Consider the following 63550-nt stretch of genomic DNA (forward strand, 5'->3'; position numbering starts at 1 on the left):
TATAACTATATTAAAAAATAATAAACATTTTCAAATATTTATTTCTCATTTTACAGAATATTTCCACTGGAGTGAGTGGTAAAAGATGGCACAAGCAAAGAATATAATCGAAAAACAGCTGTGAATGTGAGCTGTGAGCTGTGAATATATGCAGAATTTTAATGATCATTCTTTAAGAATACTTGTTAAACTTAAAACATACCTGATTTATATTTGAAATAAATAATATTTCAATATTTGAATTTTATAGTAATGTCATGTCACACCGCAGGACATATTTTGCCTGGAGCTGTTAGAAAAGCTTAATAAATTACATAATGAGAAAAAAATCTGCTAACCTCTAACAGTTTTAAAAACAACAGTATTTGAACTTTCCAAATTCATACAATTCTCAAGCAATTTAGAACTTTGTTTTAAAAAATGCTGTTTCAACCTTATTTGTCATCTGCCCACATATGAAATAAACAGTGCTTTTTAGGTAGGTTTAATAGTTTTCATGGACAGAAATAAAGTAATCAAATGTAAAATAGCACTGCATATTCTTCACTGTATAAATTATATACATATTATTCCTTCTTTATTGTAACAGACTTTATTGTGATTAATCTTCTAATTTGTTTTTGCATACATTTTTAATATTTTTTGTAAGTTTAAATATGTATGAGATCTCATTTATTAAGGCGGGACTCTTATTTTGACGCGTGTTCTAGTCCTGGGTCTGAGGAGAGCACGCAGTTCTTCAGAGATATTTCGCAGATTTAAAGTTTTTCAGTTTATTAAGCATTCCCCAAAAAGGTATAAGATCTGTATGTATTTGTTAACTGTTAGTTGTAATAAGTGTTTTGAGTAATTCGCTGTATGTTGATGATAATGCAATGGAGAGAGAGAGAGTTTAATACGCACTTCTTGTGCTCTGTAATGTTTAGCTTTTGTGGTCATTTTATTGGAGTGAAAACGGACGCAATAAACTTTATAAAACATCAGTAAAGGTTTGGTCACCATTCTGAAGAGGTCCTACACTTATGAAAGTTACAGAAGTTATTTAGTCAAGAATAGTGTGTGATCTTTTGTTATTTGATTAACTTTAAAGCACAGACAGCAGCACTAGAATTACACAACAGTCAATATAAAGCTCAGTGCCTTCACGCAGTTAATTAATAAACCATCGGTTTGTTATATTGGCCTTTTTCCTGCTCCAGCCGATATGCTGATGGTTGTAAATTGAGCAAAAATCGGCAGATAAATATCGGTGGCCGATATATCGGTGCATCCCTATTATCTTCCCTTTCCTGCAAATGCTTAAACAGTTATTACTAGGGGTGGTGGGTGAGAGTTGGTCAGGACAGTTTTAAGCAACAGTGTTGAATGTTTAGTTCACCCAAAAATGAAAATTTTGTCATTTACTCACAGTCATGTTGTTCCAAACCCTAGTGCCACGTTAAGCCTTCGCGGGGCCCTGGGCTAACGAACGGAAAGCATTCATTTCAGATGCGATATGTCCAAAGTAGTGGTGGGCCGTTATCGGCGTTAACGTGCTGCGTTAATGTGAGACTCTTATTGGGTGATAAAAAAATATCGCCGTTAATCTATTCTCAAAGTTGGGTTGGGAGCTGGGTCTATACTACGCAAGCTATGATGACTTTCTCCTATATTTTTTATCGCGGATGTATACCTAGCCGAACTGACCCTTCGCAAAGACCCGCCCCCCCTTACTGTTGCTTTGTCCGACAAGCCGTGGTGCTGTCACGCCACACACAGTGATTAATGCATCACGGAGCAAAGAGGACACTGACAACACGTCGACAGACAAGACAGAGCAGGTTACTTATGATATTTAACAAAGTCCCAGCTTTAAAACGTCTCGGGTTATGTCTGTAACCCTGGTTCCCTGAATAAGGGAACGAGACGCTGCGTAGTCGCTTTGGGAACGCCTCTGCGTGATTACGTCTTGAAGCACTCGTGAAATCAAACCAATAGTGTAGCGGGACGTCAGAGCGGGTGACGTCACGGACCAGGAAACTATAAAGCACCCCTGAGAACAAAGAACGCCAGCTTCTGATATGGATGAAGCAGACGCTCACAGGCGTGCAGGGAGTATGGCTAAGCTACGCAGTGTCTCGTTCCCTTATTCAGGGAACCAGGGTTACAGACATAACCCGAGACGTTCCCTTTCATGGGAACATCGACGCTGCGTAGTCGCTTTGGGAACGCTATTCCAACTAGGCCATAAGACCAAATGCCTGTAGTGTTTTTATTTCAGGACGACAGGACTGAGGACCCTGGAGTGGAGCCCACATCAAGGTTATAAAACCTAACAAAAGTAAGCTGAGAAGACCACCCAGCAGCATCACATATGTCTTGGAGGGGAACCCCCGACATCAAAGCCTTTGAGGCAGCCATGCCCCTGGTAGAATGCGCCCGGACAGCTAAAGGAGGGGGCTGTCCGGCCGATTTGTAAGCAAGAGAGATGGCCTCGACCACCCACTTACTCATTCTCTGCTTAGACGCAGGACTTCCCTTATTAGGAGAACCGTAACACACAAACAGTTGTTCAGTCTTTCGCCACAGGGCAGCTCTGTGGACATACGCGTCTAAAGCCCTCAACGGGCAGAGCAGATTCAGTTTCTCCTGATCTGGATTTGTAAAAGGTGGAGGACAGAAGGCCAGCAGCACAATAGGCCCTGGTACATTAGTAGGGACCTTAGGAACATATCCAGGTCTAGGATGTAGAAAGGCTTTGACCATACCAGGTGCAAAGTCTAAACATGAAGGAGCAACCGATAGTGCTTGTAAGTCCCCGATTCTTTTGAGGGATGTTATGGCCAGAAGAAATAAGGTTTTGAGAGTAAGGATCTTCTCAGATGCTTCCTCTAGAGGTTCAAAGGGAGCCGCAGCTAACCCTTCCAACACAATGGCTAAGTCCCAGGAAGGCATTTTTGTGCGTACAACAGGCCTCAGCCTCTGAGTGCCACGGAGAAAACGTACAACTAAAGGGTTTCTACCAACAGAAAGACCTTCTATTTTTTGCGTGATAAGCGGAAATAGCGGCAATATAAACCTTCAATGTAGAAGGAGTTAAACCCTCCGAGAACTTCTCTTGGAGAAATTGCAGTACTTGACTGATAGAAGAGTGGACCGGATCCACCTGAGAGTGGCTACACCAAGTAGCAAACAATTTCCACTTATACGCGTACAGTTTTCTCGTGGTTGGAGCTCTGGAGTGGAGAATGGTCTCTACAACCTCAGTTGAGAGACCAGATTCTACGAGCTCTGCCCCCTCAGGGGCCAGGCCCACAGTTTCCATATTTCTGGGTGCGGGTGAACTATTGCGCCGCCCAACTGAGACAAGAGGTCTTGTCTGACAGGAATCTCCATGGGGGAGTCTTCTAAGAGGGATACTAGATCCGTGAACCATACTCGGGCCGGCCAGAACGGGGCTACCAATATTAGACGGACCCCGTCCCGGCGAACCCTCTCCAGAACTCCGGGGAGCAGAGCGATCGGGGGATATGCATACAGACGCAGCCTCGGCCACGTCTGTACCATAGCATCCAACCCCAGAGGGGCTGGATGGGTCAGAGAAAACCACAACGGGCAATGAGACGTCTCTTTCGAGGCAAATAGGTCGACTTGTGCACGACCGAACTTTTTCCAAATCAGTTCCACCACTTCGGGGTGGAGCCTCCATTCCCCGGGCCTCGGCCCCTGCCTCGACAGGATGTCTGCTCCCACATTTTGACGTCCCGGGATATAAGCTGCTCTCAGCGAGAGAAGCTTGCCCTGGGACCACAGGAGGATCTGATGAGCTAACTTGCACAATTGGCGAGACCTCAGACCCCCCTGATGGTTGAAATAAGAGACCACCGACATGTTGTCTGACTGAACTAACACGTGATGGCCCCTCAGGTCTGGGAGGAAGTATTTGAGTGCTCGAAATACCGCCATCATCTCCAGCTGATTTATATGCCGAGATCGATGATGGTCCTCCCAAAGACCCTGAGCTGAGCGACCACTCATGATCGCTCCCCACCCTGTGAGAGAAGCATCCGTCGTTAGCATTTTGCGACGACAAGGAGCTCCTAGCACAAGACCTTGGGATAGAAACCAGGGCTTCTTCCACACCGCCAGAGCACGAAGGCATCGCCGCGTGACCTTGATTGTGCGAAAAGGGTTTCCCCTCGGAGAAAACCCCTGGTTCTGAGCCACCACTGTAGGGGTCTCATGTGCAGCAGGCCAAAAGGTATCACGGTGGACGCCGCTGCCATCAGACCCAACATTCTCTGAATTTTCTTCACAGTGAGTGACTGGCCTAATTTCACCCCTTTCACGGTTGAGAGAATGGAATTCACCCGAGCAGGGGACAAATGTGCCTGCATCGAAGTGGAATCCCAAACTACCCCTAGGTAATTGGTAGTCTGAGCCAGTAAAAGCACACTTTTCTTGGCATTGAGTCTCAACCCTAACTTCTTCATGTGGGACAGAACTACATCTCGATGTTGAACTGCCTGTTGCTCTGATTGAGCTAGAATCAACCAATCGTCGATATAATTCAGCACGCAGATGCCCTGGAGTCTCAGAGGAGCCAGCGCTGCATCCACGCACTTCGTGAAGGTGCGGGGTGAAAGGGATAGGCCAAACGGAAGAACCTTGTATTGGTAAGCTTCGCCCCCGAAAGCAAACCTGAGGAACTTCCAATGTGAAGGATGGATTGATACATGGAAGTACGCGTCTTTCAGATCTATTGTCACAAACCAGTCCTCGGACCTGATCTGTGTAGTGATCTGTTTGAGTGTTAGCATCTTGAACTTGAGCCTTTGCACTGAACGATTTAACATGCGTAAATCTAGAATAGGACGCAACCCTCCATCCTTCTTCGGAACTATGAAGTATCGGCTGTAAACCCTGACTGTATGCTGGCGGGAGGAACCCTCTCTATAGCCCACTTTTGCAAAAGTGTCATCACTTCTTGTTCCATAACCAGAGACTGCTGGGGGTCCACTACTGTAGCGAGGACCCCGTTGAACTGGGGCGGGCGAAACCCGAATTGTATTTTGTACCCCCTTTCTATCATTTGCAGCACCCATTGAGAAATATTGGGAAGACTTTTCCATTCTTCTAAATATTCTACTAAGGGGACCAGTCTCTCGAGACTGGTCTCTGGTATTTTTTGAGCACTTGGCTCGACGCCCTGAAGCGGCGCGCCGGCAGGGAACAGTCGAATCAGGTGCTGGCCGACCCTCCTCAGAGGATCGGAGGGGGCTGCCGTGCCCCGAGACACACGAGGTGGCTGGGTTGACAGAACGGCCCCTGAGGGCACCGAAGATGGGTCAACTTTATGGATTTTAATTTTTCTGGACCCACTCCGGTGGGGGCTGCCCTCGGAAGTCCTGGACCCCATGTGTCAGGACTTTTTCGCAGCCTTCCTGGCAATAATAACAGCCCGCAGATCTGTTTTACCCCGGGAAGGCTTCACTTGTGCTGTCTTACCCGGTCCCCAAGATCTTTTCGGGGGAGCACGGGTGGCAACACTTTGTTTTTGCTGCGCTCTATGCGCAGATGAGGAGCTCAGCAGCCTCAGCAGAGCGGCGAGGGAAGAACTTCTGCAAGGCTGCAGACTGACGTTTTGCCTCCTGGAACCTCTCGACGACCGATGTTACGGAGTCGCCGAAGAGGCCCTGAACAGACACTGGTGCATCAAGAAGGACTGCCTTATCGCGTTCTTTGATATCTGACAAGTTCAGCCATAAATGCCTCTCCGTGGCCACCAGGGCTGCCATAGACCGGCCGATTGCTTTTGCCGTCTCCTTGGTGTCCCGGAGAGCTAAGTCAGTCGCCTTTCTCAATTCTTGAATGCATTCAAAAGACGCCTCGCCACTCTGATCTATTTCCCCCAGCAGGTCAGCTTGGTATGCCTGGAGGATCGACATAGTATGGAGGCATGAAGCCGCCTGACCCGCTGAGGTGTAAGCCCTGCCCACCAACGCTGATGTTGTACGCAGGGGTCTGGTGGGCAAAGTCGGGGATTTTAATGACGATGCTGACTCAGGCGAGAGATAGCTCGCGAGTGTCTCTTCGACCTGAGGCATCGCCGTATAACCGTATTCTTTCCCTCCCATGATGTTACTATACAGAGATGTCGTTGGGTTATGAACACGGAAATGCGCCGGACTCTGCCACGATCTCGACACCTCGGTGTGGAGATCCGGAAAGAACGGCAATCCCCGGGGCTGAGGTTGTGCTCGGGCAGGGAGAAAGCGCTCATCTAGTTTGCTTTTAACTCGCGCTTCAGGTCTTTCTTCTGGCCATTCAATGTTTAATTTAGCCACTGCCCGAGTCAGCACCTCAAAAAGCTCCTCATATGCTGGAGATGCGGGTGGCGGAGCCTCATCTACAGCGCCGGCGCACGCTATATCCATCTCCTCGGAGACAGATAAGCGAAGCTCCGGTGCCTCCACTCTGGGGGAAGAAACCGCTACGCGTGCTTCCGCGGCCAGAGAAGAGGCAGCAGACCTGGCAGGTGAGGGTCGAGATAGGGCAGAACCCGTCTCTAACCCCTCCACCAGATCCATTTGTGAACCCCAGGAACGAAGTCTACGCTATGCCTCGGCAGCAGCGGGACCCGTGCCCTGGGGAACACTCGCCGCGGCGTCCTCCTTTTTATCAAAGAACGCGCAGCGTGATCGGAGTACACGGAGCTTTAACTTCTCACAATGCACACAGACAGCTCCCTCGAGAGCTGCCTGTGCATGCTCCACTCCCATACAAGCAACGCACATATCGTGTGTATCCCCGCCCGTGATGAAACGAGGGCAGGGAGGAGCACATCTAGTGAACTGTTGCTTGTCTTTTTCCGCCATAATCGTGTCTTTGCAATATATATGTATGGAACTAATATATATGCTTGGTGACTAAAATACTCTTGTCCTCGGACGAAGAGATATTTTGTTTGCTGTGAATAATGACAGACAACACCAAATAAGACACACAATACACAGAGCGCTTGCTGAAGACACAGAAGCTGGCGTTCTTTGTTCTCAGGGGTGCTTTATAGTTTCCTGGTCCGTGACGTCACCCGCTCTGACATCCCGCTACACTATTGGTTTGATTTCACGAGTGCTTCAAGACGTAATCACGCAGAGGCGTTCCCAAAGCGACTACGCAGCGTCGATGTTCCCATGAAAGGGAACTGTGTAGTTTTTTAAGAAATTCAAACAATAAAACCTGTTTTCTTTAATGTGTCGTGACCGTGGTCGTGACAGATTGCTGTAATGCCTCAGCTCAAGAGGCTCGTAAACCGATCATCTCTTACTACGAGTCCATTTATAGCATCAAATAAACATGAATGAACATGAGAATCAATGTTGTTTCAAACGCGGAAAGATGTCAATATACAAAATATAATATACAAAAGTTTAACTCCACCGAGGTTAATCTTCTAACTCCTATCTGCTTTTTCGGACAAAATGGCGGATTACTTTTAGTCTTTGCTGCGTCCCAATTCGCCTACTTATACTACGCCCTAAAAGTATGTACTCTTTTTGTGAACAAAAAGTACTTACTTTTGAGTGTGTAGCAAGAGAGTAGACAAGCTTTGGGACATACTATCACGTCATACAATTGCGTCTTTGCTCTCTGCCGCATCCAGTCACCGTAAACTGCCCTGTCAATCATCTTACATCCTCCACATTTCATTTAGCTAATTTCCTACCGTATCAGAGAGAAATGCAGCACGTTGATCTGCAGTCGCGAGTCTTTCATGTGGAGAACTCTCCTCATATTAATGCATAATGATGCATTTAAAAGTTAATGGCCAATCAGATCTTTATAAAAGTCCACATTGGTATTTGCAGATGAAAAATAACACATATAACATTAAATAAATATTTTCTATCAGTTTGAACTGATTATTAGTCACTCAAACCTCTCAGCGTCGATAGCGCATATTCGCCATGTTTTGTAGTTTTTAACACTTTTTACTCGTGTTTGTAGTTCTGAACTGAATCCTCGTACAACGCGCAATGGGTTGTGGGCAATATTAGCCTTTATAGTGTGCACGGATCCACACTTCGAAAATCTACCGGAAATAGTAGACCATCTGGGGACTTTTGGCATACTCTTATCAACATACTATGCTTTGGGACATACTTATTTTAATCTCACATACTATTTAGGATGGATAGTATGGACATTGGGACGCAGGGACAATTTGGGTATCTCACATATTCTGAATGTCTTCGGCAGAATTCAAATGAGCCATTTTAATCTAGATTAATCTAGATTAATTCCAAAATTAATCTAGATTAATCTAGATTAAAAAAAATTAATCTATGCCCACCACTAGTCCAAAGATTATTCTAGTTGATTTATTATTCTGTCACAGACTTTTTTAATGCACGTTTTATTCCTAATAAATTTACTATTGGTTTCTTCTCTAAATATGTTTCCATCACGTTTTATGTGCATTTTATTTCGTTGAATAAAAAGTATCCACCGCAACGAGTGTACAAGTTACATTTATTCACGTCTTGTGCAGTATCTTAAAATGTGCAGACGTAGCCATTTTTTTCAGAAAGCCAATATGACTCATTTAAAATTCTGTACTACTTACATTACTGCATGCATAAGTTTCAGAAACCCACTTTAAAAATGACGGTCAAATGCAATAGATCATCGTTAAGACATGGTAATGGACCCTTTCTTTGTCCATTTATTCAGCTTCGTAATGATTTTAGTAGTAACATTTAACATAGATAGGCTTTAGCAAGTTATTGACAACATTATTTCTATTATACTTCATTTTTATGAACATATGCACACGGCTTCTTTCTCACGCACAGACGCACGTGCGAGCCTTTAAAAGTATTTGGCTGCGGAAAGATGCGTTCAGCGTTTGCACTGCTCACTATCTAGTGAACTTTTGTTTTCAAGCACTCAATTCACTTTCGCATGGACTGTTGTACAGTACACACATGGTCCTTGCCATCACAAAAATTGGGCTGCACACGGACAGGGAGTGCGGACGTCCGCGAACCCTCCTGATGACAAAAATTACGCGATGCGAACGCCCGAAGTATACCTTGTTGTTAAGCCCGTAATAGCAGGCCACCAATCCACCCAGGCCCATAAGCACGTGCATACCCAGACGCTATGCCACTGTGTATCCGCTGCTCCTGTGACTCTTGTTTCAGGTGTGACAACAATGCGTTTTTAAAATGCAAAAGAGGATTGTCTCGGGGGCCCCCAGGGTTCGGGGCCCTGGGCTGCAGCCCATGTTGCCCATTAGGATAACACGGCCCTGTCAAACTCAACCCATAAGACTTTCGTTCATCTTTACATATTTGAAAATATTTTTAATGAAATCTAAGCAATTGCAATTGCAATTGCCTTTCAAAACACCCAAGGTCACCTTACAGGTAATAACAACATACATTATATATCACAACATTAAATAATGCGGGTTCTCTGGCGTTATTATAATGAAAAATGTTGAGAGCGCATTATCATAACACAAGCACATCAAATGCGCGAGCAGGAATCTCTCAGCTCACAGGCACATGCTCTCGCTCAGATATTACATGTGCTCAAACTGTGAATCTAGAATTGTCTTCTCTCCAGGATTTAATGTTGCCAGAAGTGGAACATTATTTGGGCATATGCCAAGTTTGCCAACAAATGTAAATCCATATTTACATTGCAAAATCACATCTACTGTCCTGCAACAGATCAATAGTCAGGTGGTCACTCTAGGCCACACCCAACATGAAGATGTGATGCTGAAGCAGAATGAATCTCTCACTAACTTTGGTTTTACGTTTTTAACTTTAACATGCTTTTTATTTAGAGTTTTCTTCAACCTTTTAGGCTTTTGCATTTAGACTGATGTATTTTTACTGTATGCAAGTTCTGAATATACAGACATCCAATACTATATAATATTCAATATAATACTGTACTTACAGTAGCCTACATACAATATACTATATATTCACCTTACTTATTTGTAATTTTATAATTTTAATATTACGTTTTTTGTAATTGCAAAATTAGTTTACTGTGTTACAATATACTTTTCTTCTGTAACTACATGCTCTTGATGCTGTTTTCCATTTTCAGAGATTGTATATTATTGGGAGATAACAGGGTCTGCATCTCTTACCATTGGAGAAAGCAGCTAACGGCCCTCTTCGGTCATTTTTGACTGAAAAATTTTATATTTTGAAATGTTAAAAATCATAGCTTCATCAGAATGAGATGACACTTGATGACTTTTGTCGCATTAGCAATATGAACACACACACACACACACAAAAAATGAATAAAGGACATGATTCGGACATATTAAAGGGTCAAAAAAAAATAGTCACACTTATCTTCTTTTCGGTCAAAAATGACATGCTCCGCGCTGCATCCGCGATTAAAACCAGTGCCGGCCCTAGCCTCTTTGGCGCCCTAGGCAAGATTTTTTTTGGTGCCCCCTTATATTGCGATTTATCCAAAGGGGCGAATCTAGAAAAATATTTATAGGGTGGCAAAGGGGTGGCATGAGGTCTATGAGGGGTGGCAACACCAAAGCAAGTACCCATGCTTAGTTTTTGGAGATTTATAGCCTTACATACACAATTGTGTTCACAAACATTGCATTACCAGAAAGTATCTATATACTGTTTAAAATTACTAAATAACAAAATTTCAATATCCATCATGGCACCAAGTAAATACACTATATGAAAAACTTCTAAATGAGTCTGAGCTTGTATCACTAAAGGAGATGAGCAGTTTTATTAATATTACACAGGCTACTTCAATGGTATAAATCACATTTTAGTGCAAGTTAAAGAGCAACAAAACTATTTTTGAGTTTCTGTTATTAACAGAGGTGGGAATGTCTGTGTGCGTTCGCCCAGAACACCCTATCAACCACATGCTCTAGCAACACATCAGCAACTGCATAGCAAGAGCCTAGCAACCACCCAGAATCCCCTAGGAACCACCTAGCAACACTTTAGCAATCACCCAGAACATCTATATTCTGGCCTAACTGAACAAAGTTTTTACATTTTTTAAACAAGACTTTAAATTGGCTTTATGACAAGCCAACATAAATTTGTCCTTCAAACTTTTCAGTCTCTATTGTTTTTCTTGATTGCTAATGCACAATTCATGAAACAATTCAACATTTTCTCACAACTAAACACAATATCAAAACTATACACCAACTTGCACAAACCTCAAATGTCCAGGTCAAAATAAAATGTTCTAGTCAAAAACTTATTCTTGTCTGACAAAATCAAACTTTGGCATCAGATGACACACAAAACATAACAAATACACAGACTACTGCACTGCCCAGTGAACACTAGTGAGATCATATAACACTGTAACAAAAATACCTCTTTTTCATTTTACTATTTTAAATTGATCTTGCAGTAGATGAAAAGCATGAGAAAAATAAGTATGAACTTGGTATGCACCACAATACAGTATACTGTCAATTGCAGTAAAAGTAAATTCAGCATCCTCTTTGGCTAAATTTCATTACAGTATATACAGTACTATAGCAGTGTATTGGTCTTCTGACACAAGACTATTTCCCTAGGCAGTCATTTCTCAGAGCTGCAAAAAAATACAGTAGGCCTATACATATAACAAATGGCTACAAAGAAAGTTGACAATCACAACATTGAGGGTGTACAACGTAAAATTTCCCTCATCTAAAGTAGCCTACTGGTACTGTGTAAGTTTAAAACCCCTGTAAATTATTCATTCAGCTCTCTCTTTGTTTTGATAACTGAATGAATGGTTTGGGAAACAGGGCCAACTGAATCACTTATCATGTGTTATCAATCAAGAAAAACTAAAATACGTTTAGATTCTTACCCCAACTCTGCTATTAGTTTCTGTGATCGGGATCTCTGTATTGATTTCATGTTATTGGTTCGTCGGATGGCAAAAATACCTTTATCCATGATGAAAGTGGAGCGGGCGGTCGCTGAATCAGCTCGCCAAAAAATCTCAGACATATTCGGATGAGATTACATTTCTCATGACTTCTGTGTTAGCCGGGAAGCAGTAATTTTCCGATTCACGTACAAATATGGGAAAAAATCGTTAGTGAACTTGGCTGCGCTGTGTTTTTGACTCATAAAGAACCGGTTCATATGTTAACCCTCAGGGGTCTGAGGATTTTTGGGACCCTGGAGAAGTTTTGACATGCCCTGACATTTGTGCTTTTTTCAGTTGTTCATAAACATATTAATGGAAAAACTGTCATTACACTGTATTCAGCACAAACTAGGCTACAATAATATGTGAGGAACATGTATGTACATGTTTGTGTTTTTGAAGGAATAACGTTTATGCGTGGTTATTGAAAAAACAAAAAACTTAAGTCACTGAAATAAAGCCAAAATATATATATTAAATCTTTGTTCACAAGACTTCTGGGTATTTGAGGTTGTAGACTAGAGTTTTTGCTTCAAAATGAAGTAAAAATTATGCTGCCTGCTTGTTCATATAAAACAATAGAGAGATTAAAATTTTCTAAAACATATTTGGTCAAGAAACACAGTATGCGTGGAGGCGTGAATCCTCACGTATAATGGGTGATTCTCACCTGAGAAGACAAAAGAATCACATAATAATGACCTGAAATGACTTGCATATTAATGAGGCCTTTCAGTCAGGTAGGCTGTGAAAAAACCCTCTGTGATCATGATTCAAATCTCATCATGGTGTAAATCAAACATACAGAAAAAACAGCAATACTGTGAAATATTATTACAATTTAAAATAATGGTATTCTATTATATTCTTTAAAATATAATGTATTTCTGTGATGCAAAGTGTCTGAACAATTATGTTACCTCTATGGCATTTCATATAGGCTTTTAGCTTAAAAGCATGCACATTTGGAGAAATATTGATGGATTCTCATGTTTATGTCAATTTTCTATACAGAGGAGTAATATTTATTCAATATTTATTGTTATCACTATGAACGCTGGATACTGTGTTTACAATTCATACTTGCAGCCGGAGGGCGCTCTGTGCACTTTTAGTCCACAAATGCCAATGCTAAAGAAGAATAGGCAATCCAGGAAATAACTGAACTAACAGAGGCCAGAGATCGCTAACTATGGCTATTCAAAACACTTTTCAAGACAATAAATACACGATTGAGACGATGAATGCATGTATTGACTCAGAATTTGCGTCTGAATAGCGCTCCCTCCATGGGCGTGGCCGCATTAGCGGATAATGAGCTGAATCACGGATTTCTGACATGGCTCTATTTTCATACAGATTACATAAACACAGAATGATTGTTTTCGATTTGACTTACACGATTTAAAACCTGACATTTCAACGTTTTTTTAGACATAAGTCTAATTTTTTTGTGATTAGTATTCACTAAGTTACAGTTCATTTTCTGAGAACTATCAGATTGGACTTCCTTCAGAGGGAGACGAGAGATCATGCATCATGTTAGTTTTCTTTATTTTACAAAAAGCACAACATTTTGTTTTTACTCTGAGTGTGCACAAATAAAAGAAGATATTCCACAGATTAAAATGGTGTATAACTCTTAATTGTATGTGCAACATTGACGGAGTATTTTGAGTCACTTTCACACAGGTAAGAAAAAAAAAATGCGGTGGTATCGCCGGCGATACCCTCAGACCTCAGAGTGTTAATGAAGCACACTGAGCGTGTTGCGTGCAACCATCATGCAAACAGGCAAGAGTGGAAAATGATAAGCAAAAAATATTTTCATGTCATTTTGTATATCATCTGAGCTTAAGTAAAACATATCCAAAAGAATTTTTGAAATATTTGATATATTTGGGATTTTATGAGTTGTGACTCCCAGGTCACGTTGCCTGATTAGGGTATAAAAAAGGACCAAGTCATTAATCTGTTAACTGTTACTGGCCTACTTGCCACTGCATGCTTAAAACAATTATATCCTATATTTTACCTGATGTAATGTTGACAAATTATATATCATTCAAAAGCTTCAGACAAGATTCAAGATTCAGCCTGTGAAAACCATTTTGAAATCGGACCTTGCTTTACCATAAAAATGGTACTTTAATTTCTTTTAGCAAGCTCCTCACCTAGTGGGTGGTGTCAGGTTTTGTATTACACAATTTATTTGAACTACTTTATAAAAAAAACTTTTCTAATCTTGACAAAACACATATCATCGGAAAGTTCTGAGTCTCACGGTCCCATCTGCCAACTGTTTTTTGATATTGAGACTGAAATGTATAAATTTGATACAGGAGAATGCATAAAAAAACACCCAGTGTCTATTTTTGGTACAACGCCTAAAAATCTCATGGGAAGTTACATTTTGTGATATCAAATTAAAATTTAGAACACAAATTGGTTAGACATATGACTTTGATTTGATAGTAATTTTAGAGTAAAAATTATTTTGTAAAATATATATTTTATATAAAATATTTAGAGTACAATTGATTTACAGTAAATGTAATCATTTTTTGAAGTTACTTTTTCTTTTTTTTAAAAAAACAAGACCAAACTTATGTCTATATTCCAAAACATTCTTAAATTACAACCATTTAAATTTATTGTAATGTTACGTATATTCTCAAAAAGGGGAGCAACAGTTTTTTTAATATGGTTTCTTTTTTTATTTGCAGCAAAAAATTGATGTAATTATGACTAATTTTCCATGACTGTTACAAGAAACAATAAATGTCAATTTTTCTTGCCTTTTTAACAAAGCATGAGCAGTTCTTAGTCAAACATTGTCACTAACGTTTTCCAATGGTACAAAAAAACAGATATTCTCAGAAATAAACACAAACAAATATTAAAAAAATTGTTTTGAATAAAAAAAAAAAAATCAGTAAACGGTTACTGAATGTCATCTGCCATTCTGATATTGCTGGTCTTTGGATTCATTTGGTGAGAGTATTATCCTCTTTTTCTTTGACGGCCTTCCATTTTATTTCTCATGGAAGTTTTGAAAACAATTCCCTGAGTTTTTTCCTGTGACAATGCACAGACGAACTCCACATTTCTGGCATGCAATGGTTGACTTTCCATTTGAGCATAACTTGCATCTGCCCCTATCAGAGAACACCGGGAAGTGGTCTACTTTGTCGTACCGGATGTCATCCACAGGTCTTGGTGTTACTGGCCGCTGGATGTATTTGGTGGGAACATCATCCTCTCTTGGCTTTGAGGGCCTTGCCTTCTTTTTTCCAGCATGAATGAGTCCATCTGCAACTTCCAGCCTGAATGTCTTCAGCTTCTTGTGCTTTACCTCACCCAGACTCTTTGCATCTCTGCGATAAAGAAGCCATGCATTGTTTAAGGCTATATCAGCCATCTGCCAAAACAAACTCATGTACCACCGATGGGATTTTGCAGGTGTACGGTACAAGGCCACCATCATGTCAGCCAGGTCTACTCCTCCCATGTGGACATTGTATTGTGTGACAATGTTTGGACACGTGACCCCAACTTGTTTCTTCTGTTCTTTAGAGAACCGCCTCACTTCTTTCACTGGACTCACAGCTGCACAAGAGCTGGCTAGTGTGACCGCTTTGTTGTCAAACCATTTTACAATTGCCACTCTTACCTCATTATCCACTCTGTAATCAAAGCTGCCTCTTCCTTGTCTCTTGAGTTTGTGGTCATCTTCCAGGTGGCATCCCTTCAGCCTGTTCTTACGAATGGTGCCCAAACTGCACAGGCCAAGTGACTCATTTAGGTGCACAATAAGGTAGTGTGGTAAAAAAATTGTCAAAGTAGACAACACACTCCATTGGGTTGTTGATGGTCTTGCAGAGTTCAACAACAACACTAGCTCCAAGTCCAAGCTCTTTGGCAGGTCCTTGTTCAGCGCCAAATGAGCTTTTACCAGTGTATACCAGGAAATCATAGACCATGCCAGAAACACCTGCACGTACAAATATCTTGAACCCCCAATGATGAGGTTTGCTAGGCAGATACTGCCGCAGAGAACCAGCCTTGATGCCCTTGTAAGGCACCATCATTTCATCAATTGAGAACTGATTCTCACTTTCAATTTTCAGAATTTTTTTTCTCATATGTTCTAGGACTGGTCTGACTTTGAAAAGCCGATCCTGATCTGGGTCTGACATGGCATTGTCCTGAAAATGTATCATTCTAGAGAGACATTGGAACCTCTTTACGGACATCACATTGGCAATTTTTTGGTAACGTGTATCCTCAGACCAGTAATCATCCACTGATGGCATCTTCACAATACCCATGATGAGTTTCATTCCAATAAATGACCTCACTTCATCTGGATTGGTGTTAATGCTAGTTCCACGTAACTGGCAAGAGTACAGATTAGTTTGCTCAGCAATAAGTTGGAAAAGCTCTTCGTCAAAAAACCTTGTGAAGTAGCTGCAAGGAGATAAAAGCTGATCAGGCATTCTGAATGTATTTTCATTGGCTGCTGACTGGTGCTCAAACCTTTTCTTCCTCCAGCTGCAAAAAAGAAATAAACAAATCTTTTAGATAATTCACTAACAATTTGATAAATTAATCAAAAATGTATTTATTTTGTATACTGCCTCAATGTCCCCTCAAATATGAACTATATTTGTTTCACACAGAGGCCTCTCGCCTGCTATAATTCAGCAAAACGCATTCCTGACATGAGTGAAAGAAGTACCTAAAGTTCTTGGTTCTTTTACATTGCTGAGCTGTCACATCTTCAACCTCCTCAGCAGAACTCTCACTCTCATTCTCTGTGTCTAACTCTCCTTGCAGGTTGACAAAAACTTCATCATCTTTAACACGTCTCAGAATCTGAAGAGTTTTCTGGTATCTGCTCTATAACTTGCATCCTCTTTTCTCTACTCTCATTCCTTCTACCATAAAATGAGCTAGGTGTGAAGCCCTGAAAGACAATATCCAGTTAAAAATACTAGGATATAGTCACCTAGACATACTAATCTCAGTTTAACCTGTAACTTTTATAATTTGTAAAAAAAAAAAAAAATTACCTCAGAATACAAAGATATTTAAAATTAGGGTTAATCCCTTTTTTATACCCTAAACAGGCAACGTGACTCAGGAGTCACATACATTTCAAAACGTGCTAAATATCAACATAAACAACATATGACTACATTTTTTTCTTCAGCACCCTAAGACAATGTTCAGAATTAATGTTAGCAGTAATATAATTTTTTTTCCAACAGAAAAGTAAGTTTAATATATAATTACTTACCTCAAAATCTGAATGTTCTCCACCACTGGCAGCCATGTTGGATTTAGATCAGGCTGACTAATAGATCACTGAAAACTTGAAGCAAATCATGTGACCAGCATACTTGAGACAGACCAGGCATTGATAAATGATAAAAGGATTTAATAAAAAATTGTTCTTATGCCCCAAAAAAGACAATAAAAACTATGTGACTCATGGGTCACGTTGCCTGATTTAGGGTTAAAGACGTGTTTTCTTTCCATTACTTTGCGTTACGCAATTTTTTTAGGTCATCATATTGAAGCGCCGCTCCTGAAAAGCAGTATTTGAAACACTGCTAACATATTTTATTCTGTGATAATTTTGGCCACCCCGGTAGATCCGCCCCTGTCCACGCATCCGGCCTCTTTGGCGCCCCCCTAGCGAGATTGCGCCCTTAGCATTTGCCTATACTGACTATATAACGGGCCGGCTCTGATTAAAACCTTACCTCCGCGGCAGGTCCGCAAATTGATACAACCCAGCATCCGGGCGCCACAGTAAATTCTATTGTCAATCAGCAGATCCTGAGCAGACCCATGTCGGATCTGCGGACGCGCACGTGCCTTTACTGATCCTCTGGGCGAATGTGACAGTGAAGCCTTGTTTACACTGCACGTGTCTGCGGCAAGTTACGGCTCCGGCAAGGTTTTGTTCCATCCTCTACGCGGTGTCAACTCACACCAGAAGCGAAGCGGCTGGATTCGCGAGACCACGAGATTTGCCTGTCTGACATTTTTTTCCTTGATTTTGTTTTTTTGTGTTTTTAATGGCTAAATGGTTATATTTTGTCCGGATTAATTGTGTTTATTGCTACTCCATACTTTATTTTGCTTAAAAGTCCAGTTATGAACAACAAGAACAAAGAAATTTCAAGTTTTTCAACTTCGAATCTCTTGTCGTCAATTTCTGGCCTCCTAGAAAGCATGCACACTGAGGCATAGTTTCCTTTGCTGTTGCTCTTGTGATAAACCTGTGAATACTAAAGAAGAACATGGGGTCTGTGTGAACTGATTATTTTGTAGAAATCAAGAATAAAACAATTGCGTGAGTGTGAGGGAATTAAAATACTGTAAATTGGTAAGGAAGTCAGAGTTGTCTTAATATATTTAAGGGTTTATTATTTTTTTAAATAAATAATTATGAGAAGTGCCCTTTTTTCCACTTGACACCCTGTCCCCCAAAATGTCTGTGGACGTCCCTGGGTAAAACTGAGCCAAAACTTAAATAAGAGGTTGAAATCAGATCAGACCCAGATTTATAAAGCTGTTATAAAACACACCTGTTCATTTTTGTTATTTTTTTATTGAATTTTGATGTTATGTGTAACAAAATGCCCTCATCTGTGTTCAGGTTTGACTGTAGTCAAATTTATGTAAAACCGACACTTCAAATCAACATTTCAAAAAAAAAAAAAAAAAATCTAAACCTTGACAAAAAGTAGTCTTTGGGAATGTCTAAGTATAAATCCAAATCTAAAACTTAATAAAAATAAGTGTTTGTGTCCAAAAACCATTAGAGAATTAATAAGCCACTTTAAATAGAGCTCTATAGGAATCTAGTGGTTACAACATGGCATTGCATAATTTTTTCTTTTTTTACTCTCACCAAATGGCACTAATCTACCTTAAAAAAAAAAAAAAAAAAAAAAAAAAAAGGATTTTAAATGCCTTGTCTCTATTTTAACATGGAATACTGCTTTAATTGAAAAATAATTAACAAATATATTAGGGAAAAAAAAACTGCTTTATTTCCAATGGGGAAAAATAGCTAATAAAATAATCAGTTCACACAGACCCCATGTTCTTCTTTAGTATTCACAGGTTTATCACAAGAGCAACAGCAAAGGAAACTATGCCTCAGTGTGCATGCTTTCTAGGAGGCCAGAAATTGACGACAAGAGATTCGAAGTTGAAAAACTTGAAATTTCTTTGTTCTTGTTGTTCATAACTGGACTTTTAAGCAAAATAAAGTATGGAGTAGCAATAAACACAATTAAAATAAATATAAAAATAGCTAATAAAAATTGTATAAATATTGCATAGTATCATAAAATACCCTCAAAAGTTTATATAATAATCAAAAAATGTTATTGAACAAAAATATATTACATTGGTTTTCCTGAAAAAAAAAAAGTTACTTTTCAAGGTTTCGTCACTTTTGACCGTAAAGAAGGCAAGTGTGACTTCTAAACGAAGGTTAGGCACCTCTCAGCCCATCAGGTAATGGCAGTGACATCAGTCACAACATTTCCTAGCCTGCCTTCTCTTAAAAAATACATTTTATCAAGCTAAAATCTACATATAGTTTCCAACAAGAGTATTGTTTAGTGTAAAACATGCTGAAGATTAGCAAACAGGCTGTCGATTAATTAAACGATTAGCTATTTCCCCACAAAAGCTGTTTAATCAGATTGTCTCAGGCGGAGCATTAGCATTAGCTGTTATGCTTTTTTGGCTAAAGGTTGCAGGCTTGCCTTCCAGTGGCTTTGGTAGTGTCTAATGATCTGTAGTGTTTATATATTGCCTAATGTGTGTACGATCTGAAAGCTTTGTTTGATTTTGACAACAGGTGAAATGGTTTTGAAGCAATTGTTTGATTTTGCCATAAGAGTCAGAGGTTTTGTGAAATTAGTTGGAAGATTTGGATTTGTTTTTAATGTTTTGAGAAAATAAGTGATGGTTTCAAGAAATGTGTTTTAGCAACTTTGAAATCTGCTATTTCTCAATATTTTAGTGATCTGCTAATTAAAAATGCTTATCAATTGTGTCAGTATTTGTTTTGTAAGGAAGCACTTAGCTCAATTAATTATAAAAAAGGGGTAATTAAGTTACAGGGAATAAGAATTGAATAAACTGTAAATGATTCAGAATTAATATTTAACACTTCATCAATTATTCATCCAGCAATTCTGGATAAAATATTATCCTGTGGCCAACAGTAAGAATATTTTATTATGGTTATTATAAGCATGGTAGCCAAATCTTTTAAGTTTAAGGCAGTAATTTGAAACACAGCACAATAAACTTGTATACGTTAACATCAAACAAGGCTTTATTGACTATTTCTAATGATTACAAGAAACTAAGGCTGAACACACACACATAAATACACACGCACACACACATTCGCGGAGTTGATATGAGTTATGAAGAAAGTCCTAACTTCAGTACTAACTAAAATCGCAACCTCAGAAAAATCACAAAGGCAGAGCTTTGGCTTGATTCTTTCTGTTTAAAGGACTTTCACCAGTTTCCAGCAAGAGAGAGAGAAGTTTTGCTTGTTCCTGCGTTCACTCTGACAGCTGAGGTAATCAGGTTGTTCCGTGACTCATGTGCAGCGGAATCCCGGCTTGGATTGGCTGTCTTTGAGGTGACGTCTCTCTCTGGGAAGCTCTTCGTTGGGTTGCGTGGAAGCTTTGAAGGAAGTTGCCGGCTGGTGAAACGCGCTGTCCTGAGAGTCTGGCTTAAGCGACTCTCTTCTTTGGAGACTTTGATCACGAAGTTCAACGGAGTGTTTCAGAGTTCTGGATGTGACGGCTGTTGGGTGGAAAATCAGCAGCGACCGTTGGAAAAGCAGCTGCGGCTCTTAGATGTAAAATTCAGCCATGGTAAAAGTATCAGCTCGGGCCATCTAGCTGTTTGGACAGCATAGTTTTAAAGGAGAAAGTTAGCTCCATCCTCCGATGTGATTCTCCAATGAGACGTTGCTACGGAGCTTAGACACGCCCTGTCTATTGTCCATTGATTGCATCATGTGATGGTACATAATCCTGTTTTATTAGTAACTTTATAAAGTTTCCTAATATCTCCCTGATACCGAATTTCAATGTTTCATGCACTGAACATTATAGAGCATAATAAATCCTATAATTTGAACTCAAATATGACACACTTCTTACACACATTACTAACCTACCCTAATAAAACAATGATTACAATAATGCATTTTAAGAAAACCCACATATAGAATAGACATGTTAAGCCGAGTTCAGACTGCACGATTTTAACCCCGATTTTGGCTCGCTGACAGGTTTTGAGAAATCGCAGACAAATGCCCGAAATCACAGGCAAATCGGTGCTCGTTCACGCGAGTGACAATCACGCAGTGTGAATGAGCAAAGACGCGATCTGAGAGAATCGTCAACGAGTCGCCGACGCCCGTGAGATATTTGCCATGCTAAATATCTGAACCTGTCAGTGATTCAAAATCCTGCTGTGTGAAAAGTGTTCTGACTGAAAACTACATCGGCGATGACCGACAGCCAATGAGAGAGCAAGATACAGAGCTCGGGAGTACGGGGAGGAGTTATAGACCACAATATCAGCAAGCATGGCTTCATACACAAACATCTGCTTGACAGCAACAGCAGCACATTGAAAAGTTATGTATTTACCTCCAACTCTCGTTGCAGAACACACAATCCACAGTCTCACCAACTATTTCCTCCTCCATATTCTTCTTTTCTTTTTCTTGTTTTCGCTGCAAATCAGCGCACAGGCAATTTGTATTGCAAGCTTCTTGCGCACTACCGTTTTTAATAATAATAATAATAACTCCAGTCTTGCACGTGTGATATCGCGTTGTTTCCTTGTCACATCTTGCGTGTGTTTGGTTGTGAAACGTAGTTTGCTTGCCAGACAGAGTTGTCAGCGATTCTTCCTATTGTAAAGTCATGCAGTGTGAAACCTTCTTAATTTCTGATGAGCTGAGAAGTACTCAAGACACGTCATAACTCCTGTTAATGCTGGGGGTCTTGGGGTCAGGAAATGGATCTTTGGTCAAATGAAGCTTTGTCATGTTCCTTGTTGATAAAGTCATTTGTTAAGTTCTGTCGAACAATGCCCTACAGTTTTATATATTTTTTTCAATAATTTTGATCTGCTGTTGTTGCAGAAGAAGAGGTTTATACTATATTTAAAAATTGTAACATTCGGTCTTCATTTCTGTCATGCTGTGTTTAAGCATTTGTAAATAAGATCAGAAAGATCCATGATTTTGGTATGGGGTAAACTTGTATGAAGAGAAAATTTAAACCTTTTAGAAATGTGTTAATTGACTGCATTTTGTGTGAAAACGACATGAATTGTGTTAATGGTAAGGTCACAACAGACGGATGTTCTGCTAAATGTGTTTAGAGTTTTGAAAATGTGATACAGATTGGACAAATGTATGTTAGAAATTGAAAAAAAAAACTGTAAACACAAACTCTCACAGTCAGGACTTTGATACATGAAGAACATGAATTCATCCTTAAAGGTGCTACAGAGGATGTTTTGTTATATACATTTTTGCAATATTACTTGAAACTGTCTTTACTAATTGATAAAAGACTATTTATTAGGTGCACTGAATGGAATAATATTAATATACATCATCTGTGCACGAGGTATGGTCTTAAAAACATCAGCCAATCGATCATCGCATAAACGATTTGCCCTCTGGCTTGTCAATCACTGCCATGACGTTCCTTGTGAGAGACGTGCACGGCTGCATGCTCCAGTAACTTTCCACACTCCACAGGCGCCGCATGCAATGTTTTTGTCAGAAGACAGGAGTAACAACTGCAGATTACCTGCGGTGAGTCCGACATAATGAATCCACTAACACGACACAGCGAATGCCGGTGGTAAACAAACACTCATGTTCCAATACTCGTGCATAAGTGTTGGGAGGCGTTCCCTCGAAATGAGCTGTGAAGGAGGGGGGTTGTTCTTACGCATGCGCTCATTTCAAAAACTCACTAACAGTCTTTGGTTTCTCAGTCGATGAAAAATCCTCTGTAGCACCTTTAATGACCATCACATCCATCTTTTTTCTGTGATCATCTTTCCATATTATTTAATGTGATAATTTGTGAACATAATTTGTTGCATCGGTTTTTATATTAGCTTTCCCTCTCACTCAAGCACACACAGAGACACGCGCACACACACGCACACACACACACACACACGCACAGACAAAAACACACACAGACGCGCAGATATACACAGACACACATAGTAAAACTCAAATCAAAAATGGGGATTTGTGCTTTTGTTTTTTTATGTTTCTTTTTAATGATGTCTCTGTTGATCTGATCTGAGAGAGTGAAGAGTGTGCCATTGTTCTCTACAGGTTGAGTGATTGTGGTGTCACAGATGAAGGTTGTGCTGCTCTGGCTTCAGCTCTGAGATCAAACCCCTCACACCTGAGAAAACTGGATCTGTCTGAGAATAATCTAGGAGACTCAGGAGTGAAAATGTTTTCTGCTGTACTGGAGAATCCTCACTGTAAACTGGAGGATCTGAGGTAAGATCATACGTGACTCTCACATGAAACTGTCACTGTAATTTTTGCAATTTCAATAATTCATAAAGTAACATTTAATGGAATAAAGGAATCAAACTATTATTACATTCATTACAACAAAAAAATGTGAGTCAACATGATTACCATTCATTTATTTAATATCATCTCTGTTTAAATAAAGGGTAAGAAATAATATAGTTCTGTGTTCATGTGTTCTCTCTTGAGTTGAGGTGATTGAGTGATTGATCTGTAAATGACTAAACACATCAGCTGCTTCTCAGTAAGATGAAATGATCAACATTTAACACCCTTTACTTTAAACACAAACTCTCACAGTCAGGACTTTGATACCTGAAGATCAAGAGGTTTTGTTTTTGGTTTCTTTTTACAGTTTTTGCCAATTGCTTAAACACTTTTTGCAAAACTTCGGCTCATTGTGTCAAAACTTTACACACAAGCACACAAGACACAACACTAGGAAATAAACCATTCACATCTATGTAGAAATGAAACTCTGCTATCAAAACCTAACAATCCTTTGTCAAAATGTCACTCTGATGACAAAATGATACACACTTGCATCATATGAATTCTTTTTTTTTTCAACAAACGTTTTCACAACAACCATAAATGAAAGTACTGAAAGGTTACAAATGACATCAACTCAATACTGCACATCACAGTACTATTACTTTACAGTGAAGTACAGTAAATTCAGTAATGCAAAAATAATAATAAAAAAAAAAAGTGACGGGGAAAATAACGCCTTGTGTGCCGAATCCATCCATGGATTGACGTTACCTCAATGTCTCCGCATACCTCTTCCATTGCCTGTAGAAGAGGAATGCGGGCATGTGGTTGGCAGTCATATACGCGCCATCTCCAAGCTGAAAAAAATTCTTCGATAGGGTTTAGAAATGACAAGTAAGGGGGCAAGTATACAACTTCAAATTGATCATGATTGAATTGAACAGGCATTGCCGATCACCCGCAGAAGGTCTCCTACTCATTCTGTAAAAAAAATGCAACCACAAATTGATATTGGTTCGATTCTTTTTTACAGTACTGTATACTGTACACCAGGGGTACTCAAGTTCAGAGGCCAAGAGGGCTGCATTTTAACCAAATGAAACGCGAAGGGCCACAAATTATAACTTGGATCGTAAGACTTTTATTTAGGCCTACTTAAGACAATATTTGTAGTTTTACTGTTATTTTACTAAAATTGCAGTTTATTATCTAGCTAAGTCTTAATAGTATGGTGTCCTTTTTAAAGTGTCACTTAACATGATAAATGGCATTTAAAAAAATTATTAATAGCTTGTCTTGCTGTATTCTTAATGTACAAATGCATAAAGAAAAACAAGAACTGATGAAAAGAAATCCTTATTCATTTGAAATGTCTGCATTCTTTTCACAAGAAATTTAAGGTCTGGCTGTTGTTCACTGGCTGATAAGAGTTTGTCCGTAAGACAAAAACATTGCATTTTTTTATAGTCTTTTTATACTCCATTGCACCTTTTTAACACTTTTTATAGCACCTATTTATACTCAGAGAATAAACGTTTTATTATTTGTATTATTATTACCTTTTAATTTGGTAAGAATCCAAAAATCTTTTTTTTTTTTTTTTTTTTTTTTAATGTTCAATCACAATCTCATGAATTATCTAACTATAACCAATGTTGTAAACATGATAAATAAGATATTCTCCGTGAGCTCAATGATATGATGACAGGTCTGTAATGGGAGCGCTGCTTGCTTTCTGTTTATAACACATTGCCATTAAGAATAAAAGGTTTGTTTTTCATGATGCTCGGCAACTTACACACTGCAAGTTTCACTGAGTTTCGCTCAAATAGTTACAATAAAATGTATTTGTACTTGTTTAAAATTAGAGTTGCTGGTATCTTTTAATCCCCTCAAACGAGCGCTCTTCAACACGGTCGGCTGTTGTGTTTTTTGTTACTCTTGTTCTGTCTTCTCCGTTTGTTTTCAGACTGAAACAACAGCCCGTTTCAGTGCTGACACCTTGTGGACAAACTAAATTAGTGCAAAAACTATGTGCCTTCAGTTTATGTTGTTCTTTGCGGTTAGAAAATCTGTGCTGCGTGCGTACACTATACGCGTTCACTGCTGATGATTACAGCGTCATGCGCACTGTACGCCTACCCTAGTGTACGTGTAAAAAAACGAAGTAATATTCACGCTAATTTTGGACGCAAATTATAATAAAAATACATTTATATGTAGCATGATGCGGGCCACAAATTTAATGCTGACGGGCCGGATGCGGCCCGCGGGCCGCCTGTTGAGTACCCCTGCTGTACACAGTACTGTACTGTATGTTCCACAAAACTACCATTTTTTTGTTACAAAAGGAGCACTAGACAACTTGCAATACAGTACATGTGATACAGTAATGTGATACGGTACAGTACTGTAAATACTGTAGATACAGTCTGGAGTGGAGAGTTGAAGACATACCTGTTTTCCAGTCTGAATGTCCTTATGATGGATGCAACTGTGAACTGGCTTAGATGTGGGTGGACTCTCTGTCCAGCTTCCTTCATTGTCAGGCCATAATTTATCACATGATCCACTAACGTTGCTCTAACATCATCTGAAATATTGTTCCGTGCATAGCCTCTTCGACCATGTCCTACTCCTCTCTCTCTTTGTCTTCCTCTTCCTCTGCCTCTACCTCTTGCTCTCCCTGCTTCCATGCTTGCAAAGTTCTCAAAATGGCTCAACTGAGGCTTATTTGTGGTTGGCTGATTGGTGATCAGTTTTGTAAGTAAGTGTTTTTTAGGTGTGTGTCTAAGTGTTTTCAATCACCCAATGTGTTTTGTATTTTGAATAGATGTGTTTTCCCAATGATGCCCATGAGATTTAATTTATGAATGAAGTGTCTTATGTATGAAATAGTGTGTAGTGTGCAGGAGCAAGTGTGTTGTAGAATTGCAACTGAAGTGCAAAGCAGCGCTTTTGTTTAAGGTATGGTTACACTGTGTTTAAGATATAGTAACAAAAGCTTCAAGTTTTGTTACTTTGGTCTAAGCATGCGTCTATAGTGTTCAAGCAATAGGCAAAAACTGTAATAACTAAGTCTCTGTTGATCTGATTTGAGAGAATGAAGAGTGTGTCATTGTTCTCTACAGGTTGAGTGATTGTGGTGTAACAGATGAAGGTTGTGCTGCTCTGGCTTTAGCTCTGAGATCAAACCCCTCACACCTGAGACAACTGGATATGTCTGGGAATAAACTAGGAGACTCAGGAGTGAAGTTGTTTTCTGCTGTACTGGAGAATCCTCACTGTAAACTGGAGACACTGTGGTAAAATGATCTCTACCATAAAGACTCGAAGTGAATAAGGATTAATATGTAGATAGTGCAAAAAAAATATCCTTTGGTGTAAACCCCATCTGGCGGTTCAGTGACAGATTCCTGTTTGAACCGTCAGATCCTGCCAGCAGTAGAAGGAAGGAGTGAGGAGTCTACCTGAAAAAAAGAAAATTTAGATCTAAATATATTATTATCCTGCAAAAGAAAGTAAAACTAACAGTTAAATAAACCAAACAAACTACAAACCAGACAACAGACACAGGTTACAGTGTAGAGGGTTTTTTAAATCACAAATCTTTGGTGTAATTCAACTTATCTTGTAATGCTTGTGCAAATAGATCAACCTTCATTATTTTAAATATTATGGTAAATATTTAAATATTATCACCAATACCAGTATATTGTGACACACCTAATTAACACGATAATGATATTTCATTTTTAAATAAATCGTTTAAATCGTAAATCGTCAATTTAATCGAAACACTGATTAAAGTCAATTAGTAAACTAAAACATAATAATTCCCAGAAATACCAAGAAATAAATCACTGCAATATGAAGGAAAAACAATTATTAATAAAACAAGATTGACATTGAATTGTTACGGTATGCTGGTGTAGAGATGAGGCAGATACGGATTTCCACAAATAATGACAATTATTATTATTGGTAAACAGAGCCAAACATACACGTAGTATAACATTAAGACGGACAAGGAGTGAAGGGAGTGAGTGCAATATAAAGGGAGTGCTAACAATAGAGTCCAGGTGCAGGTGATCCGTGATGATGGGGAGATGGCGAGGGAAGTGAGTGCAGGTGTGGAGAACAGGAGGATCATGGGATTAGGAGTCCAGGGGAACAAGGGATCTGTAACAGTACCTCCCCCTCCCGGTAGGCGCGTCCTCGCGCCGTAGATGTAACAACCGGGAGGGGGGTGGGCGCCCTGGAGACCTTAAGCCGGAGCAGGGGGAAGAGCAGACTGGAGTGGAGGTCTCCAGGGCGGGCTCAAAAGCCATGGCGGGTCAGGGGCCGAAGGCAGCCATGGAGGGTCAGGGGCCGAAGGCAGCCATGGCGGGTCAGGGGCCGAAGCCTTCGAGCCATTGAGCCCAGGCGTCGCTGAAGGACTGGCGGGTGATGGCGGAACTGTAGGCTCCGCCGACCGAAGCGCAGCCGGGGCTCCAGAAGGCCGTAGTGGAAGCAGTAAGACAGCCAACAAAACGAACACCGGGGGGAGTGAGGAGGCCAACTGAAACCGAGGGACGGAGTGACGGAGCGGAGACGGGGGAGTGCAGTCCAGAGGGGAGGGCAGGCTGACGAGGGACCAAGGTGTGAGCGGAGGCAGGATGGAGACTGGTGAGACTGGAGGACTGATGGGCAACGGTGGAGGAGAGGGAGGTTGGAGCCAGGGTGAAGGTAATCGACCAGAGGGCCGAGGCGGAGATCTGGGTGAGGAGGCTTGAGGCGGAGGTGCAGTGCAGACACATATAGGAGGAGGCAGGAGAGGGAGGCAGGGAGGGAAAGCAGTCTTTGGGCTGGAGAGTTCAATAACAAAGTTCATTATAGAAGCGGGCTCGGCGGCGGCGGCGGCTGGAGCGGCTGGCTCGGCGGCGGCGGCCGGAGCTGAGGGCTCGGCGGCGGCTGGAGCTGAGGGCTCGGCGAAGGAGCGTGGGGATTCAGGCTCGGCGGCGGAGCGTGGGGATTCAGGCTCGGCGGCGGAGACTGGCGCTGCTTGCTCGGCGGCGGAGACTGGCGCTGCTTGCTCGGCACCGGAGACTGGAGAAACTCGCTCGGCGGGGACTGGAGAACTTGGCTCGGCGGAGACTGGAGAACTTGGCTCGGTGGAGACTGGAGAACTTGGCTCGGCGGAGACTGGAGAACTTGGCTCGGCGGAGACTGGAGAACTTGGCTCGGCGGAGACTGGAGAACTTGGCTCGGCGGAGACTGGAGAACTTGGCTCGGACCAGAAGTCTATGAGCCAAGCAGCATCATCTGGCGGCTCGCACAGGGATGGAGCTGCAGGCTCGGAGAGGGCTAGAGCGGGCTCTGGGGTTGATTCTCTGGCTGGAGAGGGCTCCATGGAGACTGGAGCGGCTTGCTTCCTCCTCCTCCGCTTGCGGGACCCAGTGGAGGAGTGTGGGTCCAGCATTGAACAGGCAGGAAGTTCGCTGGAGGGGTATGCGGAGGAAGACGGAGGTTGACTGACTGGCCCGGTCAACCATGTTTCTGGATGGACCAGAGACAAACACCTATCCTGAACCCAATCCACATAGAATTTGGAGTCATTTAACCATAAAATGGAATTGATAGTTTCGCTTAAGGAGAAACGATAATCGGGTTCATCAAAACGGATGGTGTCATCATCTAGTCCATCCAGAAACAAGGAGATCAAACATGCTTCAGGCCAGTCAGACAAAAACACGAGCTCAACGAACTCCTCCACATACCTCTCCAGCGAACGACCCACCTGTAGGAGCCCGATGAGGCGATCGCCGGCTGTCAGAAGAGTGAGAGGTGTTGGAGGAGCAGGAGCCAGGGAGCTGGGGAAAGTCTCCATCTTTCTGTGGAAATCCAGTCGGTTTAAGGTCCGTCTTTCTGTTACGGTATGCTGGTGTAGAGATGAGGCAGATACGGATTTCCACAAATAATGACAATACTTTAATGAACACGGGTAAACAGAGCCAAACATACACGTAGTATAACATTAAGACGGACAAGGAGTGAAGGGAGTGAGTGCAATATAAAGGGAGTGCTAACAATAGAGTCCAGGTGCTGGTGATCCGTGATGATGGGGAGATGGCGAGGGAAGTGAGTGCAGGTGTGGAGAACAGGAGGATCATGGGATTAGGAGTCCAGGGGAACAAGGGATCTGTAACATGAATAAACTCTCAACAAAATAACATGAGCACCTCAGAATCCTGGTGAAACACACAATCAGTGCTGATGTGCAGATACCAGTGTCATCATGTGATGTGTGAATATAATCACAGAGAAAGAGTCGATTATTAGCAGAGGTGGGAGCAAGTCACACATGTTCAAGTCATAAGTGAGTCCTACATCAAGTCTCAAACAAATCTCAAGTCGCAGTGAACACAAACCAGGTCAAGTAGAGTTTATATTGACCTTGAACTTATTTATTTTTTCTTCAGAAATTAACTTTCATAATTATACATTTACCATAATATTAATAATAATAATAATAATATTATTTATTATAGTACTCATTCATAATTATTAAAATTTTTAATAATTATTATTATTATAAAAATTATACAAAAAATAGCATCGACGTGTGATGCATTAATTATATTGGTTTATTAGTAAATAGCATCATGTTTAACTTTGCTTATATATATTTTATGGAATATCACCTACAGGGAAGTGACAGAAATTAACTTTACATTAGGAGCCAATATTTGACCTCTTAATGTTACGATTGGTTCCCCTGCACCAGATCTCTCGGGCCACCAGAGGGAGCCCTCACCGGAGTACTAGTTTCATTCGGACTACATTTCCCATACACCCACATACCTGGGACTGATCACGCTTACACCTGCCGCCAATCTCCTCATTACCACACACTGTTTAACACGCATTCACACGCAGTTCATTACGAAGTTTTGATCAGCCACGGTTATCATTTCTGTGCGTTTATTTCTGATTGTCTGCCTGTTACCGATTTGATTGTTATTCTGGACTGTGATTCTTGCTGCCTGCCTTTTGATCTGCCTGTTACCATTTATCCCTGTCTGCTGCCTGTCTTGAACCTCTGCCTGTTTCTGATTACCCTGTCTGCCGCCTTCCACGACCCTCTGCCTGTATTCTGGTTTGTGATTCTTGTGTTGCCCTGTTTGCTTAATAAACTGCAAATGGATCACCACCCGTCTGAGTTGTTACAGAAGACTTCGCCACTAAGCGATCCAGCAGCAATTGTTCAGCTCTCTACGGAGTTATCGGCTCAGGCCAGCCAGCTAACAGTACATCAGCACCAGCTCACGCGTTTGACAATGCTGACGGAGGATCTGGTGCGTTCTCTGCAAGGCCTCAATCTCCAGTCAGCCACGCCGGCACCCGCCGCGCTACCACTTACCAGCCAACCTCCTGACCAATCTACCAACACTGTAAGTCCCCGACTGGCTTTCCTTGAAAAATCTAACAAGTGCAAAGGATTCTTACTGCAGTGCTCACTATTTGTCAATCAATAAGCAGCACTTTACACTACAGATAACAGATTGCGTTTGTTTGCGCCCTGTTGACTGGTAAAGCGCTGGAATGGATTACAGCTGTTTGGCGATCTGATGGTTCAAGCTTTCACTCATTTGAACACTTCATGCAACGCTTCAGACAAGTATTTGAGCGTTCCAGTACTGGCCGAAGTGCAGGTGAACAATTACTCGCTTTTGTCTCAGGACACTTACTAACTTTCCGCACTCTCGCAGCACAAACTGATTGGGTCGAGGATATGCTCAAACTCCTTTACCACCGTGGGCTTAACCCCGCACTGCAAACTGCAATAGCTGGCCGTGACGAGGGTCGCTCCTTGAACGAATTCATGGATTTAACCATAGAGATTGACAACCTCATGCGATCATGCCGTCCTGCAAGAGTTCCAATCCCTACAATCACTTCATCCAGGGGAAAACCCGAACCCATGCAGCTGGGCTTCACTCACCTGACTCCTGCTGAACGAGAACGTCAAGCCCAGAACCATCTGTGCATGTACTGTGGTCACTCCGGCCACTACAAGTCTTCCTGCCCAATGAGACCCGCAGCAAGCAGCACTAAAGCGGTGAGTGAGCCGATTCAAACCATACAGTGTGTTAAAGTTCCAGTTAAAATAATCAGTGGCGGTAAGAAGATTATGGTGGATGGATTATTAGATTCGGGAGCCACAGGCAACTTCATATCCAGGGAATTTGCAGACAAACACAACCTTGCTCTAACACCCTGTACTTCTCGCTTGGCAGTGGAGGCGCTAGATGGTTGGCCGATTGGAGAGGGTTGCATCACACACACCACCTACAAATGCAAACCGGGTTACTACATCAAGAAACTCTGCAGTTCTATGTCAGCAGTTCACCTGTTCATCCCCTCATTCTGGGACTGCCCTGGTTACGCCGTCATGATCCCAGCATCTCCTGGAGAAGTGGAGAGATAATTCGGTGGAGTACATCATGTCAACAGAATTGCATTCAGCCCAAGTCTTTCATTCCTGTGCGAGCCGTTTGTCACCACACCCAGACCCGAGGTACCAGGACTTCCTGAGGAGTATGCCGATCTCTATGAAGACTTCAGCAAAGCCAAAGCATCACAATTACACAATTACACAACGACATCACTGTAAAATTCAGATATCCTCTTGTCCCAGCAGCCCTGGAACAGTTACACCAAGCCAAGTACTTCACTAAACTAGATCTGCGCTCAGCTTACAATCTGATTCGTATCAGAGAGGGGGACGAGTGGAAGACAGCTTTCTCTACATCATCTGGACACTACGAATACTCCATTATGCCGTTCGGGCTGACCAATAGTCACTCTGTCTTCCAATCTATGATCAATGATGTGTTTCGCGACATGCTGGATAAGTGGCTGATGGTCTATATTGATGATATCCTGGTGTATTCAAACTCCATGGAGGAACATGTCCAGCTTGTTAGAGCAGTCCTACGTCGCCTCATTCAGCACCAGTTATACGCCAAGGCAGAGAAATGTGAGTTCCACCAGACCAAGACTTCGTTCCTGGGGTATGTCATCAGTCAGGAGGGAATGGCGATGGACGATCAGAAGGTCAGAGCGGTACTGAACTGGCCAAAGCCACAAACACTCAAAGAACTACAACGCTTCCTGGGTTTTGCAAACTTTTATCGACGTTTCATCAGGAACTTCAGTCTCGTAGCTGCACCCCTGACTTCTATGACTCGTCGGACCTCCTCCTCACTCTCATGGACTCCCGAAGCTTCCCAAGCATTTCAGGAGCTCAAACACCGCTTCACAACAGCGCCCATACTACATCACCCAGATCCCAGTAAAACATGCATCGTCGAAGTGGACGCCTCCAGCACAGGTATTGGGGCAGTGTTATCACAGAGACACAAACCAGCTAACAAGATGTATCCCTGTGCTTACTTTTCAAGAAAACTATTAGCTGCTTAATGTAAGGCCGCCATGGAGGAGTGGCAACACTGGATCGAGGAGTCACAACTTCCATTTGTTCTCACCGACCATAAGAACCTTGAGTACCTGAAGTCAGCCAAGCATCTGAATCCCCGTCAGGCCAGGTGGGCCCTCTTCTTCACATGATTCCACTTCTCCGTCACATACCGTCCCAGTTCCAAGAATACTAAGGCAGACGCCTTATCCAGAATACACGAAGGCAAAGCGTCAGTCCAGAACCCCGAAACCATCATTCCCACCAGTTTCCTGGTAGCTCTGGTCCAATGGGACATCTCCACTGAAATCAACTTAAACACTCAAACTCCACCACCACCCGAATGTCCACTAGAACTCACTTATGTCCCTGATCAACACAGAGAGAAACTATTACACCACGTTCACGACAGTCCTACCTCAGGTCATCCAGGCATCACCGCCACACTGCAACTACTCAAAAATAAGTACTGGTGGCCGTCCATATCCGAAGACACTGCGCACTTTGTAACTCACCGCATCACCTGCAACACCACTAAATCCTCACACCAGCCACCAGACGGACTACTTCAGCCACTACCCATTCCTCACCGACCCTGGTCACATATAGCCATAGACTTTGTCACAGATCTCCCTAACTCACAAGGCAACACCACCATTCTGACTGTAGTGGATCGTTTCTCAAAGTCCTGCAGATTAATTCCTTTAACCAAGCTACCCACTGCGATGGAGACCGCTGAGACCCTATGCTACTACGTGTTCCGGTTTTATGGTTTGCCAGAAGACATAGTGTCCGACAGAGGCCCACAATTCACCTCCAGAGTCTGGTCAGCTTTCTTCCGTTTGCTCAACGTCAATGTCAGTCTCACATCTGGCTATCACCCACAGGTCAAACTGAGAGGTTAAACCAAGAACTCACTCACTTCCTCCGTACATATTGTCACAACCATCAAACCGACTGGAGTCGGTATCTCATTTGGGCAGAGTACGCTCAGAATTCCCTCCAAAAGCCAGCCACAGGACTCACACCAATGTGATCAAATGTGTTCTCGGCTTCCAACCTCCGCTATTTCCTTGGTCAGGAGAACCTTCTGAACTGCCGGCTGTCAACGAATGGCTACGCCAAAGTGAGGAAACCTGGAATTGAGCTCACATCCACCTGCAATGGGCCATGCGCCGCCAGGAGGTTCAAGCCAATCGTCACCATCGCCCAGCGCCTGAGTACACCCCGGTCAGTGGGTCTGGCTATCCACCTGGGATCTTCGCCTCCAGCAATTGTGCAAGAAGCACAGTCCTAGGTATGTGGGTCCATTCAAAATTGTTAGACAAATTACTCCAGTTTCATTCCGTTTACAACTTCCTGATAATTATCGTATTTCTCCTACCTTTCATGTTTCTTTGCTGAAACCCGCTGACAGTCCAGGAGAGGGTCAAGGGACCACCACGGCCGAGGACCAGAGACCTCCACCACTGCTGATTGACGACGAGGTGGTATACCAGGTCCGGGACCTGCTCGATTCACGACGCCGTAAAGGGGTGTTGCAATAACTGGTCAACTGGGAGGGTCACGGGCCGGAGGAACGGTCCTGGGTCAATGCCAAGGACATTCTCGACCCTTCACTCACTGACGAGTTCCACAGGACGCATCCGGAGAAACTGGCCCCCAGACCCAGAGGTAGACCCTGACGTCGTTCAACCCCTCATGTCAAGAGTCGCTCGCAGAGTGGAGGCTCTGTTACAATTGGATCCCCTGCACCAGATCTCTCGGGCCGCCAGAGGGAGCCCTCAACGGAGTACTAGTTTCATTCGGACTACATTTCCCATACATTCACATACCTGGGACTGATCACGCTTACACCTGCCGCCAGTCTCCTCATTACCACACACTATTTAACACGCATTCACACGCAGTTCATTGCGAAGTCTTGATCAGCCACGGTTATCATTTCTGAGCGTTTATTTCTGATTGATTGCCTGTTACCGATTGGATTGTTATTCTGGACTGTGATTCTTGCTGCCTGCCTTTTGATCTGCCTGTTACCGTTTATCCCTGTCTGCCGCCTGCCGCGACCCTCTGCCTGTATTCTGGTTTATGATTCCTGTATTGCCCTGTTTGCTGAATAAACTGCAAATGGATCACCACCCGTCTGAGTCGTTACACTTAAATTGATTTTCAGGGACATTTTCTAACCATTTTCAAACCAAAAGGGAATTTTTAACCATGTTAATGTATATGTAATCTTAGAGGTGAATGCATTTACACTGCAATTACAACAGCATTAAAAATGTTGAGATTATTTATTTAACTCCCTGAGGTCTGAAAACGCGCCAGCACATTTTGCAGGTTTTTTTTCACATTGCAGCAAAACAGACTTAAAATACTCCGTCATTTCTTGTCATAGAGACATAAGTAATATATCAATTGAAACTATAGAATATCTTCTTTTATTTGTGTACACTCAGAGTAAAAACACAATGTTGTGCTTTTTGTAAAATAAAGAAAACTAACATGATGCGTGATCTCTCCTCTCCCTCTGAACGAAGTCCAATCTGATAGTTCTCAGAAAATGAACTGTAACTTATGAATACTAATGACAAAAAAAATTACACTTACGTCTAAAGAAATGTTGAAATGTCAGGTTTTAAATCGTGCAAGTCAAATCGAAAACAAACATTCTGTGTTTATGTAATCTGTATGAAAAGAGAGCCATGTCAGAAGTCTGTGATTCAGCTCATTACCCGCTAATGCGGCCACGCCCACGGAGCCAGCGCTATTCAGACGCAAATTCAGAGGCAATACATGCATTCATCGTCTCAATCGTGTATTTATTGTCTTGAAAAGTGTTTATTTGGATGTTAAAGCAATGGTTATCGATCTCTAGAAGACATTAGTTCCTAGTTCCTTTTCTTCTTTATATTATGAATTTGTGGACTAAAGGTGTAAAGAGTTTATGATGAGCTGAGACATTATTACAGATGTTTTTTTTCACAGCCTACCTGACTGAAAGGCCTCATTAATATGCAAGTCATTTCAGATCATTACTATGTGATTCCTTTGTCTTCTCAGGTGTAAATGGCCCATTATTCATGCAGATTCACGCCCCCATGCATACTGTGTTTCTTGACAAAAAGTGTCTTACAAAAACTAAATCAATATATTGTTTTATATGAAGGAGTAGGCAGCATAATTTTTACATAATTCTGAAGCAAAAACTCTAGTCTACAACCTCCAATACCCAAAAGTCTTGTGAACATAGATTTAATATACTTTTTTGGCCTTATTTCAGTGACTTAAATTTTTGTTTTTTCAATAACCATGCATAAACATTATTCCTTCAAAAACACAAACATGTACATACATGTTCCTCACATATTATTGTAGCCTAGTTTGTGCTGAATACAGTGTAATGACACTTTTGTCATTTATATGTTTATGAACAACTGAAAAAAGCACAAATGTCAGGGCATGTCAAAACTTCTCCAAGCCCCAAATCAGCCTCAGACTCCAGAGGGTTAAATATAGAATTTTAAATATAGAAAAAATAAGATGGGGAAAAATTAATTATACTTTTAATTGACCCTTCGCTGGGAGTTTGATTGACACTGATCTAACCATTCAGAATTTTTGTCCGGAGTCAGGAGTTAGAAGATTAACCTCGGTGGACTTAAACTTGAAAAAATGGTGTGTATTGACGTCTTTCTGCATTTGAAACAACATTCATTCTCATGTTCATTCATGTTCATTTGATGCTATAAATGAACTAGTAGGAAGAGATGATCGGTTCACGAGCCGCTTGAGATGAGGTGCTACAGTGATCTGTCACAACACATTAAAGAGCCACAAAATGGTTTTTATTGTTTGAATTTCTTAAACTACAGTTTGAAAGCTGGAACTTTGTTTACTATCATAAGTAACTCAGTCTTGTCTGTCGACGTGTTGTCAGTGTCCTCTTTGCTCCGCTATGCAGTTTTCACTCTGTGTGGCATGACAGCGCCATGGCTTGTCAGACAAAGCAACAGTAACTAAGGGGGAGGGCGGGTCTTTGCGAAGGGTCAATTATGAAATTAAAACAGCCAATAGTTGGCAGTAAATCACTGTCTTAATGAATGAGTCATAGAAGCATTCCCTCAACTGATTCATTCAAAACGGCCGATTCATTGTGGAACGAAGCAAGTGACTAAACCACTGAATCACTGAACCGATTTGTTCAAAACTCCGGATTCATCCAGTAAATAAACACCACTGTGTGTTGGTGCTGCAGAGACACATGCCTCTTTTGCTGTGGCTTGTTTGGAACTATTGTCGTTGCGAGAAATAGAGCAAAAACATAGAATAATGACAGTATTATGTCTAAAATGTCAATTATCATAATATTAACTTTTAATTCACTGAACTATTGTATAAAATGAATATCACATTAGCAGCCGTGCTAATATTCTGAAAATAATGCTTAAATATCATATGTTAAATATAAAAAGCTCATACTAGGGCCATTTTGCACCATATCTTGAATTTTCGGTACATTTTATTAATTCTGGTGTCATTTCTAATAATGTCTGACCCTGAAATATCAATAAAACACTGGTATATCATTAACAGTTTTGTGTATTGTTTTTAGTGGTGGGCCGTTATCGGCGTTAACGTGCTGCGTTAACGTGAGACTCGTATCGGGCGATAAAAAAAATATCGCCGTTAATCTATTCTCAAAGTTGGGTTGGGAGTTGGGTCTATACTACGCAAGCTATGATGACTTTCACCTTGATATTTTAGCGCGGATGTATACCTAGCCGAATTGACCCTTCGCAAAGACCCGCCCCCCTTAGTTACTGCTGCATCCTCCACATTTCATTTAGCTAATTTCCTACCGTATCACAGAGAAATGCAGCACGTTGATCTGCAGTCGCGAGCCTTTCATGTGGAGAACTCTCCTCATATTAATGCATAATGATGCATTTAAAAGTTAATGGCCAATCAGATCTTTATAAAAGTCCACATTGGTATTTGCAGATGAAAAATACCACATATAACATTAAATAAATATTTTCTATCAGTTTGAACTGATTATTAGTCACTCAAACAACCTCTCAGCGTCGATCGTGCATATACATCCATAAGACCTTTGTTCATCTTCAGAACACAAATTAAGATATTTTTTATGAAATCCAATGGCTCAGTGAGGCTTCCATTGACAGCAAGTTAATTTACACTTTCAATGCTCAGAAAGGTATAAAGACATATTTAAAACAGTCCATGTGACTACAGTGGTCCAACCTTAATTTTTCTAAAGCGATAAGAATACTTTGTGTGCCAAAAATACTAAATAATGACTTTATTGAACAATTTCCTAGAATTTGATGTCAGAGTTTCAGTATCTGAATATTGTGTTCAGCGGCAAAAAGAAGAAGAATATAATTTCTCATTGTCTCTCTTACCTTATCATCACACTGTTAGTTTGAATGTGATCATGAGAAATTGTTAATCTGATCTGTGTGTCTGATCTGAGAGAGTGAAGATTGTATCATTGTTCTCTACAGGTTGAGGGATTGTGGTGTCACAGATGAAGGTTGGGCTGCTCTGGCTTCAGCTCTGAGATCAAACCTCTCACACCTGAGAAATCTGGAAATGTCTCTGAATAAACTAGGAGACTCAGGAGTGAAGCTACTTTCTGCTGTACTGGAGAATCCTCACTGTAACCTGGAGGATCTGAGGTAAGATCATAAAGACTGGAAGTGAATAAGGATTAATATGTAGATAGTGCAGACAAAATATCATTTGGCGTAAACCCCATACGTCAGTTCAGTGACAAATTCCTGCTTGAACCGTCAGATCCTGCCAGCAGTAGAAGGAAGGAGTGAGGAGTCTACCTGAAAAAAAGAAAATTTAGATCTAAATATACACTGTAAAACAAAAAAATCAGTAGTTTTTTACAAAATCATTTTGGCACCTGTGGTTGCCAGAATAATTTTGTAAAAAATACAGAAAAACTGTAAACACATTTACAGAAAAATGTTACAGAATAAAACTGTAACTTACAAACAAGAAAGTTTTATACCAGTAAATTCAACAATGCATACTACTACTAAAATCTGTTTTGTACCTTTAACATATGCTGACAACCACCGTAATAATGCGGTGTTAAAAAGAGAAAGCCACATGAAGAATCAGAGTTCATCACAAATAGCATTTTCACAAGCTGAAATATATACTAATATAAAGAAGGCGCAAAGAGTCATTCAAGCAAACGCAAAACACCATCATGGTAACCCACAATACTTAAATAATGCAATAAACATTCATTAAACAACAGAAGATATAACATAAAACCCTAATGTACATAACTGATAACAAAAACTATTATGAAACATGATTATTTAAACTTTACTTAATACTTAAAACTTTAATACTTTCAAATGTGGAGTGTCACAGAGAATTGTAGGAATATCAGTTTACAGTTTTTGACTGTAAATTATACGTTGATTTGTTCATTTTTACTTATAAAAAGTAGTTTTTTTACAGCATTTTTCTGTAATCAAGCATTTTACTGTAAAATTACATAAAATATCTGTTTAGAGCTTTTACAGTTTTTCCCTGTATATAGTATGGTAACTTACTGTTAACCTATTAACCATTTTTTTCTGTAGCGTTTTTACAATATTTTACAGTTAAAATCACATTCATTTTTTACAGTTTATTATTATCCTGCAAAAGAAAGTAAAAATAACAGTTAAATAAACCAAACAAACTACAAACAACAGACAAAGGTTACAGTGAAGAGGGATTTTTAAATCACAAATGTTTGGTGTAAATCAACTTATCTTGTAATGCTTGTGCAAACAGACCAACCTTGCAAAAGCATGAGCATCGCCTCAAAATGTGTATCTGCAGCTGAAAAGATGGAAGTTTTGTGTGTTTCACCTGAACCAGGGCTGTCACCATATCAGATCTTTCACTACAATTAACGTGACCAAAATAATTCAAGATAACAATATATCTACAGAAATCTTGAAAATAATAATAATAATAATAATAATAATGCTATCAGACAAATTGATCTTTATTTTTATTTATTTATTGATTGAAGAATAACACCATTGCATACAAAAGGAACAATTACAATTAACGGCGACCAGATTGAAATAACAATAACACTTTATAATAAGTATTCAGTAACAAAGAATCTATAAATCATTTGCAAACTTTTAGTTTATAGTTAATTAATAGTTTATAAACTGTCGTTAATACAATATTAGACTATATGTGAAAAATTAGTTATTGTTATTGTTTAATTAGCTCATATGTAAAGAGTTAGATAAATAGTTTTGTTAAAAACTTATTAACCATAAAGAGTTCTCACTTTAGATTAGGTCACGGAAAGACTGAAAATGTCATTAAGTGCTTTAATACAGCCTTTATTGGACATTAATTACATTAGTTTCAAGAGTTCCTTAAAATGTTTACAAATACATTAATCTCTCCCTCACACACACACACACACACACACACACACACACATTGGGTTTCAATGTTTTATGGTGACTTAATATAGAAATAATGATTTCTATACTGTACAAACTGTATTTTATATCCCCTAAACCAAACTGATGTATTTTATGACCTAATGAGTGAGTATGTGTATGTATTTCATATTGACAGTATTATGATATTTATTTATTTATTTATTTATTTATTTACTGGTAATGTAAAGCTTTGCAGATTTGGAGGCTCAGTGTCTGTTGATCTGATCTGAGAGAGTGAAGAGTGTGTCATTGTTCTCTACAGGTTGATGGATTGTGGTGTCACAGATGAAGGTTGTGCTGCTCTGGCTTCAGCTCTGAGATCAAACCCCTCACACCTGAGAGAACTGAATCTGTCTAGGAATAAACTAGGAGACTCGGGAGTGAAGCTGCTTTCTGATCTGACGGATGATCCACATTATAAACTGCAGACACTATGGTAACAATAGTTTTTTACAATTTTCATCATCACATTTTCATTGAAAGTTTAAATGGCTGTTTTACTTACTAGAAATAAAAGGAAATTGTACCAGGTTCAGTAACAGCACATGTGTGTGAATATTGTGTCTGAGATCATCAGATAATGAGTCTTACAGTTTTTTTCAATTGCTAACATACATTTGTCCATTCTGTAGTCACATTTTCAAAACTCTAAACACATTTAGCAGAACATCCATCTGTTGTGGCCATACCATTAACACAATTCATGTCGTTTTCACACAAAATGCAATCAATTAACACATTTTTTAAATGCTTAAATTTTCTTTTCATATAAGCTTACCTCATACCAAAATCATGGATCTTTCTCATCTTATTTGCAAATGCTTAAACACAGCAAGTCAGAAATGAAGACCCAATGTTCCAATCTTTAAATATAGGATAAAACCTCTAATTCTGCAACAACAGCAGCTCAAAAGTATTGAAAAAAATATATAAAACAAATACTGAAACAATTGATAAGCATTTTTAATTAGTAGATCACTGAAATATTGAGCAGATTCCAGTCTCAGTTGGAAGTATAGTCAGGGGTTGAACTTCTTTCCATTACATGGACATACACAGTAAAATAGGACTCTTTGAATTGGATTCGTTCAGTGTGGATGAAGAACAACACAGAGGAGCAGAGAGAAAATAATATCTGGGTAAGGGAGAGGAATAGATGAAGGAGGAAAGGAGAAGTTGGATCAGGACAAGGGAGAAGAAGAGGTATGGGAGAGGAGGAAGAATGCTGGACTGTGCATCTCTGTTTTTTCACTTACACGTGGAACCTATGAAAGCTTATTTCTGCCATGAATAGAAAATAAAAAAGGTAATTATGTCTTTTTATCTCACAATTCTGACTGTTTAAACTCAATTCCTATTGTTTATATATCACAATTCTGAGGGGAAAAAGTCAGAATTGTGAGATAAAAAGTCACAATTACCTTTTATACTTTTTTTATTCTGTGGTGGAAAAAAGCTTCAACAGTAACCAAAGGCCATGTATGTTGGATTTGTTGTTGATCAATGGCAGCAATTTCATGTTTTCATTTCAGTAAAAGCTTCATGTAAATCTTTTACTACAACGATTCCACTACCATTGTTCCATATATGCAGAATATGTGGTCTGCGTAGGGCACTAACTACCAAGGGGACACCATCCCACCATCTATGGGCACCATCAACACCATACACCCAACCCCAGAAAGAGATTTCAACCAAGGGGGACACTGAAGTTCTGCATAGGGGACACATCTGACCAGTAGCTGCCCTGAGCAATTCTGTTACTTCCTTCTTCTCTTTTTCTACTGCACGTTCTATAAAATAATGACTCACTTCTGTTGCCAAGAATGCACACATTCAACACTCAACCAAAAATGTAGAATGGCTTGCATGCATTATACTATTACTGTAGTAAAAGGAAACTGAATTATAAAAACAATGGATTTCATATTTTCTCCAGTTTGAACCGAAACATGACAAGTAATGCAGTTTTCATAATGCCATCAACTGTTAGTATTTTGACAGTCATTGCGCTTTGATTGACTATATGTTCATGTTGAATAGAAAACTAGTGCTATGTTTTGACAGAACGACTCGATTTTGAATCAGTTTTGCTGTGTTTTGATAGAGTTAGTATGTGTTGAAAAAGGTTTTTAGCATTTTGAAATGTGGAGTTTGTGTTTATATAACAAAATATGGTTTTGGGCAGAAAATTAACTATTTGGCTAACTGTGTGATGTTTGTGTGTTGCTGTGTTAAGAGTTTAGAAAAAGTACTTTAAGTATTGCTAAATGCTTGTTAGCAATTGAAAAAAACTGTAAATTCAGCTTCAGTTTCTGTAGGTCTCTGAACTTTAAACTGTGTTAAATTGAGTTTAATTCTGCTCATAGTGTTGTGACTGATTGTGAAAATATTAATGTTATTTCCAGCTTTTACCCTTTAAAGGTGCCCTAGATTCAAAATTTGAATTTACCTTGGCATAGTTGAATAACAAGAGTTCAGTACATGGAAAAGACATACATTGAGTTTCAAACTCCATTGCTTTCTCTTTCTTATATAAATCTCATTTGTTTAAAAGACTTCCGGAAAACACGCGGATCTCAACATAACAACGACTGTTACGTAACAGTCGGGGTGTACGCCCTAATATTTGCATATGCCAGCCCATGTTCCCAACATTATGAAAGGCATTAGACAAGGGCAGCCAGTAACGTCTGGATCTGCACAGGTGAATCAACAGACTAGGTAAGCAAGAACAACAGCGAAAATGGCAGATGGAGCAATAATAACTGACATGATCCATGATAGCATGATATTTTTAGTGATATTTGTAAATTGTCTATCTAAATGTTTCGTTAGCATGTTGCTAATGTGGTCCTTCGGTCAAAAACGACCCGAAGATTTTTTTTAAAAAAAATTTAAAAATCGTAGCTTCATCGGAATGGTCTGAAACTTGGTGACTTTTTTTGGTACTTGGTATATGAACACCCAAAAAAATTGGGGACAGGATTTGAAAAGTCTAAGTGGTCGTAAAAAAAATAGTCACACTCAGGGTCTTCGGGTCAAAAATGACTATAGGAAATGAATGGGAAATTGGCAAAAACATGAAAATACAGAGTTTTTTTGTGCATACAATCTACAAATCAGCCAGGATGCATAAAAAAATGACTCAACATTGAAGGGGTGAATCTCTAAAACATCAAGAGTGCAAAACAGACAAACACACTCACACACACACACACACCTACACACACATAAACATACACACACACAAATGAACGTGTGACACTGTAAAAGCTAATTTTGGAAAGTGTGTGAAATAAAATCAACTATTTAACCACAAAGTAAGAAAAAAAGCACACAGCAATGAAAGCATGAAAGCATGAGACTGTAAGCCATCAAGATTGCAAAATAGACACGCACACACACACACACACACACACACGCACACAGAAAGAAATATGAGACTGTAACAGGGAAAATTGAGAATATGTGGAATAAAATCAATGAATCAAAAAAATGGGGAGACATTGGATCCAAAATGCTCTTGAACACATGTAAACACACGCGCACACACACACACACACACACACACACACACACACACACACACACACACACAGAGAGAGAGAGATGTGAGACTGGTAAGACTGTAACAGAGAACTTTGAGAACTGTGTCTCTCTCTCACACTCACACACATTCTCTCTCTCTCACACACACACACACACACACACACACACACACACAGAGAGAGAGAGAGATGTGAGACTGGTAAGACTGTAACAGAGAACATTGAGAACTGTGTCTCTCTCTCACACTCACACACATTCTCTCTCTCTCTCTCACACACACACACACACACACACACACACACACACACACACACAGAGTAAGATCAAAGGATGGAATTCTTCTGTTTATAAAAAATAATTGTTTTAGACACTCAGTTGTGATCTGTGACGTGCAAAACACACTAATTACAATTATGTAAATTTGCAGATAATATGTAAATATAGTTAGGATGATATTTAAACACTTATTTTATTATTTTTTTTATTTTTCTATTTTCCATTTACTGTTTTATAATTATTATACTTTTGCTGTTATTTTAGTTTTTTGTTTATAATTGCCGTTGCCAATTTTGAGTTACTGTTCATAGAATAGCCTAAGTAAATAGTATGCACATAATAATATGTAAATATATAGTTATGATATTTAAAACACTTTTTTATTTTTCTATTTTCCATTGTTTGATAATAATTATACTTTTATTGTTATTTTAGTTTTTTGTTCATTATTTGATGTTGCCAATTTTGAGTTACTGTTCATTGAATTTGTTCATTGAATTGCAAAAAAATAATTTTAATGAAAATGTTTATTATGAAAGATTAATAAAAATATGTTATGACTGAAAGAATTGCATTTTTATTAAGAATTAAAACAATGGGTAACAAAATGCTTTCCATTTGTTCTCTTTCCAATGCAATGTTCAGGTTTGACTGTATTATAAAGTAAAACTGGCACTTCAAATTACCATTTAAACCAACCAAACAAACAAAAACTTGACAAAAATAGTCTTTGAGAATCTGTTATTATATATTAAAATCAACAACCTGAAAAAAATGGGCAAATATGTGCAAAAATCACTAGAATTCACAAGCCTTTCTACAGAGAGCTATAGTGCAATTTAGTGGTAAAACTGGGGTATTGCATGATAAAAATGCTCAATGTGTCCACCGGATGGCACCAATCTCATTTAAAAAATTGTTTTCATGAGGCCTAGGCATGTCTCTAAAATGAAATACAGCTTTAATAAAAAAAAAAAATATATATATATATATATATATATATATATATATATATATATATATATATATATATATATATATATATATATATATATATTTTTCTATTATATTCAATGGGAAAAAATTGGTCATAAATATTGCATAAATATTAATTATAAATCATAAAATTTCTCAAAACACCAAAAAAGAAAAGAAAAAATATTATTGAACAAAAATATATTTAATTGATTTTACTCAATTTTTTTAAAATCTTAATCCCACCCTCCGGGTCATTTTTGACCCGAAGACCCTGAGTGTGATTCATAAATGAAGAACCCCAGAGGGTTAAATGAGGTTAAAGTTACCATCGTTTCTTACTGAATTCACGGAGACAAGAGCCGTCGCTATTTTTCATTTTTAAAACACTTGCAGTCTGTATAATTCATAAACACAACTTCATTCTTTATAAATCTGTCCAACAGTGTAGCATTAGCTGTTAGCCACAGAGCATATGAGTTTGACTCATAGAGAATCAAATATAAACATCAAAATAAATACTTTACTCACATAATACGAAGCATGCATACAGCACACATGACGAACATCTTGTAAAGATCCATTTGAGGGTTATATTAGCTGTGTGAACTTTGTAAATGTGCTGTAATATAATCGAGAGCTTGTGTGGCAGGGAGCACGCGAATTAAAGGGGCAGCGCACTGAAAAAAATCAGTGCATAATTAATGATGCCCCAAAATAGGCAGTTAAAAAAATTAATTAAAAAAAATCTATGGGTATTTTGAGCTGAAACTTCACAGACACATTCAGGGGACACCTTAGTCTTATATTACATCTTGTGAAAAAGCATTCTTGGGCACCTTTAACTGTCTCTGTGTGTGTGATAATCTGAGGTTTGGGTTTGTAGAAACTCATAATGTAATAACTGCACATAATCTAATAAGTATTATATTATTATTGTAATAAAATGTTCATAATGTAACAATTTTCTCAAAACATAATGAAATTTTGAGCTCATAATGTAATAATTTTTACATTTTGAGAAATTAATTACATTATAAACTTACCAAAAACATTGTGATATTGTCATAATTGTATAAGCTTTTAAAACATAAAATCACATGATCTGCTTCAGACAATCGCAGCACAGAATACAAGTTTAGCAAACATTTCTTCACTTTAATACAAGTTACAGCAAAACAAATCCTTAATGTACATCAGAGGACATGTTGAAAAATACAGTATAACTTACAGTCTTGTAACACCTCTGTCTACACACCTCTGTTAAAACAGTTTGGTTCTGTGATGTAAAAAAGAAAGAAAGACAAATAAAATCAGAACTTTTGCACCTTTAATGTGAAATTACAGCCACTGAAAAAATGACCTTCAGAATGAACTAATCATCAAGCTCATGTGTGATAGCACACGCCTGAATTCACCTGAAGTGACTCTGATTAACTCCAAATAAATCTCAGTTGTTCTTGTAAGATTTTTATGACATTTTCTTGGTTACACGCTAGCTGTGGGCCACAAAGAAGAAAAGGTTTCACTAAAGTGAGGGGCTACAAAACATTTCCAAGGCATTAGATATACCATTGAACACAGTGACAACAGTCATCAATTTTGGAGGGGAAATGTTCTTGACATTGTCACAGTTGTGTCATACTTTCTCCTCTTGTTGATGATTGTTGTCACTGTGTTCTTTAGTATCTAATGCCTTGGAAAATGTTTGTTTCTTTTTTACATCACAGAACCAAACTGTTTTAACAGAGGTGTGTAGACTCTTTATAATCACTGTACATGATTGTAAGTTATACTATACTACTTTTTCAACATGTCCTCTGATGTACATTCAGGATTTGTTTTGCGCGAAGAAATGTTTGCTGAAGCAGATAACGTGATCTATCTCTCTCTCGCGCGCGCGCGTGCGCGCACACACACACACACACACACACACACACACACACACACACACACACACACCTCATTGCTATATTCATACCGTGAGGGTTTCTATATATACAACATTTGTACACAGTGTTGGTATTTAACAGTATGTAAACATTATGTATAAAATAACTAGTAATAATAATAATAATAATAATAATATCAGTAATCTGGTGGACTTTGTAGGCAGGTTAAGATTGGATTTAGATTTTAAAATGGAATACCAATGCTTTATGTTTAATAAAAATATAATCATAATAATTGCATGAATATTAAAATCTGTTGCATTTTGCAGGCAGTTTAAGACTGGAATTATTTTATTTTTTTTAAAGACAATACTAATGTTTTTTATGTTTTAAAAGCTATTACAGTTATGACAATATGGTGAGTTTATAACGTAATAAATTTCTCATAATGTAAAAATTGTTATTATGAGCTCAAGATTTTATTGTTTTGATAAAATCACTACATTATGAACATTTTATTACAATAATAATGTAATACGTATTACATTATGTGCAGTTATTACATTAGGAGTTGCAACATCTGATATTAAATTTGTAGTGGAGTGTAATGATGATTTCTGCTGGTTCTGGATCAGCTGTCCGTTGTGTGAAAGTGACCTTTCATGACCTCTTGATTTTGTAAAGTGACTTTGAGCATCAGACAGAAGCTTTATTATCATGTGTGAGAATGAATTGATAAAGCTTATCTAGTTAGTGTTAAGTTATTTTAGGAAAAGATGTGACAGACATAATGTTTCATACTGGACATGTGACTGTTTGTGTTTTATTTTAGCACATGACAGTCTGATCTCCTCATGATTGTCTGATGGTGAATAAGGATCCACTACAGAGACTCACAGTCAACAGAATCAACAGACTGAAGATACAGTGACTTCACTGTTATAAATTAAGATTCATTTAGATTTCAACGATCCTCTGACAGACCTGATGAGGCGGCAGTGAAAGAGCAAAGAAAACGGCTCCACCTCCCGACAGCTTCCTTTACTTAAGACCTGCAAACGCTTGAGGAAAATCAGACTAACAAAGATACTGTATCCTCTTCCACTTGGTCACCAATCAGAGCGACAAGTGATCATGGGAGTCACCTGGTCCCAAATGATCCGCGTCTGTCGAGCACAGAGAGAGGGAGGATCCATCATTAAAGTCCATCAATAGTAAAATACTGGAATTCAGTAAACGCTCCATGTTAGTTTGACAGGTGGAGATCAGTCACTAGTGTAGTGATGAGTCTGGACTGGAGCGATAGATATAGAAGAGTGAATGTAAATCTGTGAAAGAAACTGTATGAGCAACAGATTAAAGAGAGACCAGAGAAAGACAAATAAGTTATAAACATGAGAGAAAACAAACACCTTTATATCTTTAGATGTTTATATACATTTTCATACGTGTCAAACGATATAAAAGCAGAAGTTATGTTTATGATGAAACAAAATGAAGACAAAATCTTGCGAAACAGACTGAGATTGAATTCATCTTAAAATTCTCAGATTTGAACCATGTGCAGTGAGACAATTATATAAATTGATAATATATATTTTCTTATGGAAAAGTCATATTGATTTGAATGAAGTAAAACAGATGACATGTAAGACTAGGTTGCAATTAATTTGTGACATTTCATACCAAAAGAAAGATGAACAGGGACATTGAAAAAATAAATGCACAGTAGACTCTTTCACAATTACAAAAAGAGCATTTGTGATCTATATCCAGATGAAAATGCTCTAATGTGTCTTTCACAGGATGTATTATGTGAACAATTTTAAATTATACTTGAATTGTTTGTTATACAATTTTTCTAAAAAAGGACTCCATTAAGAGCTAGAACACAAAGTTGTTGGTCAATATTCTGTGAAAGTGTAATTTATGCGTAATTTATTAAAGGGTTTGAATTTGTTATTAATTACTCACCCTCGTGTCGTTCCACACCCGTAAGACTTTCGTTCATCTTCAGAACACAAATTAAGATATTTTTGATGAAATACAAGGTTTTTTTTACCCTCATAGAAAGCAACGTAATTACTGTCATTCAAGGTCCAGAAAGGTACTAAAGACATTGTTAAAATAGTCAACGTGACTGCAGTGATTCGACCTTAAAGGGGATCTCTAATGCTATTTCATGCATTCTGACTTATTTACACTGTTAAAGAGTTGGATTCTCATGATGTATGATGGAGTATTTAAGTGCCAAATACACTCCTGCAGGGTTCGTATAAGTTTCTGAAAGTTTTTTTCGAGTATGGCCCTGTATGACGTCATAAAGGGCAGAATTGCTTGTATGGGCAGTTGGGCACTTCTCCTGAAAGAGCGCACACACACCAACCAGAGAGAGAGAGAAAGAGCACACCCATCAACGTGCTTCGTTCAGGTTACGGAAGTTGTCGGCAGCACTGCACAGGACTTGCTCGAGAAAGATTTGTTACTTTGTTTTTAGACCACAAAATCAACAATGTCACCAAAGAAGTGTGTTTTTGGCTGAGAAGGAAAGATAACCTTGCTTCCAGCGTTAACGGAACAGCTGAGAGATTTGTGCTCACGCATTACATTGATGCGCTCGAGATATTTGTCTTTAAAATAACCATAGAAACTGCCTCAAATTAACTATCAAAATAAGGATAAAGTCGTGTCTGAAAGTTGCAATCAATTTTTTATTGGTTAAAATGAATGGAGAATATCTCGTTTCCCGTGGGTGCTCGAGTCCTCAGGATCGGCTCTTATGGTTTCATAAACAAGGTCCAGTTCGACGCTGGATTTACAGATTGCTTGAAACTGAAAGATGGAGCGGTCCCAGCGATAATGATCCCGGTCATAAGTCGAACCGCAGGTGGTGAGTAAAACTGCATCAAATGAATCAAAAGTTATCCAGGGATAATGCGATGGTGTATTGTGTGTTTAAATACATTTGAGCTGACCGTTGATAGCAGACGATCTCTAGGCAAAAGCTGCATGTGCTCGTCACTCTTTAGCTTTGCCTCCAGGAGCTCAGCTGTTTTCAGAAAGAATCGGTACAGCATATCTTTCTTTATAAATCTGATAAAAGACTCTTCAGAGATATGAAGGATGCAATACTATTCTATAGGTACTCAACTAACATGAGATTGGCAGAAACTGTGTGTGTTATGAACCCTTCAATGTTATGAAGAGACGAGTATACTTTTGTGTGCAAAAACAAATAAAAAATAACTACTTTCTTCAGCAAAAAAAGTATTCTCGTCGCTTCATAACATTAAGGTTGAACATTAAGGACATCTATCTAAGTTATTATGTGGGACCAAATTAAAATCACCATCAAATATAATTTTGCCATTCATTCATTCATTTAGTTGACAGGTCTGTAGTTTGTTTTTCTAATTCATAATGTAACAGCAGATTTGTAGGTTTGAGATTAGTATCATAAATACTATGATATAATATATTGCTTATGTGAATCCTCTAGTATCAGTATTAGCCTCCTTCACTTGTTATTAATCTCATTGTGAACAATTTCCTCCCTGTATTTTCCTTTGAGAATAGCGCCCCCTGCTGATCCATTTGTACTGATTCAACCAAAAGTCGTGACCCGCCGACTCTTCTAAACACTGTGATCAGCCCTTCAACTATTAGTTTCTGTAATTAATAAAAATCTTTTATCTTTCAATAACAAAAAAATGACCGTTTTCAGTTGTTGTTTTTTTACCTGAACACATTAATACATTACAGACACTTTATTAATATTTCATTAATACATTACAGACACTTTATTAATATTTCATTAATACATTACAGACACTTTATTAATATTTCATTAATTCATTCCGTCAACTGTCGAACTTCAAGGGAGAAATCTGTCTTCATTATGTTGGCTTGAGCTTCTTCTTCTAAGACTAAATTGCGTTGAGTGGTTCTTTGTCTAAGGTTGTGCATTAAAATTGTTTAAGGCACAGCTAGCCATGGATTATCCCTCACATGACATATGAAATATAAGTCTGTTTTCAGTGGTTTCTGATTTAATGTGGTCTTGTGTGTTTTGAAAGAAAATAAAAATCAGACTTTTCTTTATTTTACACAAATAGACAAGGTAATTCACAAATCTAGTGAAGTGTTTTATTTGTGTCTGGAGTGTCTCTGCTGGTCTAGTGCAGATATATCAATGCTATGAACTAGTGATGCATGCAATTAATTTTTAAAATAATTTATTATTAATTAATTATTTTATAATTAAAGTTATGTTTCTGCTGCGCGTTACTGACCGACTGCCTGTCGGACCACGCTCTCTCTCTCTCTTCACCTTTGGAATGATGTTTTGTTTGGAAAGATTTCTGGTTTTGAGCTCTTCCTGTTTAACAGATTCCCCTTTTGTCCTGCTGGTGGAGAATTAGTTATCAAATAAAACTGACATTGTAAGGAACACCGCATCGGCCCAAAAACGGAATCCGACGGCCTGGGCGAAGGTTAACATGTGTATGACTTTTCAGCGACTCTGTGAAGTTCACTTAATTTCACTCGTTTAATCTGACTCCAATTTTAAATGATTCTTATTCTTAGGTTGTGTTTCCAATTAGAAATTAATCATTGGTTATGCATTAATTTAGATTTTTGATCATTCTGATTGCCTTATATCTTCAATTATTTGTTCACTGTGGGTGTCTTCAGACATTCACCCATCTCTGCACGAGGGCTTCTGGCTACAAAGGTTCCCCCCTGACTGCTTTGCACTTTACCTTATATACAGGTACAAAGGACAATTGTCCTTTGCTACTTCTTTGAGATCTTCTCTCCAGATGAGTTTTATTACTTTATTGCAGGGCGCTTGATCTCAGTTTTTGTCTGAGCAGGAAAACCAAGTCTTAATTACAACATCACTGTATTTTATCGCCGCCATATTTGTGTCCGGTCACAGCTGCGCACCCTGTTTAAGTCTATGGTGACAGCAACCACACTACAAGAAGAAGGCCAACGACTCTCAGAAGGTTCACAACAAGTTTACAATATGTCTGGGATATGTGGTGCTGTTAGCCGTTTTAACAGTCGTCAGAACTACAAATTTATTTGATCCCAAAGGAGTTAGATCGGCGGACTTGTTGGCTTCATTCAGAAGGGACTACACCACTGGCAGCCAAACAGCAATGCACAACATTAATAACTGCTAGGACTGTAATTTACATAACATTATAACGAGAACACTATTGTAATAAAATGTTGTGAATTCTCTATGTTGTTGTTTCAACGTGTTGTTGTGGGAATAGCGCGTCTAATGGAGTTAAACAGATTACATAACTTAGTTCAAGCTTCACTTGTGCATTCGCATCATTTTGTGCAGATAAAACTCGTAATATTAAATTTATTAAGTATAAATATCTGATTAATTTCATAAAGAATGTGTTTCGTTGAGGTAAACAACCTGCAGAGCTGATGATCATCGATATTTTTAGCGCGAGCGGTCAAAAAGTAAGGCAAAACATTAATATGACTGGGACTGTCTTCTTATACATGATATTATAATCATACTTGTAATATAACTTAATGTTGTGAATTCTTTGGGGTTATTTGCTGTGTTTCGGAGTTCCATTTTTGACTACGTTACTTCAAGTTCATCTGTGTGTGATTTTGTGCAAATAGTAGTACTAGTTGTAATATTATTTTTATTTTGTATAAATATCTGATTTATTTTATATAGGATGTGTTCTGTTGAGTTAATTAACCTTGTTTATGGGTTTTGATTCTCTTCATCTTCAGCGTGCGCAGCTCAAACAGCGATGATTAAGTCATTAAACATGTTTACTGCTGTAATAATAAAACTTTCATATTTGTTTTTTAAAAAATGAATGCATTATTTTTCATAACTAGCTCTTATATCGTTCTCATATTATTTTCATCAACACATGGTTTGAGTAATAATAAGGATCAGGAACAATATAACAGATGTTTTTTCTTAAAATAATCTCATTTTGATGACATTATTGTTTGAGCTATGCGCGCTGAATAAACACCCGTAACCTGAAACGCTTCGCTAGAAGGTTAATTAACTCAAAGGAACACATCTTATATAGGGTAATTCATATATATTTATACAAGATAAACATAAAATAACAACTTATATTTGCACAAAATTATGCACGCATGAACTTGATCTAGTAACGTAAGTCAGAATAGCTCGTGTCATAAATTTGTTCTTCCTGTAACAACATGCCGAAACACAGCAACTAGAATTCACAATATTTTAGTACAATAGTGTTGTAACGAATGGAGACTCAGGCGGGAGATCCAAGTGCAGCTTTTATTAAAGTGAGAGTGGTCGTACAGGCAGGGTCAATCAGGAGTGAACAGGAACAGCAAGGAACAGGCAGAATCGTGGCCAAGGAACAGGCAAAGATCAGGACAGGCAGATATCACTCACAGGTCGGTATACAAGCAAGAGGTCGAGGCAGGCGGCAGACAGGGATAAACAGGGTAACAGGCAGAACAGACAGGGAATAAACGCTCAGAAATGACACACAAGGTAATCAAGACTTCGCGGTGAGGTGGTGTGTGTATGAGTCTTTTATAGTCCAGGTAATGTGTGGCAGCTGGGTGTGGTGATTAGTGTGGAGTGATTGTGAAGTGAGTGCAGGTGATGAGCAATGGAGGATCATGGGAAATGTAGTCCGGGATGTGACAGGAACAGACGTGATCGTAACATAACGCTCCCCTCCCGGAAGGCGCGTCCTCGCGGCGTAGATGACACCAATAGGGAGGGGGGTGGGTGCATTGGAGCTCTAGTGGCGGACAGGAACGGAGTCTCCAATGCAGGTTCCCGGGCCGCCATGGCGGGTCAGGTGCCACGGGCAGCCATGGTGAGTCCGGAGTGTCAGAAGGCCATGGGGGATCAGGTGGCTTGGGTAACCTCGGCAGGTCAGGTGACTTGAGCAACCCCGGCAGGTCAGGCGGGTCAGGTGGCTTGGGCAGCCACAGCAGGTCAGGTGGTCTGGGTAACCATGGTAGGTCAGGTGGTTTGGGTAACCACGTTAGGTCAGGTGGTTTGGGTAACCACGGCAGGTTAGGGTCCATAAACGGCCATAATAGTTCAAAGGCCAATGACGGCAGTGGCCAGGCAGAGTGCCCACCCACAAGCTCCCCACCCTCAGGTATACTGCCCCCCCCAAAAAGTTCTTGGGGATTTCAACGGGGTCTGTTGCGGCCTCGTGGGCAAGGAGTTCAGGTGGTTCCGGCAGGGCCAGGCGTTCGGGTGGTGCCGGCAGGGCGAGACGCCTGGGTGGCGCTGGCAGGGCTAGGAGCTTGGATGGCGCCGGCAGGACCAGGAGCTCGGGTGGTGCTGGCAGGGCAAGGAGTTCAGGTGGTGCTGGCAAGGCAGGGAGTTCAGGTGGCGCCGGCAGAGCGAGAAGCGCAGGTGGCGCCGACAGGGCAAGAAGCGCAGGTGGCGCCGGCAGGGCAAGAAGCGCAGGTGGCGCCGGCAGGGCAAGAAGCGCAGGTGGCGCCGGCAGGGCAAGAAGCGCAGGTGGCGCCGGCAGGGCAAGAAGCGCAGGTGGCGCCGGCAGGGCAAGAAGCGCAGGTGGCGCCGGCAGGGCAAGAAGCGCAGGTGGCGCCGGCCGAGCAAGCAGCTTGGGCGTAAGAGGGGGAAGAACGGAAGAAGCCTTCCTCCTCCTCCTCCTCCTCCTCTTCCGAGGATGAGGCGATGCGGCCATCTTGTCCGTAGACACCGGCGATGTGGCCCTCTTGTCCGTAGACACAGGCGATGCGGCCATCTTGTCCGTAGACACAGGCGATGCGGCCATCTTGTCCGTAGACACAGGCGAACTTGAGAGTTTTGCAACCGGAGTACTTGAGAGCGTTGCAACCGGTTGGCTTGAGTGCGAAGCGACCGCCAGGCTTGAGTGCGAAGCGGCCGGCGGGCTTGAGAGCGAAGCGGCCACCGGGCTTGAGAGCGAAGCGGCCGACTGGTTTGAGAGCGAAGTGGCCGGCGAGGACTTGGGGATGCCAGCTGCTCGGACCGTAGTCAGTGGAGGATCAGCCACACTGGAACGCAACCCTCTCCGCTCCCGGACTGATCTAGAGACGTGACGTGACTCTGGGTGATCAGCGGCGACGTGACTTTGCTCTGGGCGATCAGCGGCGACGTAACGTTGCTCTGGGCGATCAGCGAAGGCGTGACGTTGCTCTGGGCGATCAGCGAAGGCGTGACGTGGCTCTGGAAGATCAACGGAGAGGTGACTTGCCTCTGGAAGATCAGCGGAGACTTGACTTGGTGTTGTTGTGGTAGCAGCCATCTTGTGGGTGTTGTCTGGCGTGGCAGCCATTACATGAAGAGACGAGGTGTCGCGTTCCTCCGCGACACCCACAGTAAAGCTAGAGCCACTCAGTTGTAATGCCAGATCTATATATTGTTCTAGAGTCCCATCAGGATCATGCAGTGGCATGAGGGAACTGAGCGGATCAGAAAGTCCCCCACGAAAGAATATCATGAGACATACTGTGTCAAAGGTTGTTAAATGTGCCAGTCCAATAAAATCCTCGACATAATCCTCAATCGTTCTGTCTCCTTGACGGAGACACATTAACTGGACAGAATGACTCATATTAGCTGAGACAGGAACACTCACGAAAGCTGCTGGATCTCAGTGTGGCGAAGTCTTCTGTAACGAATGGAGACTCAGGCGGGAGATCCAAGTGCAGCTTTTATTAAAGTGAGAGTGGTCGTACAGGCAGGGTCAATCAGGAGTGAACAGGAACAGCAAGGAACAGGCAGAATCGTGGTCAAGAAACAGGCAAAGATCAGGACAGGCAGATATCACTCACAGGTCGGTATACAAGCAAGAGGTCGAGGCAGGCGGCAGACAGGGATAAACAGGGTAACAGGCAGAACAGACAGGGAATAAACGCTCAGAAATGACACACAAGGTAATCAAGACTTCGCGGTGAGGTGGTGTGTGTATGAGTCTTTTATAGTCCAGGTAATGTGTGGCAGCTGGGTGTGGTGATTAGTGTGGAGTGATTGTGAAGTGAGTGCAGGTGATGAGCAATGGAGGATCATGGGAAATGTAGTCCGGGATGTGACAGGAACAGACGTGATCGTGACAAGTGTATACAATTATAATGTTTTTAATATGACAGCCACAATCATAGAGAATAATGTTTTGTGTTGCTGAGCGCTCGCGCTGAAGCTAAAGATGATCATCAGTACAATGAAGCGCTGCTGTGTTAGTTGCCATCTCGGACACAAATATGGCGGCGGGAATAGCGGAAGTGACGTCTTTGAAACCCATGGATAGAGCATTTTCCAAAAATCCTGCGTCTGATTCTGTCCGGTTGGTACTGTAAGCCATAATATTTCTTCAGGTGTGGTCATTAAAAACATTGTTTCTGTATTCTAACGTTATATTTGTGTTTGTGGAGCTTTTTTTAATCTATGGTGCTTCATTAATGTTATTGGAGGACTGATTGATAATTGGCAAATGAATTAATCACAGAAAGCTGCAGTATGTTATGTTGATAAACAGTTGTTCTAGCAGATGGGAAGTGACGTTAGATAAACCCCGCTGCTCGTTGATGATGATACTTATAGATCGATCGAGAAATTTCGACACTGATGTTCTATCGAAAGGATCGATCCTCACATAAAAAATGTGTTTTTTAAACCTGTAATTTTATTTATTTAGCACGACATTCAGTGCGTAAAATAAGCTTCTACTACATGGAAAAATAAACTATTTTTAGTGAATAATTGTGTAGAATGTAGTAAGAAGGAACTAGAATGTAGATAGGAGTTGGGAACACTATCAGTGCTGGAAGAATTGTAAGGGATCAATGGAACTGTTCAAATTTGTAATTGTGTTAGACACATTGTTCTCATAGAACACACATTCTAGTTGTTTGTGCTACTATGTGCACCTAGACTAGTTGAGTTTATTCTTTAAAACACATGACTGCTTTACTGTAAGTGATGCGTGACACTTAAGGTTGTAGATGCTATGCATTCTAGACCATGTGTCTTGTGTAAGTTGGAATAACTAGTACTGAAATTGTACAACAATTTCAAGTTGCATGTGTGTCTATGTTGAATTTGTTTGTCTCCTAAGTGGAACACTCAGCTATCTTCCATATAGCTGCAGTTACACCGTGTACAGAATCGGCATAAGGCTACAATGTGCTTCACAATTGCATTAAATAAATTATTAAGAAAGAAAAACGGAAGCAAAAATCAAACTAATGGGAAACAGCTTCTTTATCTTCTATCTGTGCAAGAATTTTCAATGAGAAAAATTATAATGCCCAGTATTTAACAACTAAAACAATCAACCTGATTGTCATATCTTGAATAGGCTAAATCCATTCAAGATTAAAACAGGATTTAAATTACATTCTATTGATCTGTAACTCAGTGACAAGGGGAGGTACAAGTTTTGAGTGGACAAGTGTGAGCAAATTCCTCTCTGGGAGCGCTAGATCATATGGGATCTGATCAGGGAAGTTATTTTACTGGACATGTAATTAAAGTTGTGTGCAATATTAATATCAGGCAGAAACTCTGTCTTTCCACAGAGGTCCAAATGGTCAAGTATTTGAATGACACCATAAATATCAATTGCTAAACAAACAGCACAACATCACAAAAGGTGATCTGGTGCCTTAATCACAGATCTGGGGAGTGTGAGATTCCCCCAGGAGACCAGGGGTCACAACACAACAGACTGTTTAAGCACAGCTGCAATAGCAACTCAAGGTGCACGATTCTCTGACAATGCTTAAACACCAGCAGTCAGATCTGACCATTAACATTCAGTTTTATCTGGCCTTTATTGTTTACAGAAACATAATCATAATAATGATCTATGTCTCTGTAATTTAAAACAAAGTTTCTTCTAATGGCATAAAATCTTAACAGATTAAAGCCATCTGCAACAACTGTCTGGATAAGACCATTCAAGAACAATTAAGATGGCACCATCTATCTTAATGCAATTTGTTTTTCTGTGTCTGTTTCTCTTTCAGGACTGACAGCTGCTATTATCAGGGTCAGATTCCACAAGGGTGTCTGGTCCCACATTGAGCCATGATACACAACATGCAGAAACCTCAAGAGGCCATCCACACCTCCTAACACTCATAGATACATGGCCTCCCAGTGTAGAACTGGAACTAAATTATGCAACACAAACTATGGTAAGATAGACACTTATAAGTTTGCTATAAGTTCTGTCATTTCAACACAAAATGTAAAATCTCATTATTATTTGAGTTGATAACTGAATGACATTCACTGAATTAACCTGAAAGAATGTCACTAGTTTAAAATACATTTAAGGCATTGTACACGAATATGTCTCAGTATGTGTTTTATATTTATAATAACACACAGAATATTCAGTGCAGTTTCCATCTTTCTCCACTAGATGTCAGAAGTAGATTTGAGATTTGAAACTCAAAGGCCTTTAGTTTCAGATTCAGAGACTGTGAAATCAGAGACCTGATCTGATGCTGAATCAGGATCATCATGTGTCACATATGAAGCTCATCTGGTTTAGATTATATTACAGGATCAGTCTATAATCAGCTTCATGAAATTCATGAAATAGATCATTACATATGATAAGATTTTGTGTGTGTGTGTGTGTGTGTGTGTGTGTGTGTGTGTGTGTGTGCGTGTGTGTCAGACAGAAGAGAGCTGGATGTGAAGAACTTTACTCAAGGTAAACACACATGAACAAGTGTAGAACAGCAGAAGAACCGGTTTAACCAGCGTCTCTCAGAAGAGTAACAGAGTAAATGTGTGACAGTAAGACACTGAGTGTGTGACTCTCATAATAATAGATTAATGTGATTCCCTCATATAGCATGAGTTGTGTCTTTTACCCCAGCATTATGTAAAAGTGTCTTTAATGACACATTCATTTTTTATAACATTATATGGTGGACCTTTTTAAATATTTTGCATTAAATTGTAGACTGTTTGACACTAATTCAACACTCTATTATTAGAATGTATACCACATATTTTTGTCTTTAAATAATTCAAGGGTCAAACAACCTCAAAATTCATAAGAGAATCAACTCACACTGTTTGATTGACAGCTTCAGCGATTGTAAAGGGAGTGTTTACAATAACTGGAGCTGTCACTCAAACAGTGTGAGTTGATCAGTGACTAAGTTCTGGACTCGCGCCAAAACTCACATTTTATTCAATGAATCTCTTAGTTACAACATGTTTGCACTGTTAGTTATGTTGAAAGCATTTGTTAGTGTGCAGAAATTGAGTTGCAATGATGAGATCACCGCTTTCATGAGCTCAACAACATGTCTGTGATCGACTACAGTGTTCATATCTGCAACCTTTCATGCCACGATCTAAATATGATGCCATAGATCTAAATGTAATGCAGCACTTTTCACGATTAGTTAACCTTGAGAGCTATAATAGTAAAAACATGCTAAAAGTTTTTGAAAGAGTAATACTTTTTTCATATGCAAAGATGTCAGCCAATCACAGCAGGGGGTGTTTACACTTTATTCTCACATCAGACACGCCCCTTAAAACAGAGCGTTCAAATCAGAGTAGGAAAAAATGCCATTTTTCTAAATTATGACAATTTTTGATGTAAAAAGCATACTAACATTATAAGTGCACCCCAAAACAATCCAGTCCCTTTAAATTAAACTATAGAATATGACTTGCATTACATAGATTTTAAGACATTATAAATAAAATAATTAATTTCAGTCATATAATCACTGAGTAAAGGGGAAGGCAGAATTGCTGTGTTGTTCATAACTGAAAGGGACAAATACCTTGAGCGAGAATGTGAGGAAGAGGCGGATTGCTGGTGATGTCATGAAAGACCAGATTACCCTTTTGAAAGAGACAGATTATGAACAAGCTCCTTTCACTATTTCTCTACGCTATTTCCCCAATATTTTGGGTTGTTTCCACAAAACTATAAGCTGCATGAACTACTGACTCTTCTGCTCTCTAAACGAGAGCAGGGTTTGAACATTAGTGAGGTCTGGGGTATTTTGTCTGAAACGTTTTGCCATCTATACTTTGGGTACGTTCTCTCTGCATCACAATTTATTAATACTTGACTATAGGCTAGGTAATATTATTATATGTTTATTATTCTTGTAACAATATTAATACTGTAATAGTTTTAATAAGGATTGCTATATAAATGATATGAATTTAGATAAGACTTAAAAGAACCTAAAAACCTGCAACCTGTTCAGATGACATTTTCCAGTGAAAATTCTTATTTTAAAAGCTTTAAAAAATACTCATCAGTTTTCAATATTTTTATATATCTTTTGAGCTGCTATTGTTGCTGAATATGAAGCTTTATACCATATACAACACTGCTTGCTGAGTCAGAGCTGCCAGATATTGAAGTTTCTCTGAATGACTAATTCAATACTCTGTGTCCTATACAGAAATCAATACTTTTAACTTTCCATTAAGATCTTTATTTCTTCATGAGAGAACAGATATTAATCTGTTCAGATATTAATAGTTTGTTTTCTTTTTATTTATTGTTTAAATCAGATGGATTTTTTGATTAAATAAATGAAGAGACAAACAAGTGAAAAGAATGACCTTTGTGAAGATTGTCACATGGAGAAGCTTTAATAATGTAAGACCAAACTGTGAAAACCATCAATCATAATTCAAACAGTAAATGATTGAGGGAATCATCTGTTTATGAAATATATATGCCATTTAATTTGTCCATCTGTTAATTCTGCAAATGTTGCTCTGATTAATATTGTGATAAATGATCCCTGATATGATAATTCCACACATACAAAAACACAGAACAACCACACAAAGCAATTCTGAACGAGAGTATAAGGTTTTTAAATTAGAAATTTTAAATTATACTGAGGAAAAATTAATATTGCTCCAATATTGGTATTCTGAGTGATAATTAACGTAAACCATTTACATACACTGCAGCTGGCAACAAGTCATCATCTTTATTATTTTCTTGCTGAGTTTTATTGTTGTATGTGGTTGTTTGATCTGTCCATATTTAAACTGAAGATAATCAGAAGTTTCTTCATTCAGTCTCTGTTGATCCACACAGATCTGTAAAGTGTCCATCTGAAGCATCAGATATGATCAAACATGAGCTGAGACCATGAACATCAGAAGAAATGATGTGTGGATGTCTGAAACTATATTATATTTCATTAAATGTAAGGTGATGTTCTGAGATCATAATGGCAGCTCTGATGATCATGTTTTCTTTATATTTCAGTATATATTGAAGATGATGAATCAGCACTCTTTATATAATAGGTTATTATAAATATTAAAAACAAGAACTCATACAGGGACATTTGTTGCCCTATATATCTTTATATAAAATGTTGGTAGCATTTTATTAATTTCTGTGGCATTTTTTGCCCCAAGCCCTGTTAATTGTGGCGTGTGCGGCGTGATGGCGGGGCTCTTTTTGAGCACAAGGGGAGGCCCCTTCTGTTGAGAGGATTGTTTCAAGTGAAACGAGTGAAACATGAACACTGCACGTTCATGGTGTAACTTTTCCTGAGGGCACCGGGTGGCGGTGAGTCGGGTGCGAGGGCCCTTTCATCACTGCTTGTAGCTTTAATAACACTTTCTTTTTTCTATTTCTATTCTTTCTCTCCATCTATCTAAAAAAAATCCTTGCTATAGCACTTTGCTGGATAAACTGGAGCTTAAAGGGTAAATTAACCTTGTTTGTTTTTTCTTATTTGAAGCTTATTTGTCTTGTAGCAGTTCCTGGATGTTTCTCCTGCATTTAAGCTGATACAGCACATAGCCTGTGTTCAAAAGTGTGCTTGAGGAGATGTGAACCACTTTTTGTCAAATCAAGTCACCTTTATTTTTATAGCGCTTTTTACAATGCAGATTGTGTCAAAGCGGCTTTACAGTGATAAGTGGTGTATAATTTTGGCTGCTCTTAAAGAAAATAGTGTCATTTCAGTAATTTCAGTATTGATTCATTCGGTTGTAAGAATCAATAGTTATTAATTTAGTTAATTTTATCTATATCAGCACTGGAGTAAACAGTGATGTCATCATCCAGCACAGTTCAGTTCACATACAATAGTGTCAATGCAGGCAGATCAAAGCACTGTTGAATATCAAATGTCAAGTCAAATGTCAAGTCAAATGTCAAGTGTCCCCAACTAAGTAAGCCAAAGGCGACAGCGGCAAGGAACCCAAACTCCAACAGGTGACATCAGGTGTTAAAAATGGAGAAAAAAACCTTAGGAGAAACCAGGCTCAGTCGGGGGGCCAGTTCTCCTCTGGCGAACAGTGCTTTGTTACGATTCAGACAGCTATCATAAGACCGATGGGATCGCATTTATTCTAGTTGAATCCAGTTGAGGATCATATTCATCACGCCGGTATGGACGGTTTGTTGAGGAACTGTGCCACTGGCTGTCGTGTTGTGAGGCCTTCACAATGGATGATCTAGTCGACTCAATCTCTGCTGATACTTCAGGGCTGCGTTGTGGTCATGTCAAGGCGTAGGTGCTCGATCTCACCTGGATACGGCCCGGATCCAGCTGACTACAGTAAACTTCGGGATAAACAGAGAGACTAATAGCGTAGATGCCTTCTTCTGGTGTTATAGGAAGTGTTCCCGGTTCTGGCTGACCTAATTTATGCAGCCTAACAATCCTTTAATGGATATGAAAATATAAATTGATAATGAGTTATGTGTATGCCAGGTTAAAGAATGCGTTTTTAGTCTAGATTTAAACTGACAGAGTGTGTCTGCATCCCGAACAATGCTAGGAAGATTGTTCCAGAGTTTAGGTGCCAAATAGAAGGATCTACCGCTTGCGGTTGATTTTGATATTCTAGATATTATCAGCTGGCCTGAATTCTGAGATCGCAATAAACGTAAAGGACTATAATGCATTAAGAGCTCGCTCAGGTACTGGGGAGATAAACCATTTAGTGCTTTGTAAGTAAGCAGCATGATTTTAAAATCTATACGATGTTTAACAGGAAGCCAATGCAGTGTTTGAAATTACTTGTCATCCAATTTTTTATATCAGCTATACATTCTGTTAATTTTGTGAATTGGTAAGTTTTGTCAGGGCGCAAAGAAATATAGAGCTGAGTATCATCAGCGTAACAATGAAAACTAACGCCATGCTTCCTAATGATATCTCCCAAGGGTAGCATGTACAGAGTGAAAAGCAACGGTCCTAGTACTGAGCCTTGTGGTACTCCATATTGAACTTGTGATTGATATGACATCTC

The 63550-nt window shown here is 39.7% G+C and overlaps 2 protein-coding genes across 2 annotated transcripts; one reads left to right on the forward strand and one right to left on the reverse strand.

The window, feature by feature from the left end:
• Positions 1 to 14977: 14977 nt before the first annotated feature.
• Positions 14978 to 17281, reverse strand: LOC125269403 (piggyBac transposable element-derived protein 3-like). Its single transcript, XM_048192355.1, has 4 exons — positions 17246 to 17281; positions 16685 to 16821; positions 15799 to 16497; positions 14978 to 15722 (listed from the first exon to the last, which is right to left on the reverse strand). The coding sequence occupies exons 1-4, from the start codon at positions 17279 to 17281 to the stop codon at positions 14978 to 14980; spliced, it is 1617 nt and encodes a 538-aa protein (XP_048048312.1).
• Positions 17282 to 20404: 3123 nt separating this feature from the next.
• Positions 20405 to 49006, forward strand: LOC125269404 (ribonuclease inhibitor-like). The gene is made up of 6 exons (XM_048192356.1): positions 20405 to 20432; positions 20604 to 20873; positions 23353 to 23557; positions 38582 to 38755; positions 40827 to 41000; positions 48092 to 49006. Exons 1-6 carry the CDS (start codon positions 20405 to 20407, stop codon positions 48096 to 48098), a joined length of 858 nt encoding a protein of 285 aa, XP_048048313.1. The 3' UTR covers positions 48099 to 49006.
• Positions 49007 to 63550: the final 14544 nt, after the last annotated feature.

Source organism: Megalobrama amblycephala, linkage group LG5, assembly GCF_018812025.1.
Source record: "Megalobrama amblycephala isolate DHTTF-2021 linkage group LG5, ASM1881202v1, whole genome shotgun sequence".
Classification (NCBI taxonomy): domain Eukaryota; kingdom Metazoa; phylum Chordata; class Actinopteri; order Cypriniformes; family Xenocyprididae; genus Megalobrama; species Megalobrama amblycephala.

Coding starts and splice junctions, on each gene's coding strand:
- LOC125269403 (XM_048192355.1), bottom strand. CDS start 17,281: ATGGCTGCCAGTGGTGGAGAACATTCAGATTTTGAG. Junction 16,822..17,245: donor GAGAACATTCAGATTTTGAG/GTAAGTAATTAT, acceptor AAAACTCTTCAG/ATTCTGAGACGTGTTAAAGA. Junction 15,723..15,798: donor ACCATCAACAACCCAATGGA/GTGTGTTGTCTA, acceptor TGGCCTGTGCAG/TTTGGGCACCATTCGTAAGA.
- LOC125269404 (XM_048192356.1), top strand. CDS start 20,405: ATGAGTTATGAAGAAAGTCCTAACTTCA. Junction 23,558..38,581: donor TGTAAACTGGAGGATCTGAG/GTAAGATCATAC, acceptor TGTTCTCTACAG/GTTGAGGGATTGTGGTGTCA. Junction 38,756..40,826: donor TGTAACCTGGAGGATCTGAG/GTAAGATCATAA, acceptor TGTTCTCTACAG/GTTGATGGATTGTGGTGTCA.